The sequence below is a fragment of the Silene latifolia genome, chromosome 11, assembly GCF_048544455.1.
Source record: "Silene latifolia isolate original U9 population chromosome 11, ASM4854445v1, whole genome shotgun sequence".
Taxonomy (NCBI): domain Eukaryota; kingdom Viridiplantae; phylum Streptophyta; class Magnoliopsida; order Caryophyllales; family Caryophyllaceae; genus Silene; species Silene latifolia.
The window spans coordinates 119,437,072-119,509,160 of NC_133536.1; the positions used below are offsets into that span (position 1 = coordinate 119,437,072).

The following is a 72,089-nucleotide window of genomic DNA, read 5'->3' on the forward strand; positions in this document are numbered from 1 at the left end:
TTCTGTTTTCTCAACATCTTGAATACAACACGAAGGTGTTGCTTGTGCTCCTCTCCATTCTTGCTATAAACCAGAATGTCGTCAAGATAAACAACCACAAACTTGTTAAGAAACAGCCTCAACACCTCATTCATGAGTCTCATAAATGAACTAGGTGCATTGCATAACCCGAAAGGCATCACGAGCCATTCGTATAGCCCTTGCTTCATTTTGAATGCGGCCTTCCATTCATCGCCTTCTCGAATCCTCATTTGATAATATCCACTTCTTAAATCCAGCTTTGAGAACACACACGAACCAGTAAGCTCATCGAACATATCATCGAGTCTAGGCATAGGAAAACGGTATTTGATTGTGATATTATTCACCGCTCTACTATCAATACACATTCGCCAAGTTCCATCTTTCTTAGGCACCAATAAAGCCGGCACAGCACACGGACTTAAGCTTTCTTGTACATAGCCTCGATCAATCAACTCTTGCACTTGTCTTTGCAACTCTTTTTCTTCTTCGGGATTGCATCTATAAGCGGGCTTATTGGGTAAAGAAGCTCCTGGAATCAAATCAATTTGATGCTCAATGCCCCGTTTTGGTGGTAGTCCATTCGGTAATTCATCGGGAAATAAGTCACCAAACTCATCCAATAACTCTTGCACGGCTGCCTTGTTGCTATCTTCACTCGCCAATTCACGCACCAACAGCACATAAGTCGGATCTCAATGCATCCTCAATCTCGCTTGCTTCTAAAAATAAGCTCCCCTTAACACTCGGCCTTTTCTTCTTACTTGATGATAAAGGATTAAGATAATACTTTGCCTTTCCTTTAGTCACAATGTAAACATTACTCCTGCCTTCGTGTTCAACTTTTTGATCAAATTGCCATGGTCGTCCCAAAAGGATATGACAAGCACTCATCGGTATCACATCACACGACACCTCATCCTCATATGGCCCCAGTTTGAATGAAACTAAAGATTGTTTCTTCACTTGGATCTCATTGTTTCCATCAAGCCAATGCAATTTATAAGGTTTAGGGTGATTTCGACTTGATAATTTTAGTTTATCGACCAAATCCCTTGACACCACATTAGTACAAGATCCACTATCAATAATAAGGTTGCAAAGTAGATTTTGTACCTTACATCGAGTGTGAAAAATCTGCTCTCTTTGCTCATCTTCGACCACAGTAGCCTTGAAATGTAGATTACGAATCACTAATGCTTCCTTCTCTTCGTCACTATAAGGATCAATCACATGAACCTCCTCTTCCTCGTCTTCACTTGCTGCCTCCTCCATCTCTTTCTCATGTTCAGGTAGTATAAAGTTTGGAATCATAACACATAATTCATCGATTGTTAGGACACGCTTTTGTGGACATTCGTTAGCAATATGTCCATAACCTTGACATTTGAAACAACGCCTCAATGAATTCCCCTTGTTCTCCACGACACCAATCTTAGCTTTGTCCTTGACTTCCTCCTTTTGAATCTCCTTAGGCTTGCTTTGTGGTGGTTTAGAATAAGAACTCGAGCTAGAACTAAAACCTGCTCCTTTCGAATAAGCATATGATCTCCTTGCTTTGTCATGTTTCTCAAACTTTAGTGCCAATCTACAAACATCATCAAATCCTTCGTAATTTTGGATTTCAACTCGTGTTGCAAGTGAAGGTGTTAAGCCCCTGATAAATCTCGCCACTCTAAGCTCTTCTTTCTCATCAATATCACAAAGAATCGACATCCTCTCAAACTCCTTAAGATAATCAGTTATGGACAGGCCTTCTTGTGATAAAGATTGTAGCTTTAGATAATTCTCTTGTTCATAATCTCTTGGCACGAATCGTTTCATTAAGTGCTTCTTCAATTTCTCCCAAGAATCAATTTTAGGTTTTCCAGCCTTCTTTCTTTGTTTCTTTAAATTTTCATACCATAAAGAAGCATATTTAGTAAGTTTAAGAATAGCTACCTTAAATTGCTTATTGTCATCGAAGTCCTTATATTCGAAAACCCGTTCCGTTTGTCGAATCCAATCCATGAACTTCTCCGGATCCATATCTCCATTAAACTCCGTGATATCAAGCTTCAAACCACGATCATCATCATTCTTGTCTTTCATCTTTCCCCTTGGACGTGGTTCATCTACCTCTGACTTGGAATGGCTATCCTCGTCGCCCTTCTGTTTCTCTTTGTTCTTTAACGTGGCAGCAATATTCTTTAGAACGTAGGACATCTTAGCCATCTCGTGCTTTAGCTCTTCATGCCCTTCTTGCCAAGTCTTTGGAACGTTATCTCCCTTGCTAGAATTAGCATCGTCTGATCTCGTCATCTCCCAAGATTAATTTGTTAAGCAACAAACTAATAACGTGGCTCTGGTAACCAATTTGATGTAAAACTATCACAAGTTTTAACGTGTTTGAGTAAATTTGCAGCGGAATAAATTTTTATGTGTTTTTATGTTTAAATTGGAACGAAAATAAAAGGGATATGAAGCGAATTGCTCTCCTTCCTCGCAAGAAATTCGACTCAACTCACAACTAGCACTCAACCTCGCAAGATTGAATGTGTATTATCTCACCCTCGTAAGAACGAAATAATATATCTAATAACTCGCAAGCAATTAGAATTAACAAGAACTTCTTGTATTAATCTCTCAACTTGAATGAATAAAACTGAATACAATGACCCTTATTTATAGTGAAATAGATGACATAGAGACCTCTAAGGACTTCCTAATTCAGGCTTGTAAGCCTTTCCTTAAACTGACTCAAAGAACTTTCCAAAACTCGGTCGTAAGAGAATTGGCAAATTGCCTTATTACAACTTTTCTAGGATTAGGAAATAAACAACAACTACCTTAAATTTATTAACTAAAATAAAATAAGGACATATAATAAAATATCAGCTATAGAACCGTCATAGCCACCTTGAGATGCGTGCCCAGCAGCTCACTTAACCGTGTCCATCATCAGCCATCCTCGTTCCTCCATGTTATCATATTTACTAAACTCGAGCCCATTTTGGAACCTTTGGAAATGTGAGTTACATTTCAAGAAATTAAGACTACATTTTCTGTAAACTCCAATGCTCCCGCATCATTCTCCCCTTTTTTTTGGTGAAAATGTGAATATATATATAAAAATCAAAGAAAAATGTAATAGTTACAAAACAATCAAGGGTTCAAACCCCCACTACGACAACAAAAAAACAAGCATATTTAACTTGACTGAATGCTAAGCCAATCCATGCTCACATTGGCTCCTCCAAGCTTAGCTTTAATCCTCCTAGTAACATCTTTCTCAATTTTCCTGGCTACTAGTTCTGGACGCAACAAACAGGTATTGATTCTTGCATTATTTCTTTGATACCACACATGGTAATGGTAGGCAGTAAGACAGGCAGCTCTAGCTTTCCAAAGGACTGAATTCTGATGCACAGTAGCTAGATTTATCGTATCAGGGACATTTCCTCCAAACCACTGAGACAGTTGATCTTTAACTCTGCAGCTATACACACAGTCAGAAAACACATGTTTCACAGTCTCAGTATGAGTCTCGCACATCACACATAAATCATCAGTGCAGCAGGCAAATTTAAAAAGCTTTTCTTTGACATTCATCCCATTATGCATCATCAACCAGGTAACTATAGAATGCTTAGGGACATTCCAATTGTTCCAAACATTAGGAGACCAAACTGCTGCAACCTGTTCAGAGCACAGCCAATCATAGCCACTCCTTATTGTATAACCCTTAGGATGATGTACCCAACTTCCATTCACAAACCCATCCTTAAACTTCTCTTTCACTTTGCAGATGCTCTTCTAAACCCAAGTACTGTCAGCAGGAGGTGTGTATTCCTGCCAGTTCTGATCTTTAATGTAAATAGCATTGACCCATTTGATCCACAATCTATCAGCCTTGGAATGGATCCAGTTTACAAGCTTACCAACAGTGGCAATGTTCCAAATATCTGCTTTTTTGATCCCTAGTCCACCCTCCTTTTTTGAAGCAGTAACTTTGTCCCAAGCTACCAAAGGAACCCTATGGAAGTCAGGGCTACCATCCCATAGGTAGTTCCTACAAATTGCTTCAATTCGTTTATTGACACTTTGAGGAATGATAAACATTTGAGCCCAGTAGTTATACAAAGTATTGAGCACAGAATTGATTAAGGTGACCGTGCCAGCATATGATAACTTCTTTGCTCCCAAACCCCTAATCCTGGAGACCATTTTTTCAGTCAGAGATGTGCAGTCTTTCTTGGGTATCTTTCCAGGCTGGATAGGCGCCCCTAAGTACCTAAAAGGCATAACTCCTTCAGTAAATCCAGTCACTGATTTGATACCTTCTTTGATATCCTCTTGCATCCCATTAAAGAAGATCTCAGATTTAGCACTATTCATGCTCAGTCCAGAGGCATTAGAAAATGAGGTGTAAGCTTTCATAAGCAGCATGATAGAAGGAGTATCTCCCTTGCAAAATAGTAGCAGGTCATCTGCAAACATCAGGTGTGTAAGCTTGAGGGGCTTGCAGCTTGGATGATAATGAAATGGCCATCTAGCAGTAGCAAACTTGATGATCCTGGTGAGGTAGTCCATACATATAGTGAACAAGAGGGGAGAGATGGGATCACCGTCTCGAGTCCCCCTCGTCCCTTAAAGTAGCCAAACAAATTTCCATTAAGGGACAAAGTATAAGAGGGAGTCCTGATACAGCTCATCACCAGGTGGACAAAATGTTCAGGAAATTTTAAACCATACAGCATTTGTTCTACAAAATCCCACTCAACTGTGTCATAAGCCTTCTGCAAATCAATTTTAAACAAGCATCTGGGGGAGGCACTTTTCCTTGCATACATATGAACTATATCCTGACAGATTAGGACATTTTCAATAATTGAACGACCTTTAATAAAAGCTCCCTGGTTTTCATGATGCGGGAGCATTATGGAATGAAGAGGACAACGACAAAGGAGCTGAATAGCACAAACTCCAAGGCTGCCTTACACGAATTCCAAAGATGTGTAGGAGTATTAGCTAGTTAGGTCGAGTCTGTTTTAGTTTTCCTAAATCAACTCTATTTTATTTTCGAATAAGATTAGGAAAACTAATTTATCCTAGTCGAGTTAGGAAACTTGTTATTTCCTAATTCTAGTTATATTATTATTAGTTTAATTTCAGTTTAATATTCCTATTCCTAGTTAGTTTGGGAAAGAGTTAGATAACTTTTTAGACAAGTTAAGGAATTAGATCTCGAGTCAGATTGTGACATCGAGTAGGACTATAAATAAGGACCGATTGTGGCCTTATTTTTCAGATTATTCAGATTATGAGTTTTTAATAAAGGTTTACATATTGTGAGCTGTCAAATTAATCTTGCGAGGTTAGTTTTTATTTCTTCCTTGAGAGGTTGAAGTTATAGTAGGTTGAGCTATAACCTTGCGAGGTTAGAACGAGATCCACTATCCTATCCGGTTACCTTGTTCCAATTCACGCACATCATTCAATCTATTTCTTGTTTTCAATCGTTTACACAAAAATCCTCACATAAACAGCCTATTATTCATTAGTTTTCAAGATTTTCAATCCGTTTTTAATATTATTCCGCTGCCAGCTTTACAAACCCTAATTCGTTCGTTCAAAACCTACGAATTGTACATCATTTCATGTATTATGTCAGGAAGTACCAAAGCTAACCTGTTGCAAAGAAGTTTGGAGATGACCTTGTAAATCAGGTTACAGCAGGCAATAGGTCAAAAGTGCTTGACTGTGGTAGGTCTTTCACATTTGGGAATGAGAGTTATATTAGTAGCATTAATCTGAGATAGCAACTGACCATTCCTAAAGAATTCCTTGATAGCATAGCAAATATCAGGTCCAGTAGTGTCCCAAGTATCTTTAAAAAACCCACTGGTGTAGCCATCAGGGCCAGGGGCCTTGTCCTTAGGAATGGCAAAAACAACTTGCTTGATTTCCTCATCTGTCACTGGTGTATTTAATAGAGCTGAATGTGCATCAGTACAGAATGGACCCTGCTGTAGGACTTCATTTCTCACAACTTCAGTAGACTTCTTGCTAACAAGTAGATCAGTATAGTAGTCTATGAATGCTTGTTGGATAGTCTCTCTATCAGTACAAAGCTGGCCCTGCATATTTTCAATTTGAATGATCTTATTCTGCAAGCATCTCTTTTTAATAGCAGTATGAAAGTAAGCAGAGTTAGTGTCCCCTTCCTCTAGTCACTTGGACTTGGCCTTTTGTTGCAGAAAACTATCCCTGGCAGCTGTCAAAAATCTGACACTAGCAGCAGCAATAATTTCCTGAGTGATCAAATCAGCATTGGCAATATCATCTTTCAGAAGCAATTGGATTCTTTCCAACTCATGACAAGCCTGACTAGCCTTGTTTTCTATATCAGAGTAGCAATCCCTGTTCAGGCCTTTGAGTACACTCTTCAAGTTCTTCAGACGTTTGGCTACTCTAAACATCATATTCCCCTCAATTTGAATAGACCAAGCTTGCTGAACTTTAGCTAGAAAATCAGGAGCTGTGCTCCACGTGTTGAAGTACTTAAAACTTGCATTCTTCCTACCTCCCAATTTTGTATTCCTAACAACACAAGGATTATGGTCAAGGAGTCCCTCTGGGTGAAAGTGAGCAGCCATTTCAGGGAAATTATGCATCCATTCTTGATTAACCATAAACCTATCCAACCTACTAAACTTCCTATGAGCAGCATCTTGTTTATTCGTCCAAGTAAAATAAGCTCCAGTGGCAAGAATATCAGTCATTCCACAAGTGTTAATGCAGTCAATAAAATCATCCATATCCTCTTGCTTGGTATTACCACCCATCCGTTCATCAGGAGATATAACTGTATTGAAGTCACCAGCCATAACCCAAGGACCATTGGACATAGATGCAATGTTTTCCAATTTTGCCCAAAGATTTTTCCTTTCCACACCCTCATTATAAGCATAAATCATGTTCAGGAAGAAGGATTTCTGAGTGATTTTTACAGTCACCTTAACATGAATAAACTGGGGATCATATTGCAGAACCCACACATCAAATATGCCAGGTTGCCATAGAAGCCAAACTCTGCCCCTTTTATGCAAGTTACAATTTGTTGTCACACACCACCCTTCTAACATTTTATTGGAAATATTATGCACATTTTCACCATTAATTTTTGTTTCTAACAGACCAAACAAACAAATCTCATTATTCTGAATAAATTGTTTAACTATCTTTTGTTTATTTACATTATTGAGCCCTCTAACATTCCAAAAACCTATATTATTCATTATTCAAATTGTTGGGAGGGTCACCTATATCTTTCACCTGTACTGTAGTAGCCTGAGTCCCATTCTGAATGGCTGCATCAGTGCCTGAAGTAATTTGCAGAGGAGTAGCAGTGTTTTCAGGTTGCACCACTGTAATCCTAGCCTGCCTTACAGGAGGGGACTGACTTTGAAGAACTGGGAATTCAACATCTGAGATGGTGGTGCTAACAGGAACAATTGGTCTCCACACTTTTTTAGGAGGTGCTCCCTTCTGATTCTGAGCAACCCGTCTGCAACTCTTACCATCATGGCCAAGACTTTTACATTTATCACACAATATGGGTTTCCATTCATATTCAACTTGAAGAACAATCACCTTTCCTTCTGCATCCAGGAATTTTACTGAACTAGGCATATGCTGACCAACTTTCAACTCAATCATGACACGAGCAAAACCTAGCCTAGTTTTCTCCTCTGTAGCCAGATCAGACTTGACATAGGGTCCAACTAATCCCGCAATAGTTGGCAAACATTTACCCCAATATTTAAGGGGTAACCCATGTAGTCTTATCCACGCAGGAACTACCTTCACTTCTTCTTTCATTAAGTCCACATTCTCCTGCCAAGCCTTCACTATTAATGGTTTGTTATCAAACATGTGATAACCAGCCTGCAGGACTTGTTCTTGATCTTTAATATCCTTAAACCTTACTAGGAACACTCCATTAGGGAGAAAAGAAATCTTGTCTATTCCATGCTTTCCCCATACCCTATGTATATAACCATTAAGGACTTCCCATGGAGGATTCGCACCTAGCACAAAGCAGTACACTGCGTTTTCCCAATAATTAACCTCATCCTGCGTGTCCTCATCAGTAAACTGAATTAGGGTATCAGTTTTATCTTTATTCTCACCTATATTCTCCATTACTTTTTCAGTATTCACCACGTTCTGCTTCTTCCCACGCTGTGTTACCCATTTGACATTTACACTTGGGTCCTCTTCATCCTCAAAAGATAACCCCTGAATAGGAACAACTTCATGCATGGCTTTGGTACGTGAAACATCTTCCTCTCCTGGACCAGTTTTCTTTTCATGACTATGGCTTTTACTACCCTTTTTTGGGACTTAGATTGTGTAGGGCTAGTAGATCTCTTCTTCTGAAGCTTTTTTGCAGAATTTCGTGCCATAATCAGGTTAAAAATTGCCTAAAAACGATGAAGAAATGGAGTTTTCTTAATCGCCTCTTAATCGCACATTAGGGCTCTCCATTAGGGTTTTTCCTATCATTCATTCTCCCCTTCTTTTTTAGAATTTGACCTCAAATTGTCGTCTTCAAGATACGGTGATAGATCTCCGACATTAAATGTAGCACTTACCCCTCCATATTCGCTTGGTAAGTCCAGCTTGTATGCATTCGACCCATAGCATTCTAACACTTTGAATGGTCCATCGGCTCTTGGCATCAACTTATTCTTCCTTTTGGACGGGAACCTTTCTTTTCTTAAGTGTAACCAAACAAGATCACCAACTTTGAAAACGGGTTGTCTTCAATTCTTGTTTGCTTTCTCCTTGTATTTAGCATTAGCCTTCTCGATTTGAGGCCGTACCTGTTCACAAGTGCGAAGAAAAGTAGCTTGCCTCTCTTTAGCCTCAAAACTCAAGACATCTTTCTTTGGTATAGGAACCAAATCGATAGGTAGATACGGATTGATCCCATACACAATCTCAAATGGAGCTCTTCCCGTTGTAATTGATGGGGTTCGATTATAGACAAACTCGGCATGAGCTAGTTTGATATCCCAATCTTTCATGCTCTTGCTCACTAGACCTCTCAATAAGCTCCCAAGTGTCCGATTAGTCACCTCGGTCTGCCCATCAGTTTGGGGATGATGGGATGTACTAAACAGCAACTTCGTACCAACCAACCTCCACAATGTCTTCCAAAAGTAGCTCAAGAACTTAACATCTCGATCCGACACAATGGTAAGAGGAATACCATGTTTAACCTTGTTAATTTTGTTATGCATGCACTAGATCTAATGACTAAATCAAAGAGTAATTTAGATCATCAATTAAATGAGTTTAATTAGAGGGTTATTGAACTCTTTCTATATTATTTTATTTAATCCGACTCGACTTTGACCCGCCACAGACCACCGTTGACCACCCTCAGACCCCGTTGACCGCGCAATTAGGAGTTTGACCGAGTAGATATATACATGTTTATAGCTGTTTTGTGCGACGATCTTAAGACGGAATTTTAACCCACTATTCGTGACTGACTTGGGGTGGTATTGGGTGGAGGTTGTTGTGGGTAGTGAGGGGACCTCAGTGGTGGTCGTGGGTGGTGGAATGGGTGGCTGTGGTGGTCGAAAATCGAGGGTAAACATAGGTTTACGGGCTGTTTGATATGGGTGTCGTGTTTGTTGTGTTTGTTGTTGTGTCAGCCTTTGTTGGTTGTTGTCGGTGGTTGTCGTGTGGGCGTCGTGGGAAGGTGGCTGGTGTCGGTAGGAGGGAGGAGAGGTGGTGGATGTAGGTGGCGGCATGGAGTGTTAGAGGGAGTGTGTTTGTGGGTGTTGTTATTGTCATGTGTACGGGTTGTGTGGCGGTTGCTGCTGCCACGATGGTAGCATGGGTGGTGTTGGGAGTAGGAGGTGCTAGCCGTGCCCACCACGGCTGGTGGTGGTGGCCACGGTGGTGGAGGAAAAAGGGCGGATGTCGTGGTTGGTGCTCGGGCTACACGGTTTTAAACCGTGTATAGTGGGCTTTGTAAATCGGTTTTAATTATTGTATAACGGGTCGTGAGTCGGGTTTTGACCCATGTGGTTGGCGGGTAATTAAGTCGGGATTTGAATAGCTTAATTAAGACGGGTTTATATTTAATTAATTAATTCGTATTTAATTTAATTAGATTGGTTAGTATTTAAATATATTTAATTACTTTAATTAGGTGACGGTTTTATGAAATGGAATTATTATTGGATCGGGTTTGCTTATGGAGCTTGCTAAAAGGTAAATTTATCCTACTCAGTTTCGATAATCTTTCTATTTGTTAACTGAGTTGTTTGTCATTAATTGCATTTAATGAGTCGGTAATTGACATGTTATACGGTATCTTTCATTCATTGTGTTTGTCATGTATATTGGAGGATATTGCGGTGTTGGTTAGTTACTTGTTCTATGGAGACGGAAGGCGGTTGGGAAACCGTCTTCCGCTTGAGTCGCCTATTGGGGCTTCCCACCCCAATAAGAATGTGCACATTAATGACTTGAGTTTGGAGGGACGCGTGTGGTGAGGCACGACGTCTGGCAGGGGACCCGAGTCGCTCTTGGGCACGGTACCACCGACGTGTTCAGAGTACCTTGTGTGAGTATGGTGTCGTGGACGTGTTCCTGGCACCAGTGGTTGTGGGCACGTCTAGGCGTGTCCTGGTACCGGCGTGACGGTTGGATATTTGTGTGTCATTCGTATCATGGTCATATTGTTGACTCACGCACTTGAGTCGTGTCACACTTTATTTATCGTTACTGACGTTTGTCTGTCTGTGTAATTGTCACCTATCTCTTTTGGGGTGGCCTGTGTCGATCCATATGTTATCCTTTGGTCATATGGAGAGCAAATTATGTACAGGTTGTTTGGTTAGCACGCGGGAGACGGGACGAGCTTGATGAGTCACGAGACGAGTCTAGTCGATTAGAAAAGTATAGTTGTCATGAGAATTGTATCTTTATTCATTTGTTTACATTTATGTAATTCACTAAACATCGTGTTTATTTATAAAATGTTCTTTTATTGAAGTTTGTAAACACTACCTTGGGAAACCGATATGGTAACGCTTCAATTATCTTGGCCGGATAATTGGGGTGTTACACAATACAAACATTACATTCTCATTCTTCTCTTTTTTGTTTCTGTTTTTCTCTCTTTCACTCTCTATAATCAGTTACTCGAGTTATCAAATTTGGCTCCTGTAATAGTTCTAGGTTTAGTACTCGAATTATATAGAATTCATGTACTATAACATCTAGGTTTTGTCGTCATCTGGGGAGGGTAAGCTAACCTCAAAGAATCATTAGCAGTGTGAACTCAAATTTTTAGCCAAGACGGACATGTCCATCTTAAACAATAGAACGGATTAAATAGATGAATGAGATAAAAAAATCTTGTCTAGGAAATGCCGAACTTTTGTCCCCTCCACCTTTATACGACTATAAGGTAGTATTTAACCCGTTTTATACTTATGACGAACATGATCATCTTAAAGAAGACCAACTGATAAATGGATTACACACTTCAACTCACCCTATATAATACCCGAATTTACCGAGAGTGATAAAAGACTCTTTGGTAATGGTGAGAGGACCCTTGAGCTTGATGAGATTGTTACTTGTGAGTAGAGTAGGGAGTGGTACTAAATCGAGTGAACAGGACTCGGCCGAGTATGAGTGATACTTGATCGAGTAGGTGGCACTCGGCCGAGTATAGGTTATACTCGACCGAGTGAGGTGCATTCAAATGAGTGTACGGACACACTCAACCGAGTGGAGCGGTTCAGCGAACGTTATAAACAATAAGTTGGAATTAGTTTGCAGCCAACCCTTTCATTTCTTCTTCTTTCTCTAAAATCTCGCACATCTCTCTAAAGCTCCCCTAGCCTCCTTCCATAGGGTTGAGCATGGAATTGAAGATCTTGCACCTCCTCTCACCTGTCTTGACCTAGCTCACCTTTTTTTTGGGGGGGGGGGGGGGGGGGGGGGGGATGTAAGCTTTCTCATTAATATCAAAAGTGTGCCATACAATTACAATTTGTCTTAATCCAAAATGATTAGACTTAACTCCGCTTTATGCAATCTATCCAATTAAGTGCACTCACATTTCGACACTTGATAGTACACTGTCCTATCCTCATTTTCATCTCATTCTGTACCGTTTGCACTAGACACCTCTGGCCTAATTAACATACCCATCTAGTCTGCTAACATTTCTAGCAAACCAATTGTTATACATTAGGCTAGCCAATAAAACAGCAACAAGCTTTTTCCTGCAAGCAGCCTGGTCTCTCAATACAATCCACCACTGTATCACATCCTTCTGAGGTAGCTGCAATAAACTCCAATCAGAAATCAATGTAAGACATCGACTGCTGAACTCACAGGAAAAGAACAGACGATCATGGTTCTCTTCCTGCAGTCCACACAAATAGGAATTGTTCTCATGAATGATATGCATCCTGACCAACCTATCCTGTGTTAGTAACCTCTTATGTGCAATCAACCAACAAATGAAAGACTATTTTGGAATGGTCCACCTATTGAGCATCCAAGGGTACCAAGCCACTCTAACCTCCTCTGTTTTGAGCCAATGGTAACCTTCCTGTACAATATACTGCTCCACGTCTGTAATGAATAAATTAGGCTTAAATATATTCTTCACCTGGCAGATTTTTCTCCATGCCCAGCTGCTCCCCACCCCTGGCTCATACTCTTTCCAAGTTGCATTTTTAATGTATATAGCATGAACCCATCTGACCCAGAAATGGTCAGCCTTCATGACCACCCACCAGACGTATTTCCCTATGACAGCAATGTTCTAAGCATGAAAATCTTTAATCCCCCCCCCCCCCCCGATTTCTTGCTTTACAAACTTGCTCCCAAGAGACCAGAACATGACTTTTTTTTGTATCATACCACAGAAAGGATCTGCATATTGCCTCTATTTTTCCAATGACAGTTTTGGGAATGATGAAGATTCGAGCCCAATAACTATGTAAGGTGCTCATAACTGCTTTAATAAGAACAACTCGTCCAGTATAGGAAAGCTTTCTTGATCCCGGACCTCTGATTCTATCTGCAATCCATCACTGATAATCTCTTTTTTGGACTAGGTGACGAGCGGGACTTGGGCCGAGCCACGGACATTCGGAGTCGAGTAGAGTAGTCACATGTTAGTTGATATAGACTTCATTAGAATGATTGTAGTAGTCAAGACATTGTACATTATATTATTCTTCTTATCTAATTCATTAATTTGGACTTTAATAAATATTACGGAGTACTTAATTGGAGTTTTGATTCATTAACTCGGGAAATCGAGATGGTGACACTCCCGATTATCTCGGCCGGGTAAGAGAGGGTGTTACACCCTAGCTCTTCGTGGTCCTCATTTTCTTTTTCTTTTTTTTTTTTTTTTTTTTTACGGCTAGCACGCACATGAGGAATCAATTTCCTATTGTTGCTACTATTGGTTCAATAAGGTCGTTGACAAGTGGTTCAATCTATACTTTCCGTCAAGTAATAGGTGGTCAGCACTAACTAGGTGACGAGCGGGACTTGGGCCGAGCCACGAACATTCGGAGTCGAGTAGAGTAGTCACATGTTAGTTGATATAGACTTCATTAGAATGATTGTAGTAGTCAAGACATTGTACATTATATTATTCTTCTTATCTAATTCATTAATTTGGACTTTAATAAATATTACGGAGTACTTAATTGGAGTTTTGATTCATTAACTCGGGAAATTGAGATGGTGGCACTCCCGATTATCTCGGCTGGGTAAGAGAGGGTGTTACACCCTAGCTCTTCGTGGTCCTCATTTTTTTTTTTTTTTTTTTTTTTTTTTTTTTTTTTACGGCTAGCACGCACATGAGGAATCAATTTCCTATTGTTGCTACTATTGGTGCAATAAGGTCGTTGACAAGTGGTTCAATCTATACTTTCCGTCAAGTAATAGGTGGTGAGCACTAACTTTCTCATTGTTAACGACTACAATAAACAAATATTTTCAAAAGGTGTTAGCAAAAAACTATGTCAATAAATTATTATTAATGATACAAATGACGCAATATTTTAAGGTAAGATTATTGGTTGTCTTGAAACAAGACTTGTCAACTCTGATAAATCAGGAGACAAAATTCACTCACAACTACCAATAATCTACCCAAATTTTGACAGTGTCTTAAGTTGAGTTTTAAAAATCTAAGACTCAACTTAAGACTTTGGGTAAATCTTGACTCCACTTTGAAGGGAAATTATCTAATGAATGGATCTCATGTGTCATTTCTTTTGTAAAAAAAAAAAAAGTGAACTGAAAAAGCGGAGTCTAAGGTGAATTGATGGATAATGTAAAAAATCTCAAGTGAGTCTGAGACAAGTTTGAACAACAAACAAATAATAAAAGTTATCGGGAAGCTAATGTGGCAGAGTCTTAAAGACTTATAAAACTCTCTAGTGATAATCTTACATTCTTATTCTTACCCTTTGATTTATATGCCGGACTGCCGGCTTAAATGAGAATATGTGATTTATAATTATTAAGTTACTGCAACACCCGAGAAATATCCGAGTATAAACACAAACTGATCATGTTACTAGTGAATCAGAGCTTGCTTTTAGGAACACCAACTGGTGTATTCCTTGTTTTCTTTTCAACAACACGGGACATTTGCCTCACTGCGTCTTTAGCTAGATGGCGTGGCCTGCTCAGCCAAAGGCCTCCATCAACCGGTAGAACCGCCCCATTTACATATTTACCTGGGAATATTACAATGGTTTAGTCAAATATACAATCGTGGGGCCAATACAAAAATGCCACTACGTTCAAATTCAACAATAATGCTTGAACGTTGGTCTGTTTATTAACCACTAGCTCAAGGTGCATTCTAATCATCAAATCACAGTACACATGCATCATTAACTCATTAAGTGAACTCCTGACATGAATTGTTGAGAAAATGCAGCTTTTAAATATAATTTGTATTCTAATCTTCAAATCTTAGTATGAAAAATCTTGAACTTCTTAATTTGTGAGCTCGTATTTATATTAATAAACAGACAACATAAGATATACAAATTTGAAAGCATCCATAGTTCAAGCATGTGGCCGCGTGGGCATTGATTAAGGAGAAAAGATAAGACAACAATGTCCTACCTGCATCTGAAGCGAGGTATACAGCAGCCATTGCAATATCCCATTTGTCACCAAGTTTATAAAGAGGCATGTAGTCATTAGCTTTACTTTGCATCTCCTGAGGTGCTAGTTTCCTCATTCCAGGTGTGTCGCCGATTGGACCTGGTGCTATCCCATTGACTCTGATGTCATAGTCTGTTCCCCACTCCAATGCCAAGTTTCTAGTAGTTGCATCAACAGCTGCCTACAGGCCAACCAGCCAAACACAAGTAACGGATGAGCTAGAATCATCACAACTCCGCTATACAGGTAGAAAAGGACATGGACAAAGCCAGGAAACAATAGTGACGGACAGAGGCCAATTTTGCATGTTTCCTTCGTGGAAGTTAAGAATTAAGATATATATGTGCATTTCGGAGAGGGAGAAGACCGACTTTTCGTACCAACCAATGTTCATATTCATTTCTCATATACTCCCTACCATTCTCTGGATTCATAGAACTTTCCATTTTCGCCTCATTCGCTGGGTTCATACCATTTCCTTAAATGGCAAAAAGAAACTTGCCAAAAAAAACCATATACCCCCTTATAATCTAACATGCCCATCTTTCTCCTCTCCAAGTCCCAAACCCACCAACAAACTCCATAACCATCCCAACACCAACTCTACCAACTCCATCACCACCCTAATGCCAGGTCGCCACCTGCACCAGATCACCATCCCACCACCAGACTTACCACCCCACCACATCACTAGTACCAATACTAACCCAAAACCACATCTGACCGCGGACCACCACTGCTCCACCCATACAGACACCTTGACCACCACGATGTACTCCTTGATGTTAGGGTTTTTTTTAACAATTAGTCTCGCTATAGACGGGGTCAAATATGCTTAAAGTGGTGACATTTTTGGGCCCCACCATGCAACTTGTTACTTGTCTTATGCTTAAAGTGGGTGGATATTTGGCCCGTCTATAGCTATAGATGGATATCCCCATCTATAATGAGAATTTGTGTTTTTTTAATGGCACAAAGATTAAGAAAGGACAAAAATATAAAGGTAAAATGGCATGCGGATGATGCAAGGGGACGGTCTAAATATGGTGGAACCCATTTAATTTAAGGGTGTTGTGGTGTTTTATGGGTCATTTCTTTCCTAAAAATGAAACATATGGAATCACAACGAATGAACCAAAAATGGAGAATGTAAGGAATCCAAGTGAATTGAGAGAGTATAAGGCTCTGTAGCTAACTGAATACTGAAAAGCTACCTGAAGCCTGAAAAGCTAGCTGAAACCTGAAAAGGTAACCGATAAGGTAACTAAAAAGTAGGAGCTGATAAGGTAACTGATTATAAAAAAATGTTTGACAACTAGCTGAAAAGGTAGCTGATTCTTGGTAAAATGACGTAAAAGGCTATGATAATTATTTAATATTATAGATTCAAAGGGTAATAAATGGAAAATAATTTATTTCAGGTACCTGAAATCCCAAATGCTAACACAAGGGTAAGGCTGCGTACATCCGACCCCCCCCCCCCTACCCCGCAATTTGCGGGAGCCATTGAGGCACTGGGGTAATGTTGTTGTTGTTGTTGTACCTGAAATCCCAAATGCTACTCTAGGTAGCTTATTTGACCAAATAAGCTACTTGTCAAACACTTGCAAAAAAATCAGGTAGCTGAAATCTTGGTCAAATAAGCTACTTTGGTCAAATAAGCTACCTGAAGTGTCGTGTCAAACGCAGCCTAAGATTGTCCTACTAAACAAAGGGGACCATTCAAACAATCAAATTGTCCAGGCGTGTTATGAAAAGAGCTTCTAGCTAAAATATTATTGTCGACATTAAACTACGAATGAAAAACTAATGGGTAATTATTAGTAAATAATATTGTATATATTTATACTGTAGATATTATTGCTATTGTGTTCACATTATGTTACCCGATTGTACTTTTTTTTTGGTACGTAAGAGGGGCAAAGCCCCGACCCGATTGTACTTAGTACATAGTGTAAAACATTATGAGAATTGTCTGAGGGTCAGAGGTTTATTAGTAAACTAGTTGAGATCCCGTGCTAAAGCACGGCATTTGTGAGGGTTAAATTAATTGAGTTTGTAAAAATTAAAAAAACTTGCATAAATGAGTTGTAGTTATAATAGTATGTTGTAATGTACTGATTATAATGTTACTAAAATTATATAAAAAAAATAAAGTTTACTATTCAAAGAACTTTTAGATTAAGTTATTTTTGTGCAAACCTATCTTTATTATTAAAAATAATGATAGCTAACTATTATGCAATAACATAATCTAATATAGGGTCAGTACTCTCTTATTATAAAGTGCATATTGACCTTATAACGGAAACATATATAAACATTATACGACACATCTAGAAGGACGATTTACAAACAATTAAAAATACTATTTACGCCTATATTCTTTTTTCTTTTATTTTTAATAGAAAAATTAGAGTTATTGATTCTTACTCCTTATCCTTTATTAAGAACCACCCATATTAATAAGGATTAGTTAACTTAAAAAGAAAAGGACAATTTATTTTAGAAAAAAAAAAACAAATAAAATTGAAACCTTATCAACTCCAACCACCAACTTAAAAAAAGAACAAATTAGTATACTACGGGTATATTAAGCGTGAATAATGGTAGTGTTAAGCCTATTTTTAGTTGGCATTTGATTTGATTGTAATATTTTATTTATGGATGCAATCTTTGGTCAATAAATTAAAAGTCATAATTTTAATGTGGGCCCACCATATTTGTCAATCAATTGAGCGGGAAAATTGTGAGCAATTCTTATTCTTTTAGTTTAGTGGGGATTAGAGTTATTGATTCTTACTCCTTATCCTTTATTAAGAACCACCCATATTAATAAGGATTAGTTAACTTAAAAAAAGGGTTGTGCTTTTTCACACACAGATTTTACTCTTTCACATACGCTTTTGACAATTTTACCCTTATCATTTTTTTTAGACCTCACCCAAAACCAAATACCCAACCCTTCCCTGCCACCGAACGGCCAATCCTCTCTCTGATCTATCCTCCTTACTCCGGCGTCCTTTGTCCGGATCTCCCCAGTCCCCACCACATCCCTAAGTCTGTCAAAAATAATGTGAATACTTATCTACCTGTTTTCTCCATTATCAGCGGTCAGCACTTGCATTGCAACATTCAAATAGTCGTGAACAAACGCCCCTGACACTTCATTATAAGGCAAATGATTTAATATTTCAATCACAATGTTTAGGCGCTTGTGCTCATGGCTATTAGTAAATTCTTCGTAATTCGAATATAGTCGTGTTTGTATTGTTGTTATCACCCACAATTCCACAAATATAAAAACAAAAGAATTAACCCAAGTTGGCACCAAATTTTTAAAAGAAAATTATAAGTATGGAGAATTACAGTCCTTCGAGCAGTTAGATTAGGTTTTACGGAAAGGTGATTAATAGTTAATTTGATTAGATTTTAGGTTAAAAGGGTATAAGGTGGAAATTTAATGAAAAAGTGTATGTGAAAGAGTAAAGTCCGTATGTGAAAAAGTAATTCCGTAAAAAAAAAAGGACAATTTATTTTAGAAAAAAAAAAAAAAAAGCAAATAAAATTGAAACCTTATCAACTCCAACCACCAACTTAAAAAAAGAACAAATTAGTATACTACGGGTATATTAAGCGTGAATAATGGTAGTGTTAAGCCTATTTTTAGTTGGCATTTGATTTGATTGTAATATTTTATTCTGTGGATGCAATCTTTGGTCAATAAATTAAAAGTCATAATTTTAATGTGGGCCTACCACCATATTTGACAATCAATTGAACGGGAAAATTGTGAGCAGCTCTTATTCTTTTAGTTTAGTGGGGATTAGCGCTTTTGCCTTTAATTTTGTAGATATTATTGATATTGTGTTAACACTATGATACCTGATTGTACTTAGTATATATTGTAAAACATTATGAGAATATCCTCTCAGTAATTTCAATTTACATGTAATGTGTTCGCTCATAATTTACGAAAGAGAAATTAAAACAAAGTATGGAAATTCAAAAAAAAAAAAAAGACGAAATTAAATTCATAAAACCCTGAAAAATTGCTTCACTCACGCGCTCTCCAGGCATCACTTTTCTAAACCTACATTGATAAATACTCTCACCACTACACCAAATACAAAACAATGGTTACTATTTAGTTTAGTGGTTATATTTCATAAAACTCACTCATATGGGCTATGGCCTGGTTTGGCCTAGGCAAGTTTCATCCCTGCCTAGAGAACAAGGGGTTATGAGTTATGACCATTAGCAGTAAGGATCCTAGATCATAGGAAAATAAATACAGCGCAATGAGATATCCAGTGTCAAAACAACATTTTTGTCTTTTTAACATATCCGGTGTCAAAATGCAAAATTTTGACCTCAAAAAGCTAAATGAGAAAATATTATAAAACGGGGAGGGAAGAGTAGAATTTTTGTATAATAATATCAAAATTTTCTTTTCTAACAAGACACGACAAATAAAAATATTCTAGGTCGACCATGAGTCATGACTTGTGTGAAAAGGTCACAACTGACCTTCGCGGCAGATACATGAATTTGGTACCAAGAGGCAGTGTAATGCAAGGTGGCACTGATGTTCAGTATAACCCCACCACCAGATGATGCTCTCCCTACTCCCCCTGTCTTGAGATATTTAAGCGCTGCATGGCACATTGTAAACGTGCCAACAGAGTCGATGTCCAAAACTGTGGATTTACAATCATGAAACAAAATTAAATGGTGCCAACTTACTAAAAAATATGTCCACCCATTCAATCAAACCTTCAATTAAATTACTAGCAAAAATTCCCGATAAAAAATAAAAGGAAAAGTAATGAAGCAAGCAACGGAAAATCAAAATATCTAACCATCAAAAGACTAGGCACATTGTGATGCAGGAGCAAGCGAAGAATAAAATAGGCTCTAATGATATAAGATCTTCAACTCACTGCTCCAAATACTTGTCATTCTTTTGGAATTACTCTTAAGTCTAAGCGATGTTACACTATCTCCCAGGTCCATTGGGAGGTAATGGAAATAGATTTTACACGGTTAAAACTGTCTATTGAACTTAAGAGCAAGGCGATATTGCCATAAAAAGAAGTATAGTAAGTAATTTCCAGAATGACCAAGGACCTTCTGTTGCTCTTAATCACTTATCATGAAGTGTTTCAGCTCATGCATTTAAAAAGATCAACACCAAAACATACGAAATCTGTTCATAAAAATTCTGGATTGTTATATCTCAGGAATCCAAGGTTACCCAAATTTTTCAAGTTCCGTTTAAACTTTCAACAGGCCTCCAAAATCTCAGAGACGGCCCTCAATGAGATGTTTCTCAGATCTTAGTTCCGGGAGTAAGAAAGTATAGTGCATCGTATTTACATACACTTTATTTTATCATGTGAGTATCAAAGATAGATGAGGAACTTAGCAATTCACGACACGAGAAAATTCCTAACCTGGTTTCTACCTTTAATTTTCCTTCAAGATCGTGTGTCATTCTGGACCTCAGCATCACAATTCTGCAACGACACCTTTTCTCCTACTAGTCAACGGCAGGATCTAACTATTCTAAGCGATCAAACACTCAGAGTGAATTGACCTTCATCTATACAGCCACTCCTTATCTTTAGTCTTCAGAATGTCATTTATTTTCATGCCACAATTCAGCGTAAAATTTCCCTGCACGTTTTGGACCAGCCTCGCAGGAGGCACTGCTACACATCTCATCCTGCACTCATTTTGTGCCCACCAAATATTACACTGAAGAGAGTTGAGAACATCAAATACAGCTTTCCTGTGCAACAATGATCACGTGGCTCTCCTTAAACTCCATCCCCGAAGAAAGTCGAGAACAGCAATTATAGCTTCCAGTGCACAAATAATCCAATGACCACTACATCACTAACAGGTCTGCATAAATGAGACCATGAAGACTCCTTCACCACCCTTCTTTCTGTAGAAGCCACATGGGCTGAAGATTGTGGTTAACTACTTAACTCTCCTCCAGGAGCTGCTGATAGAACTGCAGGAAGGCAGCCAAATTCCCTTATAAAGCAGTCATCAAAACACCATTCATGCAACAAAGCTGAAGCACTTTAATTTGAGATATCCATGCTTTACTAGTACTATATGAAAGAAACCAGAATTAGTATCCCTATCAACCAGCCATTTAGCCTCATCAACAAGTCTACGAGTTAGCACTTAACAGCCAAAAACTCCATTGTGATAAACTCCATTTCCGAAGGACTCCTCGCAATTTTCTGTTGGCTCTTAATGAGATACTTATAGTCCATGTCTGCGGATTTCTTAAAATCTTAAAACAGACAGCAATTAAGCGTTTTCAAAGGACCTCTTATTCCCTTAGCAAATACCTGAAACACCCTTGTACAATCCACCCTTACCAACCGTCCAACCCTCTAGTCATGACACCCTTCTGAAACACAGGAGCCAGACTCCACATGTTAAGATATTTACACTTCTTCCTTCTCCTTCCAGAATCTGTTGATATCATCACCACACGAGGACAGTGCTCATACAACCCCTCAGGTGAAAACACAGCTCTTAACTCACCAAGCTTAAGTAACCAATCGTCATCGGTAACTGGTAAGAACCGTGTCTGTAAGAGAATAAGACTATACACCCGAGTCTCAACATGTTGCTTATTGTCCAAGTAAAAAAAAAAATGATCCCTACGATATCTTATATTGTAACCACAATATGTTACCCACTCCAGAAATGGAAATTGCTCTGTTTGGCTAACTTCAGTCCCCATCTTTGCATTCGAAAGCAGCACACTGTTGAAATCGCCAAAGTGCACCTCAGCCCACACATTTCTGACTCTGATCATGCTTCTTTCTCAGCATTCTTATTAAAACTATACACCATAGTAAGCCGAAAGCAACCACAACCAAGAGCTTCTACTGCACGATGAATGAACTGGGCATCACAAACCAATATGTTGGCAATGAGCTTCATTAAATCCCACACCAACCAAACTCTGCCCCCCTGTGCCAATTATTCTTCATGGAAATCAACCGACTATCACAAATAATATTAGTAATATTCTTCAACGATTTATTCTTAACTTTAATTTCAATTAGACCAAACAGCCGTAGCTTGTTCGTATGGATAAACCTCTTAACTTACCTTTTGCTTTGCTGTGGTGTGTCTTCGGGCATTCCAGAATACCCAACTACTCTGCAATTATGAACATGAGTAGAGCACCTACTAACCCTTTCAACTACCTCCTAGCTCCTGCTGAGTAGACTTATAAAGAACACCCATGAACGAGCTAATATTTCCCGGGTTGCCATCATGCTGGATTATCCTTGTAATCACCCTAGCAAGAGCGACAACCGGTAAGAGGAGCACACTGTCGCAGGTGTTGGTATAGGTATTTCGTATCGCTGTAGCCCCCTAATTTAAATCTAGTCTTATCCCACCCTTGCAGCTGAACCATCCCCATATTAATCCTTTCCTGCACTGCTCTAACTCATGTCTAACACCTTTACGACCACCGTATATGACAGGATTCCACTCTTGCTGTACGGTTATACCCCAACATCAACCACTAACCATTTTCATCTTCAAACTGAATTTTGCATAGAAATCTGACTAACATTAACCATCACCATAATCCGAGTATACCCTAATCTTGTTTCTCCTGCGTAGCAATATTAAATTTCACAAGATTACCCAACCCCAAAGCATTTTTCACCAAATAGTGTTGTCCCTAATTGTATTCCGGATTAAACAGTTTAATCAATATAGGCAAAATTTGAACCAACTTTTGCAAACTGAATTACAGGCGTCCATGGACAGATGATAACAGGCTTTATTATCAAAGAGATAATGACCCCATTAACCAAACCATCAATAAACTAATGGGCAAAAATTACACCTAATCAATTCTCCGTTCTCATCAAAATTACTGCACAAAACAACTTACGACCTCCCAAGGAGGACAATCCCCAAAGATATACTATAGCATGATACAAGTAAGCATTTTCATCAGAGGTATCATCTGTGCATATTTTAATTTGATTTACACCACCGTCATTTTTAGCTGGGGCTAAGAGCCCACCTTTGCTTTTTTGATTGCAGAGTAGTCCATGGAGATCACCTTTACCAGATTCATTGACTGTCTCTTCTCCATCAATCCTGTTCATCTTCGATAATCAAGGGAAGTTCAGATTAATTGAGGCTAGAAGTACCTCTGACTTCACCATTGACTATGTCCAATGTTGCATACCCAACATCTTCCCTTTCCTTGTCAGCTCTTTAATCTTTGAGCCACTAGTAATTCCACCATTATGTGGTTGGTTACTCTCCATTCACAGTTACAGTAGCTTTTGTACCTCCATTAATTTTATTTTGCTTCGCCTGTTTTCCTAGTGAGAACGAATAACAGATCCCATGGTACATCTCTCTCAAACGACATGATCGCAAATTACTTACTTTTCCTAGGAGAAATCTTAAGGAGTATACTATCTTCAAGAGCGCATCATTTTACCATTTGTGCCAATTCTTCCCCTTTCAATATTGGTATCGCTAAACGCAGATTAACACATACTGCACGTCATAAGATCAATACATATAAAAACCCATCTTCTTATTTACTTTATAATTATATAATAAGCATTTATTAATTCAACGGAAAATCCATGTGGTAACTTTGAGGTTTGTCACTTGCACCTGATACCCTTGAGGTTTGCCAATACAACCAAAATTTCAAAAACATTGGTACTTCTTCCCTTCTAAAAATATGAAACCTAGAGTTTATCTTCCAATGTTTTAGTCCAAGTTATACTCCTTTATGCCCTCCTTTTTTTGTCACAAATGCATGCAACATAGCAAAAATAATAAAAAAAAAAAATGTTCCCGTATTTATTTTTACAAAATAGCTCATTGTACATATTAAGATACCTAAATACTTGCAAAATAACGACTATATTTTCAAATATCGGTTGATGTGGCCATAGTATTAGCAGTTTTCTGTAGAGCATCATAGGAGGGGAAATAACTTAATGACGACATAAAATTCCTTTACATGACGGGGCTTATGTAATGTAACAGGAGTATTTTAATACCATGCCTGTAAGATAAACTGATAAAGTACTTTCTGTTGACACTTCCTCCCGAAACAAAGGAACTGCCATGTACTCACGGTGCTGTATAAAACAAACTCACATGCCAGCCAACTTAGCATTCGAATAAAGAGCCTTACCTGTTCGAAATCCATTAGGGGACAAATCCTCAGCGGACACCAGAAAATTGCCAGCTGCAGCATTCACAAGAATGTCAATTCGACCATAGTGATTATATGTTGACTCAACAACCCTTCTTGCATCGTCCGGCTTGCGAACATCCCCTTCAAACCCTATTGCCTTCTCATTAGAAAAGAGATATTAAAATGATGAGTAAGCAATCTCAAAGACCCAAGAAAAAGAAATATCAGGAGAAACATAGATGGTCATGTAAAAGAACAGCTAGTATGAGACGTTACGCGACATTGATATTGTCGCGAAGAGAGAGACATCTTTGAAATCATAACAAAACCCAAGGGTACAAATCATGGTTTAAAATCTGAACTGATACGTCTCATATAGTCCAAGATGTATTGGTCGGAGATCGCAAATATGCGATATCTGAGATTGCAAATATGCGATATCTCGAGATGTATATGGTAAACTAAAAGTGGGAAAAAATCAGTCGATTTATAACGTGTAATGGCAAACTCCGCAACCCGCAAAGACCCCAAGATAGCCAAGTTATAACTTGTACCGGTCAAACTTTGTAATGAAAAGCACTAGAAAATTGTATAATTCTGGTCAAATTAATTATTCTAAATAGAGGAGTATAATCTTAGCTTTATAAGAAAGAGACGATAGATGACAAAATATCTACAAAAGCTTTCAAAATAAATACCACGGCGATAATCGAGACTCTGACCACGACGCCCTAGTCGAGGACGATTACACAATACGATACCATTACCGTGACCGCTCGGACAGCCAATACCTCGATTTTAAACTATAGTACCAATACAAAAAGATAGGTCACAAAAGTCCAATTGTCTGTACTTTGAGATGATAGTATAATACAGCACCTACATCATAGGTGAATATCAACTGCCATCTTCAATGAGAAACGTTGCTGCTTAAGCAACAATATTCCTAGTTTCAGAGACAGGAAATCACAGTCAGTCGATAGCAACTGTGTCAGCAAATTATGATGGCTTTGGAAAGGATTTGAAGATAACATGACCACATTTTGAGACAGTATTAGCCATATTAAATCCCACATGTAAAGCGAAACGACCAATACCAACCGTGAAGATAGATTACAAGATCGCTATTTATACCGATATTTTACACGATAAGAATATATGCTTAACTATTTACTCAAAATTGTACCCATTCCTTTCAAAAATTGAAGAACTTAAGAGCATCCAGCTAGAAAATAGTCGAGCATACTAATTAGATAAGATAACCATGCTTGTTTTAACGAATACGGAGAGCACTATATCATATCCCGCATATATCTTTTGTACGCTAGAAAAGGAGTACATATATCTTGGTTCCAATTATTCAACTTGCCCTTGATGTTTACTAGAAAACCACCCTTGTCAATTCAAAAGTAAAGCTACAAAACCCTCTTGTCTTCAGTCAGAGGTGTGTCATGGAATACCAGTTTGCGCAAGGCAGAAGCCTTGGAGAACAGAATGTCAGCACAAACAACTCATAACAGAATTTTGTTATGTTTTTGGCGAGAAATCAACTCGAGCTTATAAATAGCTTAGTTCTAGTTAAATTAGTAGTTTTATGGTACAATTTTATCTCATTCTCCCATTTCAGCAGAATGGCCCTTCAATTATTTCTGGAATTCAGAATCTGTGTTAAATTAACAAATTTCATCCAGAATTCTTGAATCGTATCATTAAAAGTGGTGTCAGACTTCCCCGGAGTATTTGGCCACTAAGCAATCACGATCGTTAGAAGAATACTCACAAATCAGAACCTCAACGGGAGGATGCTCTCTAAGCTTTTTATTACAGACCAAACAATATGGGTGGGAAATATGCTAGATATTCACGCTATCTAGGGTAACATCACTCAGAAACCACATCAAGATTGTATTGATTGGCAGGCAACACTGGGGGGTTTAAGGTTAAAGATTAGAGCAATCTAATGCTGAAATGGAGATGAGACATTAATTTACTAATTTGGCAACTGTTGTGGGTAATTTCTCAACCAACCTTCTCAATTAGCGAGATTTTCTGTTGAATTTCTTTTTGAGGAGAATATAATCAGCGATAGTGCTTATACAAGGTGAATCGATTCTTTGAGGTTGATTTAACATCGGCGAATGTGATAGTCAATTAAAAGGGAAAGACAAACCCGGGGTATTAGGGATTGGCCAACATTACAAGAATAAAAGGCAGCCATATTAGTCAGGTTTAGCTCAACCCCCTCCCCTGTGATGATCCCACAAATAATGAATTAAGGCAAGGGATTATGTGGAATAATAGGAGGATCACTTTCAAGGTAATTATTCTTCATAGACCTGATTAATCAATAAACCAAGATATTAGTTGTTTCTGGAATATATTCAAAGTGCAGTAAGGTTGTCTACACCTTTGTCCACTGTAGAGAAATATTCCCTAGCTAGACTTCAAGCGACCACTCTAGCGGACTAGCGCCAAAATTTATAAAATACTTCAGCCCCTCCTTGATGAGCCCGTTCAACAGGCTTATAAGTTATAAGCTTTCGCCACTTGAAATATAAACAAGCACAATCACAGTCTTTTTTTCTGATGTCCGACCAAAAACAGTTTCCATGTCAAGGTTTCAGGAAAAATGCTCGTCACAAAACACTTCTGCAGAATTTTCCAAGAATATAAGCTTTACTTGTGATGAGGCTGTTTTCACTGCTCAATAATGTTAGGAAGGTTAGCATCCACGTGCTAACCTTAATAGATGAGGAAGAGGGCCATGGACTGTAGATGCGCTCAACAGAGGGTTCTGGTCAACTAATGCATTACGCAAGCAACAAGAAGATTAGCCTCCCTTGATTGCTATTCCTCAGCCTCGGTACTTCCTTAATTCCTTTGTTTGCTTCCTTCAGCCACAACGCAAATACTGGTAATCCAAGTATCACAGTAAAAGAACCACTGGGAAGGTTACGGATAGTCTTGTCCACATCTGAATTGATGCAAGTAGTACCCCAGAACTTTCTGGACACCAACACTCAACACAGGTTTGGGTGTGAGTTTAAAACTGCTTACCCTTTAATGGTGATAGTGGCAAATGGATACTGTTATTAGTAAGCTGATGTGCAAAGGATATCGCAAGGGAATGAGTTCTCAAATAATGTCAGGTTGATACCTTAGCTTTTAAAAACATAAGGCGGATCATGACACTGAGACGACAAGGAAATGTGGAGATGAGTGAGGCAATGACGTGCATCTCATGCACACAAGGCGGACTCGTTTTTCAAACTAACTTGGATTTTGTTTTTTTTAAAAATGTGCATTATACCCTTCTTTAATTTTTAAAGAGGGTTAACATTTGTAGGACTAAAAGCTAGGAATAGAAGAGAAAAAAAAATTAAGTGCATGATAGAGTGCTTCGCTTGGTGCACACCTAGGGTGCCTAGTCGTTTTGGCTAAGGGCTAAGCACCTTACACCTAGCGAGTTTTCCAAAAAGTGGTGCCTATAGGAAGTTAAAGATGGTCATGCATATCCAACAGCTAGAGTCTCTTGGAACCGTTGTCAGAGGATTAAATTGCCTCAATCAAGGCAATAGTTGCCCACTTATTTACAATTAAGAACTGCTACAAGCCCAGAACGCATTTGTGGAAATTAAACAATCTCCTTCAATGTATTACAATTACATAAAACTTTCAAGAATATAAAAATATACTTGAGGAGCCTAGTGAACAAGACCCCCATTGATTGCGGGATCATAGGATACACCATAAGGAAGGTTGACCCTTGGAAACGCACGGCCATATAGTTATGAATTGCTTCGTAAAGATGTCAAGGCATAGTAAAAGAAATGCTACCACCTGGGGTACAAAGGCCTAGAAAACCTTTCTCGTAAAGAAGTAATACTCCCATTACAATTTTATTGCCCCCTCTTCCCTCTAAAAATATTCCAAATTAATTGTCCCATTCCTAAATTTGGTAAGGAATAAGAGTGAACTTAACTACCATTCCCTCCATCACAATGATATTGTCCCCATTTTCTTTTAACTCGAGGGTATAGCGGTTGTTTTATCACTATGGAGGGAGTAAAACAAAGCCTTACTAGGTGGAAACGCATTTTGGAAGTAGACTAGCATTTTAGTCCTAATTATTGGATGGGGAAGAAAATATTAACCTCCTTTCAAAAGAAATACCAACCAAAGTTGATACAGACAAATCTATAGGATCACAAGGATAAGATTGCGTATAACCGACCCGTAAGGATAAGAACCCCACATAAAACTGAACAAATTGAAAGTAGTTGCAAAGATCCAAAAAAAAAAAAAAGAAAGAAAGAAAGGAGAGTAGTCATACAGGAATTGAAAGGGAAGAGAGAGAAGAAACGGCAGAATCAAGGACTTGTCTGCGTCTGCCCATGATAGCAATGGAAGCTCCATGTTTGCCAAGTTGTGTTGATATCTCCAAACCAATACCAGAGCCGCCTCCAGTGAGTAAAGCTACTTTACCCTTTAGACAATCCTTCTTGAATGGTGATGATTCCATTTCTTTCTCTTGATTATGATGATTGTGATAAATATTATGATCACTCTTTTCTTCTAAATAAGCTAATCGTTGATTCTTATCATCAAACTCATCAATTTTAGACTTTCAGTTTCATGGGAAAATGGACTACGCCACAATATTCATGGTCCTTATTTACACACTTCTGTGTTTGTGGAGTAATGTGACAATAGTAGGTGGTATCGTTATTCGGGAAGTAGCAAATAAGCCCCAAACGTTTACCACTACGTGCAAATTAGCCTTGTAACTTTCTACGAGTGCAAATTAACCCCATTAGTTATACCCGATGTGCAATTAAACCCAATTAGAGATACTCGGGTAAATTTCTCGCCGGAAAAAATTAACATTGCACCGGAAAGATGACTAGGATGAATTCACTTAAATTTTAAAAAAAAAAAATGAAATTATTATACTTAATGCTGCAAGTCTATCACTTACCTCGTTAACTCGTTTCTTCCCCATTGTGTCTCATTTTCTCATATTTTGAGCTCATTCATCACATCTATTGTAACACCCGCGAATTTCCACTTTTAACATTTAAAATTTATTAAACCGTTTGATTACTTTATTTTATATTTTTGAATTATTCAATTTAATTCATTTTATTTCAAACACGATTTTTATAAAAGTAATATATATAAAAGCTCATTTATATAAAAATACGTATTATTAAATTGTATTTTTAAGACCTAATTTATATAAGAATGTATGTATACGTATTTTTGGTCGGACCCAATAATAGTGACAGTAAAAAATAGTAATTTCCGTCTTAATTTTCGTGTAGCTATAGACCGTCACATTTCCACTTGTGAGACTAATCTTTCTCGATCTATCCGATATTGACAACACGCTCACCTACCCTCTTACACTCTACCTTTATATATATTATTATTATTATTATTCATTTATTATTATTATTATATATTATTACTATTATATTATTATTATTAGACATTATTGTTGTTGTTGATCTTTTTAGTCGTGTCCCTACCTTCCACCTGCATACCTCCTTCCTCTTTTCTTTTCTTTCGAAAACAAGCAACAGCAGCCACAACAATGAACAACAACAACAAACACCGTTTCTCGTCTCCTTCAAACCCCGATTTCTCTCACATTTCTCAATCAAATTCGATAAATTTTGCACCAAACTCTTCCTCTTTCCGTCCTCATTCCTTCTATGTAAGAAAGGGACTGACTTTCTTCACATTTCAAGTCTGCCGCCCCTTTTTCATTTCGAAATTCCTCATTAATTTTGTGCATTTTGTGTGTAGATGTTAACTTGGACATCTCGGAGTAGCTTTGAGTCGGAAGTGTGAAGAGTAAAGAGGTAATGGTGATAGGTTACTCGACAAATGTCGAAATTTCCGTCTTTTGTGTTGTTTTATGTGCTTTTGTTTGATAAAGTTTGCCCCTTTTTGTTTTCTCTTTTGTGTGATAGTTTACGAAAAAAACCGAAATTTGAAATGGGGAATTTTTTTGACTCGGTTTAGGACTGCTTGCGCTCTGTTTCTTTGTACCCGCATAAACATGAGGGTATGGCCTGCTCTGTCGGTTTACTTTAGGCCGGTTTTTGGTGGTTGTTTGAGACTGTATTGGGGGGTAGGAATGAATGCTATTAGGACTGTTTTTAGTCGTGATATGGTACCTTGATGGAACGGGTTTTGGTGCTTGAAATTGCAGGCTCGAGACAATTACGAGACGATTGCGGGTTGAGTTTAGGGGACGGGTTGTTTGCATTGTTGGGTGTTTTGGTGCGTCTTAGGTAGTGGTAATAGTCGATACATAGGTAGTCTTGTCTTCTAACCGTGGAAAGGTTGTCGGACTCGATTTTGGGATTGTTTTGGAGTCATGTTGCGAGACGGGTTGGTCGGTGGCAACTTTGTTTTGCGGGAGTCATCACGGTGAATGTTTGGGGGCTGTGTTGGCTCGGTTTTGTTTTTTGAGCCGGCCGTAGGGTGTCGACATTTGTGGTGGTGTGAATGAGGGTTGTGGGCGGTCGAATAGTGGTCGTGTGGAGGTGCTCATAGCCATACTCGATGGGGTTGTTACGGCTGTATTAGCAACTTTGTCCTTGTGGTGTTTGCAGCTTACATTGAGGGTGTATGCAGCCTGTTTTGGGTGGTCTTTTGCAGCTGTCTTGGGCCTGCTTTGTGGTCTGGTTTTGGCGGGTTATGTGGTCAGTCTTTGGGTCGGTCACGGCCTGTTTTGGTATTCGGTTTTGGCCTGCTTTGGGGACTGTTTTGGTGGCCTGTTTCGGGCCTGTTTCTGGTCTGTTTGTGGGTAGTCGAGTGGTAGTTGTGTCGGGGCTGCTCATGGCTTCTTTTGGGCGAGTCTGGCAGTGGCCTGCCGTGTCCTGGCACTGGCCTGGCCGAGGCCTAGCTAGTCACGGGTTGAGACCGTGTATGGTTAACTGTAAGGCCATGTGTGGGTGCTACTAATTAGCTCCTTGAGTCGTAGTTATGGATGGTTTTGGCGCAAGTTGGTTATTTGAATTATTTAAATCCCGTTTCATGCTTTATATAACTTAATTCGTTAAATATTGTTCATTCATATATTTTTCTCACATTAATTATAAATGTGGAATTTATTATTTATTCAAGTCAAAATATGATGAAATGTCTTATTTACCTATAATAGGAATTTTTAATCCGTTCATTCTCATTTATTTATCGTATCTCAAATATGAGTGAATTGTTCTACTTATTTAATTAAATTGAGTCATTTATAATTGGATGCTTGTTTTGCATATTATAAATGGTTCATCTCCGTTTGTTTACATTTTTATTCAAGTGACAAATATTGAAGAAATGGGTTACTTATTCATATTCATGATTATGATTTGGCATGAAATGTCTCACTTGGATTATCATCGGTTCATGTAGTAGTAGTCTCTTTCCAAGTTGATTCGTATCGCTTGGTTGAGTCGTATTCTTATGATAATGCCTTTATACTATACCGTATTGCTTGACTTATCTTTACGCCTCTTTTGATCGTCCCGCCGATCGTGGGTTTAGCTCATATCTTCCGCCTCTTTTGATCGTCCGCCGATTGTGGGTTCTCGATTTCCGATCTGTCTTCGAGTCTTGGATGCGGACCGTTCTGCCGCATGTCGAATCGGGAAGCTATCTTTGTCCCGAGAGTCCGGCGATTTAGACTAGGACTCGAGTCTTGGGAGTACCATTGTCGTCCTACCAGGGGAATTATATATTTATATATGAGTAGTAAAGGTCTTGCTTGGTTATAGATATTGGTATTTGTCTTTCAAGGCAAGAGTTATGCCTTGTGTTGTTTGCCTTGGTCCTATCGGATACTAGGGGTGAGCTATAAGCCCTCTAGTTGCGATATGATCGTCGGGATTGATGTTCCCATCCGTTCTTATGGTGAGATGCAAGCCATAAGTATGAATGTGACATTAGTAGCCACGTCCCGTGCAATGTTTGCTAAGTGGTTTTCCAAATAATGGCTACGGTTTCTATTCTTGTAATTTGCATTGGTTGATCCCTTACTTAACTGCTTCACATGATTCGGATTCTAATCTCATATCTATGTTGTAATTCCTTGAAATGCGTACTTTTGCATAAATGACCGTATTCCTGTCTTTCATATTATTTAATGGTCTCACGTGAACAGTTGAATCTTTATTATGCTAATGTTGGCCTATCTTGTTCCATCTCAATTATTTGCCATGTTTACATATAAACTTAATATTCTTATCTTTTGTATAAATCTTATATGACTTACCTGTTTTAGTTCCTTGTTATGTTCGTTTTGACATTTTGTGGCTGGGAGAACCTTGAGTTACTCCCCACTGACTGTGGCGTTCATGTTTACATGAATGACAGGTATTAGTTGGTGCATTCATGGGGTGAAGACATGTGTGAGCTAGCGAGCACTTTGGCCTTTTAGTCGGTTTATTAGGATTGTTTAGACTCGCCTTTTATTGTATTGTCATTCGAGGGATATCTTTTCCCTCACCTTGACTATCACGTTTGTATAATTTAAACTTTATTTCCGCATTCTTTGTTTGTGTTTGGTATTTTAATAAAACCGCGCTTTAAATTTTAAAAGTTTCAAAAATTCCCTATTTTCCGCTTGAATTTATAAGCTTTATCTTCTGCGTTAACGCGGGGTGTCACATCTATCCATTTTTTCCATTTTTCATCTCATTTTTGTTTGATACAGTCTACAATGCTCATTCACACTAATCGTTCACCATTTTGTAATTGAAAGTTTACCCAATTACCACCAAAAACTGTAAAAAATGAATTTTGGGGAAATTTGAACATATGCACACTCCAATTACATACCGCCATTTTACGCGATCAGAGCTTGAAAATTAAACCAAGCTTCGCAACAATGGCGATGGTGTTCGACAAATTCGAAAGTCCATTCGTTATATTACGTGAACAAGAATCGAAGCTAGAGTTCGCCGAATCGAAGCTCGGCAACAATTGAAATTAAACAAGGATTTGAGAGAACCAACATCGAAGATAAACGACTGTCAAATTTAAAATCGTTTTTTTTTTATTTAAATTAATCCATCCTATTCATCTCTCCGGTGCCATGTCATTTTTTTCCGGCGATAAATTTACCCGAATATCTCCATTGGGTTTAATTGCACATCGGGTAAAACTAACGGGGTTAATTTGTACTAGTAAAAAGTTATGGGGCTAATTTGCACGTAGTGGCAAACGTTTGGGGCTTATTTGCCACTTCCCCGTATTCCTATTTACTAAATGAATAGTCATTCTCACAAATTTTCCCTTCAAAATGTATTTCTTCAAAGAGGAAATAATTGGGTTGTATTTAAGGATCTAAAAAAGAAAATAAATACTTAATACATGTATTAATTGTATTTATTTATGTGTAATTTATTCCTTAATTTTTAAATTAATGTCTAATTTGAAAAGATATTAAATGCTTAAATATAATGGGTTGTATTTATCATTTCCCTTTTTTAAATAAGGTAACTAATAACAATATATACATTAACTAAGTAAGGTAACTAAATTATAATAATTTATTTCATTAACTTATTATCTTTTCATTAAAATCAAACTTTTAATCAAATTATATTTTTTTGACTAAACATAATCTATAATCGTTTAATTAAAATATTTTAATAAAAAAATTGTATCACGATTTACTAAATACTTTACAGATTCTATTGTTTGAGAATTACTTGACTCATACAAAATTATAAACGGTTTTAATTACTTTCGAGACAAAAAATTGAGAAAATTTATAAACTGGAATCATTAGCTTTGCGTTATAAAAAAAATATTATTTACAAAAATATATTTCAACATGCTACTCAATTCTTTTAATTAATTCAGTTTCAACTTTTTATTTCTCAAAGCAAAATGCAGGGGCGTCTAATACTCCGGCCGACCACGGGCTGCGGAACTGGGCCTCCAGTTTTGGCCACCGAATTTATAAGCTTTATTAATAAAATTCAATACAAACCTCGACGTGTAGTCACTTATACATTCATGTTTAGGGCCTCGTTTTTTTTTGTTTTTTTTTTTGTGGCACCAGGCCTCCATTTACTTTAAGACGCCCCTGGCAAAAAGCAATGATGATAAAAATGAACTAATGAGATACCACTATTATATATCTAATTTAGTAGAAATAAAGAAAACTTTATAAGCCTTGCATTTAATGCATGGGATCTAACCTAGTTATTGACTATTTTGTGATTAGTTGGTATCTCTCCAGACGGGTTATTGGTCTTTTTCAAAAAGACGGTAAAAAAGACGGGATTTTGACACCATTTTATAGTTAAATGTGACTACTTTTGAAAAACAAGTTACCAAAAGCTTATATTTGACCATAAATGATCACAAAATCTCATCTTTTTAGAAAGACAAAAATAGTCATCTGAAACAAGGATTTGTGTTCCGTGTTATAGTTTGAACTTTGAAGTGTGTAATTATGAGGGTTTATTGATTAGATGACGTGAGTGTGGGTTGTAAGAAGTTTGAATATTATCTAATTTGGAGTTATTGACAGTTTTGGAGAGAAATGATGAAGGTCAACGTAAGTCAATGATCAACATATACTGACCCGGGACCCACGACTGATGTCATTATAAGGTCCGAGCTCGAGTCATGGCGTAACCAAGTTCGAAGCCTTGGTATGCAAAAACAAGATTCTAATACCCTCCCTTCTAAGGGCCACTCGATCGAGTGACCTGGTGATGACCGGTTCTAGTCGTCGATTCTCGACTCAAAAACAATTTATAAAACAACCCAATTAAGTAGTATAATCGGGGTCGAATCCACAAGGATGGCGGGGGTGTATACCTAGTCGGTTTAAATCCTATTTTAGTCAAATAAAAGTAAGGTTGGTTGATTGTAAACTAAGATGCAAACAGGATATAAAATTGAATTAAATGAAATTGTTTCTAATTAATGAAGGAAAACTAAGGTCTTTCGGTTCACTTGGGTAAGTCGGAAAAGAGAAGAGTGTTAATAAGTAATGGGTAATGATAATGGCCTAGAATTGAACCTAATCTTATATATATATATATATATATATATATATATATATATATATATATATATATATATATATATATATATATATATATATATATATATATATAGAGAGAGAGAGAGAGAGAGAGAGAGAGAGAGAGAGAGAGAGAGAGGCGGGATCTCGTGAGTTTGGTTCTTACGGTGAGTTGTGAGTTTGGAAAATCTCAGCCACTAGATAAACAAAAATAAAGGGCTGAGATTTAGATATCTTAATATTTTAAAACAAAAAAAAAACACGCATCACACCCCAGTTTTCACTACCCTAAAAAACACAAAAATCCCCAAATCAATTTTTTTCTCTATTTTCAAACCTTCATCAATGGCTTCCATTCTCCTCCCACTCACCTCACTCACCACCACCTCCACCGTCGTCGACACCAAACATTCTGACATTAACCGTCGCAAATTCGCCATCAGAACCACCGTCAATGGCAAATGGTGGATCTCGTTTCCGACATTGAAGAAATCGTCGTCGAAGATCAATGACGTGGCGGTGGTTAGGACGTCGGTGCCAGAGAATGTCGGTGGTGCGGATGGTGAGGCGGCGAAACCACCGAATGTAATCAACAACTTGGACTTGATTGGGAACCCAAAACGAATGATAAAGCTGAAAACTTTTTTGTTCTTACTACTGCATGTCCTTCTAATAAGGTAAGGTCAGTATTAGCAATTGTAATTCGTGACGTTATTGATCAACTGCCAAAACTGTTTTTTCCGGGTATATGTGCTTTTTATTCAGGGTTTTTCTTCAATGCTAATTGTCTGATCTATAAAGATTAGAATAACTTGTATATATGATTGATGAAAGCTACTATTACATTGTGTTGCTATTTATATACATAGGATAGAGTGTAAACCTAATATCCTAACTAAGTAAACAATCTCCAAAATAATAGGAGAAGATGATACAATGAATAACAACTTTGACTAAGTGTATACATGAGGTTACACGCATGATTCTAGGCACTGATTGTGGATGTGGTTGCATTATACTTAACATGATTAATCATCATTCTTGTCCTCCCACATACAACATATTCCTAGAGAGAGGCGGGATCTCGTGAGTTTGGTTCTTACGGTGAGTTGTGAGTTTGGAAAATCTCAGCCACTAGATAAACAAAAATAAAGGGCTGAGATTTAGATATCTTAATATTTTAAAACAAAAAAAAACACGCATCACACCCCAGTTTTCACTACCCTAAAAAACACAAAAATCCCCAAATCAATTTTTTTCTCTATTTTCAAACCTTCATCAATGGCTTCCATTCTCCTCCCATTCACCTCACTCACCACCACCTCCACCGTCGTCGACACCAAACATTCTGACATTAACCGTCGCAAATTCGCCATCAGAACCACCGTCAATGGCAAATGGTGGATCTCGTTTCCGACATTGAAGAAATCGTCGTCGAAGATCAATGACGTGGCGGTGGTTAGGACGTCGGTGCCAGAGAATGTCGGTGGTGCGGATGGTGAGGCGGCGAAACCGCCGAATGTAATCAACAACTTGGACTTGATTGGGAACCCAAAACGAATGATAAAGCTGAAAACTTTTTTGTTCTTACTACTGCATGTCCTTCTAATAAGGTAAGGTCAGTATTAACAATTGTAATTCGTGACGTTATTGATCAACTGCCAAAACTGTTTTTTCCGGGTATATGTGTTTTTTATTCACGGTTTTTCTTCAATGCTAATTGTCTGATCTATAAAGATTAGAATAACTTGTATATATGATTGATGAAAGCTACTGTTACATTGTGTTGCTATTTATATACATAGGATAGAGTGTAAACCTAATATCCTAACTAAGTAAACAATCTCCAAAATAATAGGAGAAGATGATACAATGAATAACAACTTTGACTAAGTGTATACATGAGGTTACACGCATGATTCTAGGCACTGATTGTGGATGTGGTTGCATTATACTTAACATGATTAATCATCATTCTTGTCCTCCCACATACAACATATTCCTAGAGAAAAGCTCATTTAATAATTGTCTGCGCATTTTATTTTGTGGTCAACTCAGTTTGTGTAGACACCTCGTTTCTGCACCCCTCGCAAACCACCCGGTGATGATTGGGCCGCATGTTTGATTCGCGGAACGATTAGTGACAGTTCGTAAGATTATCGTCAAGTGATTGCTCAAAAATTAATGTCAACCTCTTAGTTGTCATCTACGTGCCGATACGGTCGTTTTGGCAGTGATTAGAGTACATTCGGAGTCCGGGTCAAAAACCGTCTCCATTTTCTGATAACTGTTAAATCCCGAGTCAGAATGTTCTGGAATGTTCCGGATATTTCTATTCCATATTTCTCAAATTTTATCTTTTGGCAAATAATATCCCGTAATATTCAAAAGATAATCGAATTAAATCCGTCCTACCATAACTTAAACACGGAAATCTTTCTTAAACAGGAGGAAACCTCCTGGGAATAGACGCAGCAGGTGCTGCGCCTCTTCCAAGAGACGCAGTAGCTGCTGCGCCTCTTCCCAGGCCCTTCTTTGCATGATTTACGTATCTTTTTTATATCTTTCCGAGATTCACTTCCAAAGAGTCTCCGAAACCCTATTCCTCCGTGTGATTAGTATAAATAGGAGCTTTCGTTCCTCATATTTCTCACGCGAGTGTCCGCCCTTCTCTTCTCCCTTTGCATTCTAGACTTCGTTCTTACTAATTGGCGCCTACGTGCTTGAACTTCCGACCACGTAAGCTCGGATCTTTCCGGGTACCAGCCTCTCCGTTGCATGACCGACCAATTTGACCAACTACACTTAATCAACTTTAATTAATCAATCGTTTTCCTCTTTCGAGGGCACTCTTTCCTTGCATTCGCGTCGAGCATCACTAATCGATCTTCTTAGTTCTTCTCGTTCCGTCAACATGTAAGTCTGAGGGTGTATAATTCCCTTTATTTATTGTATTTTGTTTATCACATAACAATTGTAAGATTCACGTCGAAAGTACCTCATTAAAAACCGATTTCTAAAAACCGTCTTTAAAACCTTTTTTTACGGATTTCCAGTAGACAGACGAAGAGAAAAGACGCAGCAACTGCTGCGCCTCTTCGAAGGAGCGCAGCACCTGCCGCGCCTCTTCGTGAGGCTGCCGCAGTTCCTGCTTCTTTTCTTCTTCCTCCGTCCTCTGTAATTCGTCTTTTGTTTTATTTGTTTTCTTTTGTTTGTTCTTTAGTTCGTTCGTATAATTATTTGTCATTAATAATTCATATGTATATTATTCGTCCATCATTAGCATGTTTTAATTGTCATTCATCCGACTTAAATCCTAAATAATCCAATATTTGCGGGTTTTCGTCATCAATATTCAATTCGAGTTTTAGGGATTCAATTCATCATATTGAGTTTCTGGGATTTACCATTGATATATTTGCATCTGTTCTTCATCATTAATTCGTCATTAATCCATCATGTTTAGTCTAATTAATTTGTTTAATTAGTTTGTTTAATTCGTTAATTAATCATCCGTTCATCCTTGTAATTAATTAATCCGTCTAATTTCCGTCTTATCCATGTTTTACTGTTTTTATGACTTTAATCATATGTAAATAATCTGCTAATAACTTCCATCCGAGTAATTATTATCAATCAATCCTTAAAATTAACAATCAACATTAACGATTTGCAGTTCCGGCTTCACAGCCAGAACTCACCCTTGGAACAGACGCAGCAACTGCTGCGCCTCTTCCAAAGGGCGCAGTGTCTGCTGCGCCTGTTCCAGGGTGGTTTCTGTCTCTGAACTCCTCTTCTGCCTTGACTTAGTTATTTAGCTACGTATTAATCGACTAATACCTGTATTATCACCTTCTGACTTATTCGTATTTCTTTCTAATTTATTCTTTTATTTCTTTTTCTCAAGTTATCCGTTTTAAAGGTATTTTCGACATAAATCGCCTATTCCAATGTAATTTTCATTAATGTAATTTTCTTTTATTCCATTTATCACGTTTTTTGTGTGCTTTCACATGTAAATAAGCATTAAATCCAACTTCGACCCAATTGTATGCTAAATTAATTGTTCACCGACTTAGTCTAATTCTCACATGTTAGGATTAATTTATGGATGTTGCATTGCATGCATATAGCCGACGATATATCGAGTACGAATAAACTCCCTAATCATTAGTAGAGGCCGCTATCGAGGCGGGCGGGATTAGGTGTTCGATCAAAAGAGCTTCCTAATACGTACCCTCACCCCTTACTCCAGATCTCCGTGAGCACCCGTGTTCATTGGCATCCACGAGAGTCATTCTAGACATAGAATGCTAAGGGTAACGATTGCTTAGTGTTCATGTCACTACTTTGTGTCTTGACATGACACGAGGTATTCGAACGGTTCCAATTTCCCATAAAAATTGGTGGCGACTCCTTACAAAATGCAAACGCTTGTTGTTTCCGAGCTCCCCTCGTCCCAAGCGCCCCGTGGGCGGCCCCATTGTCCCACGTTTGGCGACTCACTGGGATATACACTTACGTGTAGCTAGGGTGAAACTCGAACAAGGTTAGGGAACAAGTTTGTACAAGACAATTGTCGATTTTCATAACTCGGTCTTCCTAGACCGTTTTAATCGGCCTTCCTAGGCCCAACCCAACCCATTTGACCAATCGTCCCGTCTAAACGGTCCTAATTCTTATTTGGGCCTAAGGATGGATAGCGATTGACGTCATCCATACCATGATGCTTACTCTTGTTTGTATCAAGGACCTTCACTACTTGAGGAAATGGACTAGGAATCGGCCTTACTCTTGTTTGGCACGAGCCTCTCCACAGACTTCGGGTTTGATGGTTCGGTATGGCAACCCACCCTTTAAACCAAAACCCTTCTAAACGCACTCAGCATCCCGTTATAATGCTTGTATAAATATGCAAAACCTTATGTGATCACCATTTCAAAACAAATCATGACGAATTTTCAAAAAAATCAAAACCCGTTTTCAATCAAGAATTTCGAAAATAGGGCCTTTAATTAGTACAAAGTCCGGTCAAAACTCTGTCCGTTTGTCAAGTCAAAATTCGGGCCACAAGCCCATTTCAAAACCTCACTTCGAGTCCACTCCTACAACTACACTACAGTTGGCTAGGACACACATTTTCAAAGACCTTGTCTTTCTTCAAAAACTCACTCAACACAAGTGGCACACACCCACTTCACGAGTCAAAACTTTTCCTCTTTTAGCAAATGTGATAGAATGGTCGATCGTGTTTTGATTCGTCGCCGGTCTCTTATCCAGTTTCCAAGATGCCTGGGTCAAGTGATGATACGAACCTCCAGCAAATTCAAGAGAGTAATGATCGAATCCTAGCCGCGATAACCCAAATGCAAATCACTCAAGAACAAACCTATGACCGCCTTGAGCTTATCGAAGGCCGCATCTTTGACGTAGAGGGAAAGCTACCTCCCATTAAAAATGAAGTACTAGGTTTTTCCGATGACGAGTCCAAAGATGAGAATCCTCTCATGGGGACAACTGCAGCTGAGAAAAGACTCCAATACCTAGAGGAGCAATTGATGTACCTTAAGGGGGATGACATTTACAGGGAGAACAATCGAAAATACGAGGCCGTCAATTCCAAATTGCCCACTAACTTTAGCATGACGGATATCCCTAAGTTTAAAGGACATGAGAACCCTTTGAACCACATCCGCGCCTTCAAGGACTACATGTCTATCAAAGGCATCAAACCCGAGATGTTCTTAAGGATCTTTCCTTCATCTCTTGACACCATCCCAAAGCAGTGGTTCTACACTTTAGATCACAAAAAGGTCGCTACTTGGGAGGACGCCGCCATTGAGTTCTCGAAACAATACGCGGATAATGCCGAGATCCAAGTCAACATGCGCACTCTAGAGGTTCTTACCCAAAATGACAAAGAAGGATTCACCGACTTTCTAAGTAGGTGGAGGAAGACTAGTACTCAACTAGTAGAACGTCCAGATGAGGCCACTCTTGTGGAGAAATTCGTGGACAATCTCAAGCCCATATATGCCAACCATTTGAGATATCAAAACATCAAGACTTTCAAAGATTTAACCGTGTTGGGGACACGAATTGAAGATGACATCCGTAAAGGGCTCTTGTCCAAAACGGTAGGTCGAGGATATCAAGGGTCCACAAGTCGTTCATACGGCTCTACTAGCAAGACCGACGAAGTTAACCTTCTCGAGCCATCCAAGAAAACTAGCCCACCAAGGAAGTTCACAAACCTTGGGGATACGTACTCCAATGCTCTGAAAAGGCTAATGAAGCAAGGCAAACTCCAACCCATTGGACCTACTCCCGAACCCGAAAGGAAGTCCAAGTTTTGGGATGAAAACTCTTACTGTGAATACCATAGGGGCAAGGGGCACGACACAGAAAAATGCTACAAGTTGAAACACGTGCTTCAGGATATGATCGAAGATGGTCGGCTTCCGATTCCACCAGGAGGTAAGCCTAACAACACTCAGAATCCTCTTGGAGTTCTAGTGATTACAAGTGACGAATCTACCTTAGATTGCTCACATCTCATTTCTCCCACCGAAAATGAAATTCATGCAATTGAGAAAGAAAGACTCTACTCTACCATCTCCCCTACCATTTCCGACTTCATCGCATGGGCAAGGAGTGTAGATAGACAAGTGTGGGAACTAGAAAACATGGTAATGATCTTACGCGATCCCAAGGCAACGCCTAAAGAACGCATACCATTGACCTTTTCTCAAAATGCCACTATGCAAGAAGTAGTCGCCGTGGTCGATAAGCTAGTCGATCAAATCATACGACTGGAAAGTGACATCATGAGGATGAAGGAACTAGCTGTAATCAATGGGGTTTGGGCCGATGACGATGAAGACGAATACCTCATTGAAAACTCTTTGGTAAAAGAGATAGTCCAAAATGGCGAAGACCAAGATGTGGATCACCTAACTCGCTCGGGCCGTCCATACCAAAGTACTACTCAAAACAGCCCAACCAATGTCATCACACCAAATGACAACGAAGACGACCCCACCGATCATTTGCTCAAGCAATTACAAAGGACCAAGGCCGATCTTTCGGTCCTGGCAACTAGTGGCAAGCTCATTTCCACACCGCCAAGCTTTCCGCAAGCTTTGGCCAAATTGAATGTAGCGCATAACTCTACTCCCGAAGATATAGTCAACTTGGTCTTCCAAGAATCACCGAAGTTAAGTAATCCTATTACTTTCTCAGACGAAGACTTGCCACCTTTTGGCACTAGTCACAACCTTGCTCTATACATCACTGTCATCTGTCTAAAGAAAAATGTGCCAATGACCTTGGTAGATGATGGCTCCGCGGTCAACGTCATACCCCTCAAAACGGCATATAAACTAGGCATGAAAGAGTCGGATTGGACCCCTACAAGTCAAGGTGTACGCGCATATGACGGTACGCGACGAAAAGTGGTTGGACTTGCTAGCCTAACCATAGCCACGGGACCGATCGAGCGAAAGGTCAACTTCCAAATAGTGGACATCGAAGCTTCATTCAACATACTTCTGGGAAGGCCTTGGATTCATGCTTCCAAAGCAAAGAACATCCACCCTTCACCAAAAGATCAAGATCCCACTCAATGGCAAAGTTGTGACAATCACTTCGTCGCCTATCAAGGCAATAATTGAGAAACAATCAAGCAATCAAGTCCTTGCAGATCCCATATACGAACTTGGGGGCTTCCAAAGTGTAAGTGTCATAGAAAGCGAGTTGGCACCCTTGTACTATAATCCCTACTCTAACTTAGTGGTCAATCACATACTCAAGAATCAGGGATACTTCCCTGGAATGCCTTTGAACCCAATTCGGAAGAACACCTTCGCGCCATACAAAAAAGGCAACTCATCAAGAATACCACTTGGACTAGGGTACAAACCCACAGCTGAAGAAGTTCTCGAAATGCTTGCTCAAGTCCAAAATCGCAAGTATGTAGGAGTCCAAATGAAGCCATATCTCCCCACCTTAAATGGATACTTCGTTCAAGAAGGAAGTTCGGAACTCTATCACGGATTTCCCGAACCTTGGCATTACCTTGAGAAAAAGTTAGCCGGAATCGAGATCTTTCACGATTGCTACTTTATCCCTCCAGAAACGGTTCCTACCGTCAAAACCCGACAAGCACCTTGCTTAGACGAACAAGCTGTTAGCCTCCTATTTGGAGAGGACCGATTTGTTAGGGCCGCGCAGGATGAGATCATTACTACAATACTTCAAGACGATCGCTTCAACCCCACCGCATTAATCACAGAAATCGATGGAGAAAATCAATCAAATGGACCGACAATCAAGGAAGACTCTTCAAGCTCACCACTGGAGAAGGAGAGATGTTCAAAGAAGAGCCAGAAGACGACGAGTTCGAATCAGAGTCGGAGTCGGAGTCAGAGTCAGAGTCTAGAGAAGTCATTAGAGAGTCTACTCCTGTCGTCACCCCCACTCCTTTCGTTTCTCCTAGCTTACTTTCAAGTAGTCACAGCAGTTCGGGAAATGCCCCAACTATCGTTCCTTTTGCGCCATGACCATGGATCGGTTGGCTTCTTTGTTTCAACTTTACTCAAATCTTAATATGAATAAATCGGGTTCTGCTTACTCTTTGCGTTATCTTGAGTGCAAGTGTTTTATGATGATACCGAGGATGACCAAAACCCGGACTCGACCGAAATACCTCCCTACGTAGCAGAGAAATACTACGGGAAAGGGAAGGGGGACCGATGAATTGAGGACACCGAACCCATCAATGTAGGAACCGAACTAGAACCCAAAGAACTTAGGATAGGGACTACCTTGAGCTCGACCGAACGGGCCGACTTCATAGACCTCCTAAATGAATTCAAAGACGTTTTCGCTTGGTCCTACAAAGACATGCCAGGGATCGACGGGGATATTGCCGAACATAGGATTCCGATTAAGCCAGGTTTCAAGCCTAAAATGAAGCTTCGACGGATGAGAACAGAATGGGCCCTAAAGATCAAGGAAGAAGTGGATAAGCAATTCAAAGCCGGGTTCATCAAAGTTTCCGAGTATTCTGACTGGGTGGCTAACATAGTGCCCGTACCCAAAAAGGATGGGAGAATTCGAGTTTGTGTTGACTTTAGAGATTTGAACAAAGCAAGTCCGAAAGACGACTTTCCTCTACCCCACATCGACATATTGGTGGACAACACTGCAGACCACGCTTTGCTATCCTTCATGGATGGATATGCGGGTTATAACCAAATCAAAATGGCCATGGAAGACATGCACAAGACCGCGTTCGTCACCCAATGGGGAACCTATTGCTATACAAAGAATGCCGTTCGGATTGATCAACGCTGGAGCTACATACCAACGCACCGCAACTACACTCTTACATGACATGATGCACAAAGAAGTTGAGGTATATGTAGATGACATGATCGTCAAATCCAAAGAGAGAGAGGGACATATTGCGAACCTTCGCAAGTTCTTCGCAAGGCTACGAAAGTATAACATGAGACTCAATCCTCAGAAATGCACATTTGGGGTAACATCTGGCAAACTCCTAGGATACGTCGTTAGCCAACGAGGTATAGAAATAGATCCCTCGAAAATCAAAGCTCTGATTGAAATGCCACAACCTCAAACAGAGAGAAAGAAGTCGAGGATTCTGGGAAAAGTTCAATACATAAGTCGATTCATATCGAACTTACGATGATTTACGAGCCTATCTTCAAGAAACTTAAGAAGACAGACCACACCATGTGGGATGATGATTGTCAAAAGGCGTTCGACCGAATCAAGGAGATATTAGCTAAACCACCAGTGCTCATGCCACCACAACCAGATCAACCTCTTGGTTTGTATCTCACAGAATCGAAAGCGCCATGGGTGCTATGCTAGCTCAAACCGTAGGAAGTGAAGAAAGAGCTATTTACTACCTAAGTAAGAAGTTCTTGGAATACGAGTGCAAATACTCACAACTCGAAAAGACATGCCTCGCTCTTGTGTGGGCAACAAAGAAGCTACGCCACTACATGCTTAGCTACTCCGTCAAAATATTCTCCAAGATGGATCCAGTCAAATACCTCTTCGAGAAACCTGTCCTCAATGGACGCCTAGCAAGATGGACCATGATGCTCTCAGAATTTGACCTCAAATACGTGCCACTAAAAGTAATAAAGGGTCGCGCCGTCGCCGAATTCTTCGCGGAAAATCCCATCAACGACGCACAAGCCATAGATACTTGGTCATTTCCCGACGAGGATATACTTCAAACAAAGATGTAGACTCTGGGACCTATACTTTGATGGAGCATCAAACCTAAGAGGATTTGGGATAGGAGTGTTGCTCATTTCTCCTGAAGGTGAGCATACACCGATCTTTGTCAAACTCGACTTCGAGGTGACAAACAACGCCGCATGAGTATGAGGCTTGTCTAATTGGACTACAAGCGGCAGTAAGCTTAGGCATCAAAAACCTCCGAGTGCATGGAGATTCGTCACTAATCATCAACCAAGTTACAGGATCCTGGAAAATCCGAAGCGAAAGCCTAGCACCCTATCAAGCTAGGATTGACCAAGTCGCTCAATTCTTTGATCACGTAACCTACTTGCACCTACCTCGAGAGGAAAATCAATTTGCAGACGCTCTTGCGAAACTTGCATCTTTGATAAATATGCCAGATTACTTGATGGAAATGCCTTTGTGTATCGAACGGTCGGTCGAGCCGGCTTATGTCCATCAAATTACCGATGAAGAAGAAATCGCACAGAACCCGGTTCCAAGCAATCTGAACTTCAAGCTCAATGGTACCTATCCACCGGATATGGATAAGAGGGGACAACGAGCTATACGCCTACTAGCTTCACAATACGTCCTCATGCAAGGAGAATTATACAAAAGAACACCTCTTGGTGTAGTCCTGCGTTGCCTTGATCATTCACAGGCACAAAAAGTGATGGAAGAAGTCCACGACGGAGAATGCGGTCCTCACATGAGTGGACCTATGATGGCAAAGAAAATCACACGTCTAGGGTACTATTGGACCACAATGGAATCCGATTGCATCAAATATGTGAGGCATTGCCACAACTGTCAAATCTTCGGGAACGTACAACACGTCCCTCCTTCGTTGCTCTACACAATGACATCTCCTTGGCCATTCTCCGCGTGGGGAATTGACATAATTGGGAAAATAACCCCGCCCGCAGGAACAGGGGAGGTCACTGTTTCATCCTAGTAGCAATTGACTACTTCACCAAATGGGTAGAAGCGGCTTCCTACACCGCTCTTACGGCCAAAAATGTAGCCAAATTCATACAAAATAACATCATCTGCCGATATGGTTGCCCACATGAGATCATCAGCGATAATGGGTCCCACTTCCAAGCCGAAACCGAACAATTGCTAGCCAAGTACAAAATCAAGCATCATCACTCATCGCCCTATAGACCACAGACTAACGGCGCGGTAGAAGCGGCTAACAAGAATGTCGTCACAATCCTCAAGAAAATGACCGACAATTACAGAGCGGCCAAGCAAAATACCCTTCGCTTTATGGGGTATCGAACATCCGTCGGGACGCCCACCGGGGCTACTCCTTTCTATTTGACTTACGGCATGGAAGCCGTACAACCAGTCGAGCTAGAAATACCATCCTTACGTATTCTACTCGAAAGTCAAATCCCTGAAGCCGATTGGAAGAGGGATAGGTATGAAGAACTCATCCTCCTGGATGAACGCAGGCTTCGTGCCTTACATAATGTCCAAACATATCAAGCACGTATCAAACGAGCTTTCAACAAAAGGGTTAGGCCAAGAAACATCAAAGAAGGAGATTTAGTTCTCAAATCGGTCAGAGCTCTTTTACCGTCGACCCAAGGGGAAAATTCAAACCTAATCGGGCCGGACCATATCTAGTCAAATCGATACTCCCGGGGTGCGGTTAGAATCACAGACCTAGATGGGAATGAGTTTTCAAACCCCACAAATCTCGACCAATTGAAACGGTACTATGCCTAGGATAGAACAGAAACGCGCCTCGCGTAAACCCGCGTGTCGCTCTTGCGGCACTAAATAAACGGCCCCTGGCCCATCCGAATGTCCTTTGTGCTCTTGCATCTTGGCAAACTTGTCATCCTCATATCATCAAACAAACTAAATTCGCACCTCCCGAGTAAGCAAAAGCTCATGCTTATTTTCTATGTTCATTACAAGCTCTTGCTTCGAACAATTATTCTTTTACATTTACTCGAACTACGCGCAAGGGTTTGATTTCGCTTTTTTAAGTGAATACGTAGGCAACCCTTCACGGGATTCAACCCACCATTTTATTTAAAATGTAAATAGAAGGACATTTGCATTGCATTTGAAATTCGACAAGAATAATTAAAGAAAATAACAACGGTTTCATAACCACTTAACCTTTTTATTTCATTCAATTTCTAGTAATAATAATACGGCAAATAATAAAAGTAGACTAGGCTAGGATTCTAAAAATCCCTCCTTTTATTACAACAATAATAAATAATAATCAAATAATAAGACTTGGGCTATTCCTCCATCTTTCCCTTGCCCTTGTCGTTCGTGTCATATTTTCGGTCACGACCTCGAGCGGGCGCTCTTGCACCACTTCGGACCTAATCACCAACGGTCTTTCTCGAGGCCTGACTCTCCCATTCTTGCCAACCACCGTCTCTCTGCGACAGAGTAGTCTTCGATTTCTTGAAGGATGAATGACTTGAAAGCCGGCTTCTTCTTCTCCTTGGTCGCCGATGCTTCTCCTTCTCTTTCTCTCCTTCGCGCACCTTGTAATCAACGGGCTCACGCTTCCTCAGTCTTTCGCGCTCTTCCGAAGTTGCGGCCTTCCTCCATCTCGGATAAGAATCGACACCCACAAGGCATTGGAGGAGAAACTCAGAACCACATGTTTCTTTGGGCCCACTTCACAGACCCACTCTCTTCGGCTCTCGGTAGTCAATGCCATGGCGATCTGCGGAACGGTGTCAAGCCGGGAATCATCTCGCTTCAACCCGACTTGCCTCATCAATCTCTCGGGAAAGATGCATACCATAAACTCCAATCCAGGGAGGCGCACGGACCTAGTAGGATCCAAAGAAGACACTCCAGTGATGGACTTGAGATGCCACCACGGTACGACCCACCTAATCAAAGGGCCATCGTCATTCTTGACTTGTTCTTCCAATAGTCACGGACCGGGTGAAGTCCACCATGTACAACCTCGTCCTCATCGAAATCATACGGGCATGATAGGAAAGTGCATGGGCGGGGGCTCGAGCAATCGGAGACGTTCCATAAGCCAAACCTACCAAAACAGGTATTAGACACCCAAACGAAAAAAAAAAAAAAATAAAAAAAAAAAAATAAAAAAAAATAAAAAAAAATAAAAAAAAAAAAAACGAAAAAAAAAAGGGTGTCTTTTTACCTGTAAGATGACGGGACTCCCCAAAAATGGAAGATCGCGGTTGGATTTCCTATTATCCAAGCCCAAGATAATCTCCCCTAAGCACAAACAAGCTGGGCTCCTGCGCAGCTCCATTTGCTCAACAAGACCCAATAGGCGGGGATCACCTCTCAAATCTTCATCAACATGTCCCTGAAAGACATAAACGTGAAGCAAACAGAAGCCAAATGCTCTCCTTCTAGCGACATAAGAGACAGTAGGGTCGGCCCTGTTGATGAATCGATCCATAAAGTCCAGCATCCGCACGCCTTTCGAAGTAACAAGACGATCTACCTCAAGCCTAGTAAGTCCAAGCAAGTCTCTAAACTTACTCTTATACCTTTGTGAAGTGGAAGGGATGGCAGGTAGATGTTCAGGGTCCCACCCGCCAATAGCAGCAATTTCCTCCGGAAAAGGACAAATATCACCTCCTGGGAACGCGAAAACATGATAATTTGGATCCCAATAATCAAGACAAGCATCCAAGAACGGCTTTACTACCTTAATGAGCTTCAAACTCAACAGAGACCCAAGGTTGTAAGCACCCATGTCATGTTTCTCAATATTCGAAAACTCGTTAGTCCATTCCTTCAAGCGAATCTCTAGAGTATTCATGATGATAATTTTCTCTTGAAAATTTACGGGGAGTTTTTTATATGTGAATCAACGAAGAAGAGACGGAAGATTTGTATGATTTAAAGCTTCATCGACGCTTCTATTTATACTAATTGCTGTTTCCAAAAATCTGTCAGAACCGACCTGCTTGGGAACAGGCGCGGCACTTGCGCCTCTTCAAAGGGACGCTTTGACTCTTCTGCGCCTCTTCCCTAGCATCACTTCTGTGATTTCCGTGTTTGGATCTTTCCTAATTCTATAAACGAATAATTTCCTATTCCTACGGGATTTTATTTTGGTAAATCCGCGAAATTTACCATGCTTCAGGTTTCCTTGATCCAGGAACGCGCATTTCGAGGCGACGTCAACATTTTCGGCCATTTTTTTATGTTTAGTTCTCATTTTAATTCTTTTTTTAATTCTTTCTTTTTCATTTTCACTTTTATTTAGTCATTTCATTTCTATTTTCTTCATTTTCTAACTTATATATTTCTTTTTTTCCTTTTTTGCGGGGGTAACCCTCCCTACCGTCCGGTCATTTCCGACAAAATTTTTTGCATTTTCGCGTTCTTTTTTTGCACTAATTAAAGGCCTTATGTGTATATAAAAATGTAAATGAATGTGTTTTTTCTATGTAAATTTCGGCAGCATGACGGTACAAACCGTTGTCTACCAAACTTGTCCAAAAGCTAACCTGCAGGTACAAACAACACAACCCGTGACAAAAGGCACTCAGGCCGTCGTATATACAACAAAAAAGCAAATGTACAAGCAAGCGGGGCTTCGCCCCAAACAAGTCCAGATGTGCAGCGGGGCTTCGCCCCAAACAAATCAAGTCTGAATAAGCGGGGCTTCGCCCCCAAACAAAATCCAAAAATGTTCAAAATCAAGACTACAAAAACCACGCAAACTCTCTGCCGAGCACCCTCCAACTCGGCAACCATCGCCATAAGAGCAGCGATCTCGGCATCCCGAAACTCGAGCTCCCTCGACAAACGAGCCGTCTCCTCCCGGGACTGGGCTAACTCTCGCTCCAGCTCACGATCGGCCTGAGAACAGCAACAAGTTGGCTCATGTCAACCAATTCAAACAAAACTGGAAATCAATCAAAAGAGATCAAATAAGGTTCATACCTGACGACCTCGACCACCGACGAGTGCCTCGATGGCGGTAGCTCGCAACCGGTTGGCCACCCTCCATAGTGCCACGAACCGAGAGGGCGCAACCTGCGTTTTCAAAAGAAATTCTCAGCAAATTGAACAAGTTTAATCCAATGTGTTCTTACGCAAAAGGTGAATAAGCCAGAGGCTCACCCTCCGAATCGATCTTGCCGCGTCGTCGAGGCCGGATCCGTCACGGCCACGTCAAAATCACGCAACTCGGAGATCGTCGTCCTCCCGGTCGCGTCGGTGTACTCGAGAGTCTCGGGATACACTGGGGGCTCGATGCCCGCCGCCTCAACCTCCTGCAAAGACAAACGACTCTCATTAATCGGTGATCTTTCATCGAAATTCCCAAAGTCAATCAAAGAGAAATAAAAGGATACTCACCACTACTGGCCAGTACGCCAACCTCCCGTAAAGGAATGCCGAGTAGTCCTCACCGAGCGAAGGAGGTCGTCACCTCGGCACCGGCCAAGTCCGCCTCCCTCTCGGCCTCGGAAGGCTCCTCGAACATCGTCCTAGGAGGATCAATCGGAACCGTCAACGCGCCCGAGAGCACCGACGAGCCAAACGCTCGCCTAAGTACCACACCGGACCCATCGACGTCCACAACAACAGCCGACTCGGGCTCCTAGGTCGAAGGACCTCAGCAACAAAAGGAGGTGCCTCGGCATACTCCGCCCAAGGTCTGGGCACCCACTGCAACAAGATAAAGACAGAGATCATTCCTATGATCAGATGAAGGGAAAGAAGTATAAATGCATACAAACGGGATACTCACGCTGCTCAGCTGAAGGGCGTTCACATCCCGCCGGTAGACATTGTGAGAAGAACGCTTGCTCTTCGTCCGGCACATGACCCAATCCCTCACCACGGGATAGGCCCTCTCCAACGGCTCCGTCCTCTTGGGCGCGAGGCCCGGGAAGTAAGAGTACACCCACGCCTGTAAAATGGAATAGTCAATGACGATCTTTCGATCTTGATGAAAGAAAGGAATTTATTTTGCTATCAAAGGGAAGGTTCATACCTCCAACAATAGCCTGGTCCCAAACGGCGCCGGGAGAAGTCCCCTTCTCCATCAACTCCGGACGAACCATGGCCCTCATGAAGCGGATAAGGACCGCAAAACCAAGCGATGACCCAATCCCAACGCCCTAGGGAGCTCGGGTCGCAAGAAATGGAAGAAGCTTCGTCGTGACCTCTCACCCTTGTCTCCGAGGTAAATCGAAGACAAGAACCACCAAAGCCACGACGAGCCCTCGCTCACTGTACAAGGAGGAGGAACTGTCTCCCTCCCATCGATCACCACCGATCCGGGGGTCTTCCCCGCGAAGTAATCCCGAACATAGGTACGGGTACCAAACCCAAGACCGCAACAGCCTTCGGCGACGGGTTCCAGCCGATCAACCTCCTCGCCTCGGCCGAATCCGCTCTCATGCCGTCTCGGCCACACCATCTCCTCGATCCCGCACGGCGGACAGAAATCATGCCGTAATCCTCCAAGGTGACTCCCACCTCACCAAAAGGTAGGTGAAACGTGGAAGTCGTATCCCAAAATCGATCCAAGAAAGCGCGGACCAGGCTAAGGTTGGCCCGCAACTTCCTCTTCACGATATCCCTCCGGACTGAACCGGAGGACCGAACGCTCCACGCTCGATCATGGCCCTCTCCTCCTCAAACGACCGCTCGTAGTGCTCCATCGCCGTCGTGTACCCGAGAACGATAGGATATTCCCGGCCTCCTATTATGATTCGAAATAAAGCTATCTTTAATTTTGAAGTAAATTTGAAGGAAATTTGAGCAAAAAAAACAGAAAGAGGATAAGTAATGAGTTAGGGAATTCCTATTTACCAAGCTCTTCACCGTCCTGTAGGACAAGTGACCCTCTGCAGCCCACACAAGGTGCCTACTCTCCCAGGTCTCGCCCACGTGGGAGCTCCTCTCGGTGACGACCCCCTCGTCCGAGGTGGGCCCGTCGCGGAATCTCCTCCTCCTCGGCCAGACCTCCTCCTCGGGAACCTCGTCTGCAGCCCATCACCGCGTCGGTGAAAGCCTGCTCCAAAGCCTCCTCAACCGCACTGGCGTCTACCTCCATGGGAGTCCTCCCGGAAGTGGAAGCATCATCACCTGCAACATTAAAACAAGTTTAGGCCGCGTCACGTGACGGCGAGCCTTTGATTAAGAAGTTTTCGAGCCTCCGGAGCCCTGGAAGCTATCCTTTCTGGCCATCCTTGGCCATATTCTCACCAACTCAATCACTCATGTGACAAATTGGGTCAAGTCAAGTCAAAGTCAAAGCCTAGTTCCGAATTCAAGTCGAAAATTCGGCAGCATTTCGCTATAATGGCGGTTATGCCCTAGAAAGGTGCCCTGCAAAAGTTGTCACCAACCAAAATTCCGAGATGACAGGAAGTTTACCCATCACCCAAGGGTCCCAAATATCAAATTTCATCACGAATGGGCAATCCTAAGGTCGTTTTCGAAGCCATTTTCGATCTAGCTGTGAAACCGTCTCAAAAATCGCTCAAGGGCTCAAAACTTGATGAAAATTCAAAGTGAATACATGGTTATGTTCCTAACATTGCCTACTATCCATTTCTAGCATCAATTTGGCAAGACAAATCCATTTGGGGGAAAAGCCCCAAATTTTCGAGTAAATGGGTCGAAAACCCTAATGTTTGCAGCTCAAAATTCGACAAATACGGATGATTAGTGCAAGATTAAAACACATACCTCGATTAGTCATATTTCAAGCAAGCTTTTGAATCCAACCTTGACGGAAATGGTGAAGATTTGAGAGAGAAATTGAAGGATTCGTGTTTCGAAATAATGAATTAAAACCCTTCTGATTTCGCGTTTTTACGCAGAATTGTCAAATTGGGGAAAGGACGCAGCAGGCGCTGCGCCTCTTCTAAGAGACGCAGCTCTTGCTGCGCCTCTTCCTTTTGTTCCCTCCTTACGAATTTTCGAAAATTCGTTGTGAGTTCGTTATTTGTGGGCCCATCTTTGGTGCGCCTCTTCCTCGATGCTATTTTGTCATTTTGGTCCGTTTCGACGATTTTCTTCGTTCCGGCCCACATTTTATCCAGCGCGACAATATTTTGCAGTATCGTCCAAATTCATTTTATCCCTCGCGGCAGTATTTTGCAGTATTGCTCATTTTGTTTCGGCGCAGTGGTATTTTGCAGTACTGCTCACTTGAAGTTTCTCCCATGACGATCAAGATGCCCCTAATCGTCAAAATAATCACCCAACGAGAGTTTGCTTGAGGACAGAGACAAGCAGATTCCCGCCGAAATCATCAGTGTATTCCCCAACAAGAGTTTGTTTGAGACCAACGCAAGCAAATTCAGCCTCTAAATTTCGCCAAAGTTCGCTTGAGACCGACGCAAGCAGACTTCCCCAGCAGTTTCTACCGACGTCCTGCTGTTATTTTTTGTTATATATCTCTTGTTCCCCGCAGAGTTCGACCAAAGTTCCCTGTGACCTCCTAATGCCTTCAGACACCGAGTTATCTTCAGACCAATGATTTTTTTTTCTTTCGAAGCGTCTTCAGTCCCGCTTCACCCAGGGGTGTCTCAGGTATGATCTCTTCTTATGGCTGGCGAGCTTCCTTACGTAGTCTAATGGACTTTAAACGACCCTCCCCGACAGTCGACAGACTCTAAAATGTTCCCGACGACAGGTCCTTGGTTCAGACCCCTTGAGCCGCCTCGCGTCGCCATAGTCGTCAGGTTGTAATCTTCGATTGACCTGATGGCTATACTTTGACTTTCGCCTTGTCCAAGCCTCAGTCAAAGTGGGGGCTCTGTAGACACCTCGTTTCTGCACCCCTCGCAAACCACCCGGTGATGATTGGGCCGCATGTTTGATTCGCGGAACGATTAGTGACAGTTCGTAAGATTATCGTCAAGTGATTGCTCAAAAATTAATGTCAACCTCTTAGTTGTCATCTACGTGCCGATACGGTCGTTTTGGCGATGATTAGAGTACATTCGAGTCGGGTCAAAAACCGTCTCCATTTTTCGATAATTTGTTAAATCCCGAGTCGAATGTTTGGAATGTTCCGGATATTTCTATTCCATATTTCTCAAATTTTATCTTTTGGCAAATAATATCCCGTAATATTCAAAAGATAATCGAATTAAATCCGTCCTACCATAACTTAAACACGAAAATCTTTCTTAAACAGAGGAAACCTCCACGGGAATAGACGCAACGCAGCAGTCTTTGCGCCTCTTCCAAGAGACGCGATGAGCCGCTGCGCCTCTTCCCGAGCCCTTCTTTGCATGATTTACGTATCTTTTTTATATCTTTCCGAGATTCACTTCCAAAGAGTCTCCGAAACCCTATTCCTCCGTGTGATTAGTATAAATAGGAGCTTTCGTTCCTCATATTTCTCACGCGAGTGTCCGCCCTTCTCTTCTCCCTTTGCATTCTAGACTTCGTTCTTACTAATTGGCGCCTACGTGCTTGAACTTCCGACCACGTAAGCTCGGATCTTTCCGGTACCAGACCTCTCCGTTGCATGACCGACCAATTTGACCAACTACACTTAATCAACTTTAATTAATCAATCGTTTTCCTCTTTCGAGGGCACTCTTTCCTTGCATTCGCGTCGAGCATCACTAATCGATCTTCTTAGTTCTTCTCGTTCCGTCAACATGTAAGTCTGAGGGTGTATAATTCCCTTTATTTATTGTATTTTGTTTATCGCATAACAATTGTAAGATTCACGTCGAAAGTACCTCATTAAAAACCGATTTCTAAAAACCGTCTTTAAAACCTTTTTTTACGGATTTCCAGTAGACAGACGAAGAGAAAAGACGCAGCAACTGCTGCGCCTCTTCGAAGGAGCGCAGCACCTGCCGCGCCTCTTCGTGAGGCTGCCGCAGTTCTGCTTCTTTTCTTCTTCCTCCGTCCTCTCGTAATTGCGTCTTTTGTTTTATTTGTTTTCTTTTGTTTGTTCTTTAGTTCGTTCGTATAATTATTTGTCATTAATAATTCATATGTATATTATTCGTCCATCATTAGCATGTTTTAATTGTCATTCATCCGACTTAAATCCTAAATAATCCAATATTTGCGGGTTTTCGTCATCAATATTCAATTCGAGTTTTAGGGATTCAATTCATCATATTGAGTTTCTGGGATTTACCATTGATATATTTGCATCTGTTCTTCATCATTAATTCGTCATTAATCCATCATGTTTAGTCTAATTAATTTGTTTAATTAGTTTGTTTAATTCGTTAATTAATCATCCGTTCATCCTTGTAATTAATTAATCCGTCTAATTTCCGTCTTATCCATGTTTTACTGTTTTTATGACTTTAATCATATGTAAATAATCTGCTAATAACTTCCATCCGAGTAATTATTATCAATCAATCCTTAAAATTAACAATCAACATTAACGATTTGCAGTTCCGGCTTCACAGCCAGAACTCACCCTTGGAACAGACGCTTGACGCGCAAGAATCAAGCTGCTGCGCCTCTTCCAAAGGCGCGATGTCTCTGCGCTTTGTTCAGGGTGGTTTTGTCTCGAACTCCTCTTCGCCTTGACTTAGTTATTTAGCTACGTATTAATCGACTAATACCTGTATTATCACCTTCTGACTTATTCGTATTTCTTTCTAATTTATTCTTTTATTTCTTTTTCTCAAGTTATCCGTTTTAAAGGTATTTTCGACATAAATCGCCTATTCCAATGTAATTTTCATTAATGTAATTTTCTTTTATTCCATTTATCACGTTTTTTGTGTGCTTTCACATGTAAATAAGCATTAAATCCAACTTCGACCCAATTGTATGCTAAATTAATTGTTCACCGACTTAGTCTAATTCTCACATGTTAGGATTAATTTATGGATGTTGCATTGCATGCATATAGCCGACGATATATCGAGTACGAATAAACTCCCTAATCATTAGTAGAGGCCGCTATCGAGGCGGGCGGGATTAGGTGTTCGATCAAAAGAGCTTCCTAATACGTACCCTCACCCCTTACTCCAGATCTCCGTGAGCACCCGTGTTCATTGGCATCCACGAGAGTCATTCTAGACATAGAATGCTAAGGGTAACGATTGCTTAGTGTTCATGTCACTACTTTGTGTCTTGACATGACACGAGGTATTCGAACGGTTCCAATTTCCCATAAAAATTGGTGGCGACTCCTTACAAAATGCAAACGCTTGTTGTTTCCGAGCTCCCCTCGTCCCAAGCGCCCCCGTGGGCGGCCCGCTGTCCACAGTTTGCTGCTTTAATTCTGCTTTGCAACCCTGCTGATGACTGATTAGATGAGCAACTATAGAAGTTTTGTGCTACAACTCTCATTCTACCTACGTCGGCTTTAAAAAAAAAACTAGTAACTTATATTGTATCATCTTTGTTGATTTCTACAGCTTGTAAAGAATCAAGTCAGAATCTCTTCAAACCTTTCATACTCACTAGGCTGTCGTACAGTGAAATGCAAACGACATCGTTTGATCTGCCACGTCCGCAACGACGGACCTTGAACTCGTACATTCTGAAGTGATCACATGAGAACGAGTCGCTGCCAGTGAGTGAGTCGGTGTCGAAGTACGAGTCATCGAGGAACTCAGGGTCAGAGGAAGGGAGGTAATGGTGGAAGGCGGAGAAGGTGGTTTGTGGGGAGAAGATATTGGACGTTGGATCGTCGTAAGGTGGGTCCCATGGGGGGATTTCAACCGTCGGATGTTGCTGTTGATGTTGATGTTGTTGTCTCTGGATCATGTTTTTTTTTTATTTATTTTTAAAAAGAAAAGGTAAAATGGGATGTTTATCTAGAAGAGAGAGAGTGGGGGGAGGTGGAGTGATATGGGGATAGGAGAAGATATGTATGCTGAGAGTAGTTTAAGTAGAGGATTCTTAACCAAGGTTAGTTGGGAGGATTTAACCACGGTTAAAAATATAATATCTACTACTGGTTACTCGATCTTTCCAGCAGGGTTTAAAGGCGGGGGACAGATAGTACTCCACTTGTTTCGTTTTCAAAGTGGAGACTGTGGGAGGAATGTGAAGTAAAACTGACCGTATTTATACATGGAATATAGAATTACGTCCAATTTTGTGACATTTTACCTTTATTTGTGCCCTTGGTAAAAAAATCAGAGTAGAATAACATCACAATAACAGAGTAGTTAAAAAAAATCAGAGTAGTTTAAAAAAATCAAAATGACAAGAGTAAAAAATCAAAGGGACACCATAATAACATCACAATAACACCAGAATAACAGCACAATAACACATGGTAAAAAAAAAAGAGAAAAAAATTCAAAGTAGTTAAAAAAATGAAAGTGACACCGGAATAACATCACAATAACAGCAGAATAACAGTAGAATAACAGCACAATAACACGTGGTAAAAAAAGAAAAAAAATCAAAGTCGTAAAAAAATCAAAGTAACAGCAGAATAACATCACAATAACAGCGGAATAACAATAACAGCACAATAACATGTGGTAAAAAAAGAGAAAAAAATCAAAGTCATAAAAAAAATCAAAGTGACAGCAGAATAACATCACAATAACATCGGAATAACAATAACAGCACAATAACACGTGGTAAAAAAAAAAGAGAAAAAAATCAAAGTCGTAAAAAAAATCAAAGTGACAGTAGAATAATATCACAATAACAGCGGAATAACAATAACAGCACAATAACACGTGGCAAAAAAAAAAGAGAAAAAAATCGAAGTCTTAAAAAAAATCAAAATGACAGTAGAATAACATCACAATAACACGTGGTAAAAAAAAAGAGAAAAAAAAATCAAAGTCGTAAAAAAAATCAAAGTAAAAAAAGTACAATAACAGCATAATAACACGAGGTAAAAAAAATAAGAGTAAAAAAAATTAAAGTACAAAAAATTGGTACAAAAAGAAAAAGAAAAAAAGGTAACATGATAAGAATTAAAGAAAAACATAAGAGAAAAAAAAAATCAAAGTCGTAAAAAAAAACACAATAACACGAGGAAAAAAAAAAGATAAAAAAAATTAAAGTAAAAACAAAAAAAGAGTAACACTAGAAAAAAGAGAAAATAAGTAAATGACAGTGGTTTATATAAAAGGTAAGATTAGATCTTGACCATTCATCTCTAATGTAATCTAGTGGCTGAGATTTTTCAAACTCACAACTCACCATAAGAACCAAAACTCACAAGATCCTATCTCTCTCTCTCTCTCTCTCTCTCTCTCTCTCTATATATATATATATATATATATATATATATATATATATATATATATATATATATATATATATATATATATATATATATATATATATATATATATATGTATATAGAATCAGGATCCGTACATTTAACTAAAATAAGTTACTAAACCGTACGAACTAAAAATAGACCATTGGATAAAACTAATCAACGACCCATATTAAACACTCATTACCTCACAAACTGACAATAACACAAAAACTCGACCCCTATTCTCTTTCATACCAGTCAATAACTTCCCACCACCTCCCCAAACATCAACCTTGCTTTTCCTCTTGACAATGTCAGAACACCTTTGTCGGCCACCCTGATGCCGGGAAACACTCACACTCGTTCGCGCGTCTTTCTGATGGCCACCGACGTTCTCCCCCCTGCTATAAATCTACAAAAAAAATCGATACTTAAGTCATAGATCTACAAAAACCGGTGAGATTGAGGTCAAACAAGAGTGAGATGTTGAGTGTGAGATTGAGGTCAAACAAGAGTGAGATGAACGAAATTGATTGTAATTAATTGATGAAGATTGCAATTTGTTTATTGAGTAGATGTTTACGCCGGCACAAAAGATAGCTCCGGCAACACCTCTACCGTCACTATCCACACCTAGAAATAGTTGTAAATTCGCAGGACCCGACGTCGGCATTGTTTTCGGGGATAGATTTGAAGAAACGGTAGATATAGTGCCATGTGGATGTCGGAAAAGAAGTGGGAGACGATGAATAACTTGTGCGTGGTGCGTGTGAGGGCCCACATCTGACGGAGCTCGGCCACCATCCTCCGTTCTCATGATTTTTTCTTTGGTTTTCAAAATTTCGAAACACAGATCTACTGAAAATGAATTAGAATTTCGAAAAACTAATCAAATAATTGCAATCCTTGTGAAATTTTGATGATTGTTGAGTGGTTTTTTTTTTTCTTCTTCCATTTTCCATAGATCTATGATTTAAGTCTTAATTTTGTTTTTAAAAAATGAGATCTACGTTGGTGGTTAGGGAGAGTTCGGATCTGGCGATGGTGTTCAGGTAAAGAAGAGCAAGATTTTTCCGAAATCGGGACTCTTAATTCTATCACCAGTCATAATTTTTGGAAGTTTGGTAAAAATGAAGCAAGTTTGGTGACGAAACAAGTTGGTGGGAGCCTCGGAGGGCGCTGGCCTGGATCTGGTGGCATAGGGGCGTCTTTGATATCGTCATTGTGGGGTCGTCCTCAGTTTTTGCCGGTGGAGTTGTGGCGGCGGTGTGGTGGTAGTGGTGGCAGTCGGTGGTGGTGGTGCCTGGTGGTGGGAAGTAGTGTTTGGGGTGGATACGTGTATGAATATTACTAGATACGTATATGAATACTACTAGATGTACATATTGACATGTGTATCTGACCGTATTGACATATGTATCTGGCAATACTGATATGCGTATCTGGGAGTATTAACATGTGTATCTAACAATAGTGATATGTGTATCCGCAAATAGTATAAAATGTAACCGCAAATAATATAAAACGTACCCGCAAAATATAAGATATGTATCTGACTTTAATGACATGTGTATCCGCAAAAAAAAATTAGTGTTTAAAAAGTGTATATACAAATTAGTGTGGAAAAAGTGTATCTAGTTAGGTTATAAAATGTATCTGAATAAGAAGTGTATGTGACAAGTTAATAAAATGTATCTGACAAAAAAAAAAAAAAAAAAAAAAAAAAAAAAAAAACCTGATTTTAAGCTAGTTCGTACGGTTCGTACGTTAAGGTAGTTCGTACCTGAACCCGCCCCTATGTATATATATATATATATATATATATATATATATATATATATATATATATATATATATATATGTATATATAGAAATAGGATCCTGTGCGAACCTAAAGTTCGGTGCGAACTGTGCGAACTAAAAATCCCAACTCCTTACTCTATCAGCTTTACACACTCCCGTTACTTTCTTTTCTCCCATTAAAACTCACTCTCATTCTCTCTCATAACTAACGACGACGGCGACGGATCTTCGACTGATATTCGACGGTGATGGCTCTACGTCTGGTCTGCGACGGTGACGGCATATGTTTCTTCGATCCTTAATGTATGTTTCCTCCTTTTGCAACCCTAATTTTCTCGATTTTCATTGTCGAGCTGCAGTTGTGATTTATTTTCCCTTTTTCATTACTCTAATACATGTTAAATTCTCATTTTCACAAGCTATTAGTTAAGTTAGAGCATTTCTAAATAGTTGGTACAACTGTTCTCTCTTCCTCATACGATTCTCACTGCAGCTGTGATTTAACTTTATTTTTTCCATTTCGTTTTTGTATTAACTTGACTGAACGAAGCCAAACAAAAGTGTCTATATAGATCAGTTTATTTTGTCAAGCTAGATTCAATCCTTTATTGCTGTGCATTGTTGATACAATTTTACTTCCGAGTATTTTTCAAAAGCTGATTGATTTGAACCTAGGTAGTGAAACCCGGAATTTATTTTGTCAAGCTAGATACAATCCTTTATTTTGTGATATACACTCTTTCGTTATGCTAGATACACCCTGTTAACTTGTATAATTCCTCAGATTTCATCCCATTCTCTCTATTGTGTCTTGGGGTACCTAGATACAGTTTAAAATGCTTTTAGAAACACACCTTCAGCTGGCTATATACACTTTACTCCGTCATTGATTGACATCGCTTACAATGTCTATTTTTGCCTTACTTTTGTTTTTGCATTTGTTTTTTGTATTCCTGTATGTTGTGAGAAAATATTGGCCAACATGGACATTGTAATTTACCTTTGACTGAATGAACCAAAATCAAAAGCGTCGTCTATATACAAAACCCGGAATTTATTTTCTCAAGCTAGATACAATCCTTTACATAGTTATATACACTCAATTCTCAAGCTAGATACACCCTGTTACCTTTGTTGGGGTAGCTAGATACAGTTTTACATGCTTCTAGAAACACACTTTTAGCTGGCTATATACACTTTTAGTCCATTTATTGATATTCATCGCCTACATACACATTTTCATAATTTTTTGTGTCACTAATAGTTCTATTTCAGTTGTTTCATATTCAAGTACGACAACTTGGTGCAATGGTTGTGTTGTCAATCTTCTTGATGAGGATCAACTGTCCTTTCGTGCCCTTTATGTCAGTGAAAAACAATCAGCTATGGGTTTCTCTTTTTCTCCGTTAAAGGAAGTTATAGTGACTGGCCGTCACTATCAAGCATATCATTTTGTGTTTAATAATCAAGATCGTATGCATAAAATCTTCTCTAAAATTGATATTCATGAAGATAAAGCACATATGGCGCTCGTATGTCAAAATTGGGCTCAACTGTTTCTCATAGATCCAAGTGCACCTAGTGTTAGCATGGCATATTGGCTTACTGTAGAAATAAATGATGTGAATGGTGTTCGGATTATTCGTAGGGGTCCTAGAATTGTCTTTCAAACATGCAAATATTTCCTGACGGAGGATATGATTGCCAAATTCTTAGTGCATTTTCAGCGAGCGAAAATTCCATCTCAGAGTACTCATCTTAATATTCTTGATGATGTTGCACGCGGCCAAGTGAATGAGTTATTGCATGCTTTAGCTGCTTCTAGTGAGGAACGAGATAGAGCCATTGACATTGTTGCGGACTTACTAGTCACTCGTCAAAATATATCTTTTCTTGATTTACCTTTGATGTTGTATATATAGCTCATGTGTTCCCACTGTTGTAATTAGGGTTTTGCATGTTAAGGTTTTAACGTTGCCCTTTGGGTAGCCGTCTATTTGTTTATTATTTATAATCCGATGTACTGTCAACCTTCTTAATTTAACATTTTGGATAATATAAAATTTCATGTAATCCTGTACTTTATTTTCAATATGGAATGGATCACTTTTTCTATGAACTTGTTCTGTATTACCAAATACAATGTTCTTTACTTATGAGTTTTCATTTAATTTTATATCTGTTATACTTCCGTCTCTTGTTACAATTTTATTTTGTTACATTTTTTAGGATACCCGGTCCCCCTACTTTTAATTTTGTATTCTGCCCCCCTTAACTTGATACACTTTTTGATGTTGCTAGACACACACCTTCAGCTAGCTAGATACACTTTCTCCCCTCTCCATTACTAGCGAGTTCCGCTTTAGTTAATTACTAGACACACATCTTTGATCAGCACATACACTGTTTTGATCTGATAGATACACATCTTCGGGCAGCTACATACACTGTTCTGCTGGCTAGATAGACTTAACTTAGTTCTGAGATACACGACTTTTGGCAGTCATATACACTTTTATAAACTGCTAGACACACATATTTGATCAGCTACATACACTGTTTTGATGTGCTAGATACACAACTACAAGATAAAGCAATATAATATGGAGATAGAAGATAAACTTGGCTAGATAGCCTTTACTCTGTTTATCTGTTTAAAGATATATACACTGTTTTGAGCTGCTAGTTACACATCTTCGGGCAGCTACATACAAGATAAAGAAATTAGTTAAAAGATACACGACTTTGGGAATTCACACACACTTTTCTAAACTGCTAGATACACAACTTAGTTACACTTTAGCCACTTACTCGATGCACGTCTTTGGGAAGCTACATAGACTTTTTGTTAGACCTATTTCTTTGTTTCCCCTCCCAACCTGTTTTTTTGTGGAAAAGCAAATTTACCTATAACACTAATCATTATTTTACATATACAGAAATGATTGATTTAACGATCAGCAATCATGGTGCGAGTACAAGCAAAGAACAAGCTATTACTGAGACAAAACTACCTAAGAGAACTACTAAAAGGAAGAGAAATGATGATGATGGTGGTGGACAGTGTTTTCTACGGATTCGTATGTCTCCTAAAATGCTGATGTCATTTATCAACAGTGGTTTAAGTGAGAAACAAGTATCTGATATTAAAGACATGGGATTCGGAGGCCTTCTCACTCTCAAGACAGATATGGTGTCGGGTGCTCTTGGTCATTGGCTTGTTACCCGCTTTAATTCCGTGTCTTGCTCTTACATGAAAGGTCAGTTTCATATAACCGACGAAGATATTCATTTGACGACCGGTATTCCAATCAGTGGAAATGAAGTCCAAATAGCTTCCTTAAATGATAAGAGTAAGGAGTTTCTTGAGTTGAAGAGTAGTTGGATGAAACAATTTGATAAAGAACCGGGCACAGTGGAGACTAAGGACATCCTTAGTCTGCTTATCACGCAAAAGTAGGGCGGGGAGCAGTTTAAAAGGAACTTCATTGTATTTGTTGTTTCTACTTTTCTTATGGGTGTTAAGGGGACCCTTGCAAGCCTTCGAGTCTTGAAATGTCTTAAGGGTGTTTCATCTATTCAAACATTAAACTGGAGTGGGTTTACCAAAAAACAGTTTATTGAAAGTGTTGACTCGTGGAGAATTTCGAAGAATGATTGGTTTGGAGGTCTCATCATGGTTTTTGTGTTTTGTTATTTAGATAGAGTGTGCTACAAGTTTTTCTCAGTTCCTCGCGTCTTCCCCGCCCTAGCCAACTGGACAAAAGTCAAAATTTCAGAGAGGCTTAAGAATGAGATGCAGGATGGGTTTGGAACATGAGCTGTTCTTCCTCAGATTGTCAAGGGTGTAGTTAAGGATATAAGTTTCATTGTTCCATCAGCAGTGCCTGAGTCTTCTAATCAGCAAAAACAGAAGTCTGGTGACGAACTGAAGGCTTCCTCAAAGGCGGGTGGCGACAAAGAAGCGGATAAATGCTATCAAGGTTCGCGAACTGCAACTATTCTTGCAGATTCTTATGCAATGTTCACAAATTCTTTGGAAGCAGCCAAAGTTGTTCACCCTGACTCTAAACTTTTACAACATCTAGCTTTAATGGATGAAGCTTTTGGTGCATGCTGGCCTTCATCACAACCAACAGATGACACTGAAAAAGATAAAGAGAAGGAAGTTGTTTCTAATACAGATGAACATGACAGTCAGAAATCAAATCCATGGTGTAAGCTAAATGGACAGTCATTTGAATCTGAACATGAGTTGTGGGCAGCTGTTGTTAAATTAGAAACTGTAAGAACCCGAAAAAAAAAAATAGTAATAAATAATATGGAGTACCTCTTTTGTACAACGAGCTAGCATTTAAGACTAGTACTAGTATCCGTATAGACTCGTACCCGACTAAATTTGACTTTCGTTATAAATGATTTTCAGTCCAATTATTCTAATGTGTTTAGATATGATATAGTTGATATTTTATTAAGATATTTTAATACCTAGTAGATGTACATCATACGTAAGTGTAGTTAGCATATAACTTAACAACTAAGTAACTAACAGCATGCATTATGCACCACGTGTATATGCAATGACCATATGGCTAAGTAAGAACTCATCTTAATCTATTTCAAAACCGACTTTGTCAAGCATTCATGCCTATAAATACACCTTCGATAATTATTTTTATCTAGTTACGAATAATCCCTTAATCCTTGGGTCATTTACTCTTAACCCAAACACATGTATAGCTAACGTATGATTTCGGGACCCTTCGTCGTAGAAATAAGTAAAATATAGTGATATTCTATAGTATTATAGACCGTATAATGTTATATTATCATTATGTTACTCTCATGTTATATTAACTGTCTTTGTATGAACATATGACTGTCATGTTAATACTTCTGTTATAATGTACTATTGGCCAATTGTAGCATTCGGGATACGATTACGGGAGGGAGATGACATTATAAATTTATCCTGTGTACATGGAAGGGGGCATGGCCTCATGTGAACTATGGTTCTGATTATTACTGGTGAAAGTGCCAGGGGGTTTACACGGGTCTTAGACCTGGGATCCTGTGTACATGGAGGAGGGCTTAGCCCAGGGGAGTTTCTACTCCGTAATGTCTCTCTATTCAGTAATGGTAGACTGATATAATTGTAAAGTGAGTTATTGCATTCTGAAATGACAGGACATGCATGTCTATTATATAATTATCCGACTGTGTTCATCTAACCTATTTTATAGTACTTGTGCTACCAGGAAGAAGTAAAATATTAAAATGGAGGTAAGTAGGGCCGGTGGAGGTGACCGGAGTCATACTCAGCCTGTGGTTGACTTATTTCGTTACTTTCATTCTTTTTCAGGTACAAGTGTCGGGGAAGGAAAAGTGTGAGGAATTTCAGATAGGATCAGTGACCTAATAGGATGAATATGTAATAGAGTTATTAGTTTATAGCTTTAACAAGTGTATTTATATTAATTCTTGTAATAGCCTTGTATTTTCCAGATGGGAAATACGGCGGTGATGCCCTATTATTCCGTTGCTGTCTATTATTAATAAAAAGAGCTATTTTGAGCTGCATGTCTGCTTTTCGGGGGCGTTACAAAATGGTATCAGAGCCGCCCTGCAACCGCGTATTGAGCCTTCGGCCATACGTCTAGTGGGAAAAAGATTCTTGGGGCTGACTTATAAAACTCGAAGAAAATAAATTAACATAGAAACCGACTAATAGAGAGAGTGAGGTAAATATAAGATGACTAGTATTACTTGTTTAAGTGATTTGTTTACTAATTCTTTCATTGCTTTAATGATATATAGGTGGGGTGATCTGTTTTTTCTTATGCGTGTATTGCATGTAGTTGCCAGTCTCATGAGATATATGCATATTTATTGATGTGCGATACGTTAAGAATGCTTCGGGACATTTTACTCTTTATCCTTCCACTCATTATATCTTGATTTTGTTTCCATGATTTCGAAGTTTTTATACTCAAACTATTTCTCGTATTACAAAAGTTCAAACTTGTTTAAGTTAGTGATTGGTATATTTTTAAAATTTTATATTGTATATAAAAAAAAGCGTTTAATAAGATTTTGAAAATGAAATTTTCATTTTTTATTTTCTTTGGCTTTATGCGGTTGGTGAGATGCTATGACTTGTTATTAGAGGAATTAAATAACCGGTTTAGCGCCTACTAACGCATGAATTGAGTTTGTCTTTGAATTGGATTACTCCAATTCTTGTTCGCGACATGAATTCTTGCGTTCCATTATATAAGACATACGTTTTTTTTACTAGTTTCATAAATGTGATTGAAATATTTGTATTAAAGTTAAATTCTTGTAACTTTCTTTAGTATTGAGAAAACAAAATTTTAACTTTTCCATTTTCTATTTTTAAATTTCGGGACGAAACTTATTTTAAGGAGGGTAGAATGTAAGAACCCGAAAAAAAAAATTTAGTAATAAATAATATGGAGTACCTCTTTTGTACAACGAGCTAACATTTAAGACTAGTACTAGTATCCGGATAGACTCGTATCCGACTAAATTTGACTTTCGTTATAAATGATTTTCAGTCCAATTATTCTAATGTGTTTAGACATGATATTGTTGATATTTTATTAAGATATTTTAATACCTAGTAGTTGTACATCATACGTAAGTGTAGTTAGCATATAACTTAACAACTAAGTAACTAACAGCATGCATTATGCACCACGTGTATCTGCAATGACCATATGGCTAAGTAAGAACTCATCTTAATCTATTTCAAAACCGACTTTGTCAAGCATTCATGCCTATAAATACACCTTCGATAATTATTTTTATCTAGTTACGAATAATCCCTTAATCCTTGGGTCATTTACTCTTAACCCAAACACATGTATAGGTAACGTATGATTTCGGGACCCTTCGTCGTAGAAATAAGTAATAATATAGTGATATTCTATAGTATTATAGACCGTATAATGTTATATTATCATTATGTTATTCTCATGTTATATTAACTGTCTTTGTATGAACATATGACTGTCATGTTAATACTTCTGTTATAATGTACTATTGGCCAATTGTAGCATTCGGGATACGATTATGGGAAGGAGATGACATTATAAATTTATCCTGTGTACATGGAAGGGGGCATGGCCTCATGTGAACTACGGTTTTGATTATTACTGGTGAAAGTGCCAGAGGGTTTACACGGGTCTTAGACCTGGGATCCTGTGTACATGGAGGAGGGCTTAGCCCAGGGGAGTTTCTACTCCGTAATGTCTCTCTATTCAGTAATGGTAGACTGATATAATTGTAAAGTGAGTTATTGCATTCTGAAATGACAGGACATGCATGTCTATTATATAATTATCCGACTGTGTTCACCTGACCTATTTTATAGTACTTGTGCTACCAGGAAGAAGTAAATATTAAAATGGAGGTAAGTAGGGCCGGTGGAGGTGACCGGAGTCATACTCAGCCTGTGGTTGGCTGATTCTGTTACTTTCATTCTTTTTCAGGTACAAGTGTCGGGGAAGGAAAAGTGTGAGGAACTTCAGATAAGATCAGTGACCTAATAGGATAAATATGTAATAGAGTTATTAGTTTATAGCTTTAACAAGTGTATTTATATTAATTCTTGTAATAGCCTTGTATTTTCCAGATGGGAAATATGGCGGTGACGCCCTATTATTCCACTGCTGTCTATTATTAATAAAAAGAGCTATTTTGAGCTGCATGTCTGCTTTTCGGGGGCGTTACAAAATGGTATCAGAGCCGCCCAGCAACCGCGTATTGAGCCTTCGGCCATACGTCTAGTGGGAAAAAGATTCTTGGGGATGACTTATAAAACTCGAAGAAAATAAATTAACATAGAAACTGACTAATAGAGAGAGTGGGATAAATATAAGATGACTAGTATTACTTGTTTAAGTGATTTGTTTACTAATTCTTTCATTGCTTTAATGATATATAGATGGGGTAATCTGTTTTTTCTTGTGCGTGCATTGCATGTAGTTGCCAGTCTCATGAGATATATGCATATTTATTGATGTGCGATACATTAAGAAAGCTTCGGGATATTTTACCTTTAAGATTTTACTCTTTATCCTTCCACTCATTATATCTTGATTTTGTTTCCATGATTTCGAAGTTTTTATACTCAAACTATTTCTCGTATTACAAAAGTTCAAACTTGTTTAAGTTAGTGATTGGTATATTTTCAAAATTTTATATTGTATATTAAAAAAAGCGTTTAATAAGATTTTGAAAATGAAATTTTCATTTTTTATTTTCTTTGGCTTTATGCGGTTGGTGAGATGCTATGACTTGTTATTAGAGGCATTTAATAACCGGTTCAGCGCCTACTAACGCATGAATTGAGTTTGTCTTTAAATTGGATTACTCGAATTCTTGTTCGCGACATGAATTCTTGCGTTCCATTATATATGACATACGTTTTTTTTTACTAGTTTCATAAATGTGATTGAAATATTTTTATTAAAGTAAATTCTTGTAACTTTCTTTAGTATTGAGAAAACAAAATTTTAACTTTTCCATTTCCTATTTTTAAGTTTCGGGACGAAACTTATTTTAAGAAGGGTAGAATGTAAGAACCCGAAAAAATTTTTTTAGTAATAAATAATATGGAGTACCTCTTTTGTACAACGATCTAACATTTAAGACTAGTACTAGTATCCGTATAGACTCGTACCCGACTAAATTTGACTTTCGTTATAAATGATTTTCAGTCCAATTATTCTAATGTGTTTAGACATGATATAGTTGATATTTTATTAAGATATTTTTATACCTAGTAGATGTACATCATACGTAAGTGTAGTTAGCATATAACTTAACAACTAAGTAACTAACACCATGCATTATGCAACACATGTATATGTAATGACCATATGGCTAAGTAAGAACTCATCTTAATCTATTTCAAAACCGACTTTGTCAAGCATTCATGCCTATAAATACACCTTCGATAATTATTTTTATCTAGTTACGAATAATCCCTTAATCCTTGGGTCATTTACTCGTAACCCAAACACATGTATAGCTAAGGTATGATTTCGGGACCCTTCGTCGTAGAAATAAGTAATAATATAGTGATATTCTATAGTATTATAGACCGTATAATGTTATATTATCATTATGTTACTCTCATGTTATATTAACTGTCTTTTTATGAACATATGACTGTCATGTTAATACTTCTGTTATAATGTACTATTGGCCAATTGTAGCATTCGGGATACGATTACGGGAGGGAGATGACATTATAAATTTATCCTGTGTACGTGGAAGGGGGCATGGCCTCATGTGAACTACGGTTCTGATTATTACTCGTGAAAGTGCCAAAAGGTTTACACGGGTCTTAGACCTGGGATCCTGTGTACATGGAGGAGGGCTTAGCCCAAGGGAGTTTCTACTCCGTAATGTCTCTCTATTCAGTAATGGTAGACTGATATAATTGTAAAGTGAGTTATTGCATTCTGAAATGATAGGATATGCATGTCTATTATATAATTATCCGACTGTGTTCATCTGACCTATTTTATAGTACTTGTGCTACCAGGAAGAAGTAAAATATTAAAATGGAGGTAAGTAGGGCCGGTGGAGGTGACCGGAGTCATACTCAGCCTGTGGTTGACTGATTCTGTTACTTTCATTCTTTTTCAGGTACAAGTGTCGGGGAAGGAAAAGTGTGAGGAATTTCAGATAGGATCAATGACCTAATAGGATGAATATGTAATAGAGTTATTAGTTTATAGCTTTAACAAGTGTATTTATATTAATTCTTGTAATAGCTTTGTATTTTTCAGATGGGAAATACGGCGGTGACGCCCTATTATTCCGCTGCTGTCTATTATTAATAAAAAGAGCTATTTTGAGCTGCATGTCTGCTTTTCGGGGGCGTTACAGAAACTGCCTTGGGAATACGGCCGATTAAGGTTCAAGTTAATGTTACAAAGAAAGGGAAATCTCCTATCGGTTTCTGCCAGTCACAAGAGAAGTTGTGTGAACCGTTGAATATTGATAAAACAGCTAAAGCTTCAACTTCGTTCCGTCGATCACCAAGGTTTACACACCAGTCCCCTTCATGCGAACTTCAAAGTTCAGAACCACAACAAGCTGTTGAGAAAAAGTTACACGAGGATTGTTTCCACATTGGAGATGAACATATGTAGAGTAATGTTCTGAAGAAAGCAAAATCAGTTAACCTTTTGGATTCCAAGACTCCAGCTCCACACTTGCCAAAGTCAACTTCTCCTATCCTTCTGGACTCTCAGTCACAAAAGGAGTTGTTTGAACCGCTGAATTTTGAGAAAAGGGCAGAAGCTTCAACCTCAATCCGTTGATCACCAAGGTTTACACACCACTCCCCATCAACTTTTACACCACCTTCATTCAAACTACTAAGCTCATAATCAGAAGAAGATGTTGTTAAAAAGGGACATGATGATGGTTTACACATTGGAGATGAAAATGTTGTAATGAAAGCAAAATCTGCTAACCTTGTGGATTCCATCATGGTGCGTCTGAAGAAAGCAGAATCTGTTCCGTCCGAAAAATTGTCAAAGTCAACTTCTCCTATTCTTGTGGAATCTGAGCCACAAAAGGAGGAGTTTGAACTATTGAATGTTGAGAAAACAGCACAAGCTTCAACCTCATTTCGTCGATCGCCAAGGCTTAGACACGACTCCCACCAGTGTTTACTCCTCCTGTGTGTCCATCACCTGATCCTTTGACCCCACCTGAATTCCCACTACTTCTTAGCTTAGAATCACAAGAAGATGTATTGCAAAAGATCGTTGATGATGCTTTAAATATAAATGTAAATGTGGAGTCACTTGAAGTTGTACCACTTTTTTCTTTACCCCCAGATGAACCCACAAGGGCTAAGAGGGTTAGAGTTCAGACAGGAGCTTTTCGATCTCCTTTTCTTCAAAGAAGCATCAGACTTGACGGCAAGGTGAATAAAAATGAGAGAGAAGCACTAGACTATGTATTTTCAGAATTTTCTGATGACAGGTTTGTACGGTACTTCAAATTTGTTGCTAGATATATTCCAAACAATTCTTCAATTCATATTTATAGTTAGGTAGATACATTCATTACTTTTCTTAATTTATTTTCTCATTTCATTTTGACTAAACCACTATGTATGCAGTGAGATCCTATTCAAAATTGGTACAGACATTTCAGTTACTCGAGCAAATTTGAAGATGCTAGTATCAGGTGATATAGTGCGTAAACAAGTGATACATGTCTGGTGTTGCGTG

At 39.2% G+C, this 72,089-nt stretch overlaps 2 protein-coding genes and 1 long non-coding RNA gene across 3 annotated transcripts; 1 reads left to right on the plus strand and 2 right to left on the minus strand.

Moving 5' to 3' along the window:
- Positions 1-6,233: 6,233 nt before the first annotated feature.
- Positions 6,234-7,148, minus strand: LOC141613874 (uncharacterized). The gene has a single exon (XM_074432616.1). It carries the CDS (start codon positions 7,146-7,148, stop codon positions 6,234-6,236), a length of 915 nt encoding a protein of 304 aa, XP_074288717.1.
- Positions 7,149-14,366: 7,218 nt separating this feature from the next.
- On the minus strand, positions 14,367-29,193 carry LOC141611876 (peroxisomal 2,4-dienoyl-CoA reductase [(3E)-enoyl-CoA-producing]). The gene is made up of 5 exons (XM_074430527.1): positions 28,818-29,193; positions 24,482-24,641; positions 19,786-19,955; positions 15,214-15,436; positions 14,367-14,816 (listed from the first exon to the last, which is right to left on the minus strand). Exons 1-5 carry the CDS (start codon positions 29,004-29,006, stop codon positions 14,662-14,664), a joined length of 897 nt encoding a protein of 298 aa, XP_074286628.1. The 5' UTR covers positions 29,007-29,193; the 3' UTR covers positions 14,367-14,661.
- Positions 28,811-33,091, plus strand: LOC141611877 (uncharacterized). Its single transcript, XR_012528854.1, has 3 exons — positions 28,811-28,950; positions 30,296-30,351; positions 32,867-33,091. It is a non-coding gene; the product is annotated as an uncharacterized LOC141611877 (long non-coding RNA).
- Positions 33,092-72,089: the final 38,998 nt, after the last annotated feature.

Coding starts and splice junctions, on each gene's coding strand:
- LOC141611876 (XM_074430527.1), bottom strand. CDS start 29,006: ATGGAATCATCACCATTCAAGAAGGATTGTCTAAAGGGTAAAGTAGCT. Junction 15,437..19,785: donor TTCATGTATCTGCCGCGAAG/GTCAGTTGTGAC, acceptor GTTGGCCTGTAG/GCAGCTGTTGATGCAACTAC. Junction 14,817..15,213: donor ATACCTCGCTTCAGATGCAG/GTAGGACATTGT, acceptor TAATATTCCCAG/GTAAATATGTAAATGGGGCG.
- LOC141613874 (XM_074432616.1), bottom strand. CDS start 7,148: ATGTTAGAAGGGTGGTGTGTGACAACAAATTGTAACTTGCATAAAAGG.